The sequence below is a fragment of the Symphalangus syndactylus genome, chromosome 7 (assembly GCF_028878055.3).
Source record: "Symphalangus syndactylus isolate Jambi chromosome 7, NHGRI_mSymSyn1-v2.1_pri, whole genome shotgun sequence".
NCBI lineage: Eukaryota > Metazoa > Chordata > Mammalia > Primates > Hylobatidae > Symphalangus > Symphalangus syndactylus.
This window is the reverse complement of record NC_072429.2, coordinates 142,085,984-142,149,272: the sequence shown is the minus strand read 5'-3', so window position 1 is coordinate 142,149,272 and position 63,289 is coordinate 142,085,984. Positions and strand designations below refer to the sequence as shown.

Sequence of the window (63,289 nt, the reverse complement as noted above, 5' to 3'; positions counted from 1 at the left end):
TGAGCAGACATTGAGGCTGCAGTGAGCTGTGATTGCACCCCTGCACTCCAGCCTGGGCGACAGAGCAAGACCCCATCTCAAAGAAAAGTCCCTGACGCCTGCCATGTCCTTTGAAGCCTCCACTCCGAGCACGGAGTCTGCTGGGCTGTCACATCCAATCAGCGTCCCAGCCTGGACCCCCGGTTCCTGCTCTACAGGGGAGGAGAAACACCTTGGTGTGCTCTGAGGCTGAGGACCTTGGGTGAGGATTCCACACTTGTGCAAGTGCCACCCTCTCAGCAGGGGCCTGGACTCTTCACCAAGTTCTTTAGCGCCTGGAATTCAGCAAGGGCACAGTTGCTGTCTGGTCACTAAGGCCAGCGGCCCCCGTTCAGTTCTCATCACATCCACACACTCCGAACGTAGCTCTTAGCTCTTACGATGGCCTTCTGCCTCAGTTTCCCAACCCTGTATCCTCCCAGAGCTGCCTGTCGGCTGCCCTCTCCCCGCCACGCGGGACCCTCAGCTGCCCTCTCCCCTGCCACGCGGGACCCTCTGCCATCCTCTCCTCTGCTGCGCGGGACCCTCTGCCGCCCTCTCCTCTGCCATCCTCTGCCGTGCGGGACCCTCTGCCTCCCTCTCCTCTGCTGCGTGGGACCCTCTGCCACCCTCTCCTCTGCCGCGCGGGACCCTCTGCCACCCTCTCCTCTGCCGCCCTCTCTGCCACCCTCTCCTCTGCCACCCAGGACCCTCAGCCGCCCTCTCCTCTGCCACCCAGGACCCTCTGCCGCCCTCTCCTCTGCCACCCAGGACCCTCTGCCGCCCTCTCCCCTGCCGCCCTCTCCTCTGCCACCCTCTCCTCTGCCACCCAGGACCCTCAGCTGCCCTCTCCTCTGCCACTCAGGACCCTCTGCCGCCCTCTCCTCTGCCACCCAGGACCCTCTGCCATCTGCTCTGTGCTTTGCTTTTGGGGCTGCCTCTGCGGCTGTCTCCCTCATGCTGGGGCTCCCGCCAACCCCATGAGGCAGCCACCTGTGTAAGGCTCCTGGTCAGCTGAGAGGGCCCCAGTGCCCTGGAGGCTGCACCCCCACCCTCCTGCTGTGGGGCCCTTGGTGCTTCAGGCCCGAGTCTCTCGCACTGCGGCTCACTGGCTGGGAGGCGGCTGCCCCAGGGGCTCAGGCAGCAGGTCCAGCTCCTCCCGGGGCCTGTGACAACAGTTCCAGGGGCCCTGAGGCTCTCATGTCCCCACCTGCTCCCAGAGAGGCGCTTCTGTGCCCAGACAGGGAACAGCTCCACAGAAAATGAGGGCACTGGCCGAGCAGGCCCAGAATCCAGAAAGGAAACCACTGAGGGTGCAGGCCCGACCCACGTCACCTTGGAGTCTGTCCTCGCGGAGATGGTAGAGATGGGCCCTTCCCTCACCCTACAGATGAGGACACACAAGGAGCTGACTTCATGCCGGGACATTAAGCCCAGGAATTCCCAGCCCAGAGCTGGCTCTCCAGGTTGTGGGGTCTGGTCCCAGTCCAGAAACGTCTCCCAAGCCACAGCTCAGGACAGAGCAGGGGAGGGGGCGAGGGGGCGAGTGGGAGCTCCAGGGAGAGGCCGCTGAGGCTGTTCCCTGTTATCAGAACTTGCAGGCCAGTGGCCTCTAAAGGCATTCATTAGAGGGCTGTGGACCTCACTTGCCCAAAACCCCGGGCCTGCTCAGCGCATCCTTCTAAGATGTGAGGCTGTGACCACCTGCTGCCTCAGCGTCCCCTTCTCACCCCAAACAACTTGCCTTTAACCCACCTCTCTCCAGACTGACACGATCTCTGCAGACTGTCAGAGCCTCGTTTGGATAGTCACAGACTACCTGAATAAAAGATAAAACATTGCCGGGTGTGGTGGCTCACGCCTGTAATTCCAGCACTTTGGGAGGCCGAGGCGAGCGGATCACCTGAGGTCAGGAGTTCAAGACCAGCCTGGCCAACATGGTGAATCCCTGTCTCTACTCAAAATACAAAAATTAGCCAGGCACGGTGGCGGGCACCTGTAGTCCCAGCTGCTCAGGAGGCTGAGGCAAGAGAATCACTTGAACCCGGGAGGCGGAGGTTGCAGTGAGCCGAGATTATAGCATTATCCTCCAGCCTGGGCAACAAGTGAAACTCCATCTCAAGAAAAAAAAAAAAGATAAAACGTGCAGAGTAGAAACCCCAGGTGCACAGATACCAACCTCAGGCAGAGAAAAGCTGGGTGGTGCCATCGACGGGCAACAGTAATGGAAAAGCCAGCTGTGTGTGCTGGTGCGAGACACGTTTCCATGATGGAGGATGCCTCGCACTCTGCCTCTCCTGTTACCCTGTGGCCTGGCGAGCCCACTTTTTTTTGTTTTGTTTTGTTTGAGACGGAGTCTCGCTCTGTCGCCCAGGCTGGAGTGCAGTGATGCAATCTCGGCTCACTGCAAGCTCCGCCTCCCGGGTTCACGCCATTCTCCTGCCTCAGCCTCTCCGAGTAGCTGGGACTATAGGCGCCCACCACCACGCCCGGCTAATTTTTTTGTATTTTTAGTAGAGACGGGGTTTCACTGTGTTAGCCAGGATGGTCTCGATCTCCTGACCTCGTGATCCGCCTGCCTCGGCCTCCCAAAGTGCTGGGATTACAGACGTGAGCCACTGCGCCCGGCCAATTTTTTTGTATTTTTAGTAGAGACGGGGTTTCACCGTGGTCTCGATCTCCTGACCTTGTGATCCACCCGCCTCCGCCTCCCAAAGCGCTGGGATTACAAGCGTGAGCCACCGCGCCTGGCCTAGCGAGCCCGCTCTTAAGTGCACCAGGAGCAGCGAGGGACTTAGAGCAACTTCATTCACTGCTGCCCAGACAGAAAAGGGCGCACAGGCCCTGCAGCCGGAACTGGGTAACAGGCCAGGTGGAGACTCACACTGGATCCCACTCAGCCATGACCACAAGAACACAGCGACTGCTGCTCGGGTCTCGCGGGCAACTGACGGCAACCGGGAGCCCCGACGCCTTCCCGACACCCCTTGTTCCATCCACGAACAGGCACGCCCGCCGTTGTTTACAGAGAGTTTGTACATGTCTTCGAGTAATGCTCCATCTCCCCGACACCCCCTGCTCCATCCACGAACGGGCACCCGCCATTGTTTGAGTTTTTACATGTCTGTGAGTAATGTTCCATCTCGCCAGCCTGGGCAACATAAGGAGACCCTGTCTCTACCAAAAGCAAACAAAGACCCCCAAAATTAACTGGGCATGGTGGTGCGCGCCTGTAGTCCCAAACTACCTGGCGGGGCTGAGGCTGGAGGATGAACCTGGAGGTTGAGGCTGCGGTGAGCTGTGATTGTACCACGGCCCTCCAGCATGGGTGACCCTGGCTTAGAAAATTTGTAATAATAACATCCCGTCTCTAAGTTTACATGTAGAAATCTTTTTTTTTTTTTTTTTTTGAGACGGAGTCTCGCTCTGTCGCCCAGGCTGGAGTGCAGTGGCGCAATCTCGGCTCAGTGCAAGCTCCGCCTCCCGGGTTCACGCCATTCTCCTGCCTCAGCCTCTCCGAGTAGCTGGGACTACAGGCGCCCGCCACCACGCCCGGCTAATTTTTTTGTATTTTTAGTAGAGACGGGGTTTCACCGTGGTCTCGATCTCCTGACCTCGTGATCCGCCCGCCTCAGCCTCCCAAAGTGCTGGGATTACAAGCGTGAGCCACCGCGCCCGGCCTCATGTAGAAATCTTACACATCTCTCCTAAATATCATCTAAGTCAGTCCCAGGTATGTTACGTCCTCTGAGTCTATTCTAAATGGTTTCTTTTGGATTTTTTTTCCTTTTCTGTCAGATGCTTTAGGTACTGATTTTCTCCTTTCTGCCTGGCTGGGACGTCCATCTGCATCAGACAGGCTTCCTTCTGCACCTGTGACCTCAGAAGGGCTCTCCTTGGGGATGCGGGACCGGAGCAGCCCTGAGCGACCGAGCACAGCCAAGGAACAGGCTCCAGGGAGGCCAGGACCTGGGTCCTCGCGCCTGCGGCCACAGGAGCACCGTGTCCCTGCGGTTCTGAGCCACCAGGTGTTTGGGTGGGTTGTTACTTAGCAAGTGCTAATAGAGAAACTGGGTCCCAAAGTGGGGGCTGCTATAGACTGGATATTTGTCCCCCGCCTCCAGTTCACATGTTAAAGTCCTCACCCCCAGCAAGACGGTGTTGGAGGTGGGGCCTTTGGGAGGGGAGCAGGTTTAGAGAAGATCCTGGGGAACCCTCACAATGAGATGAGCGCCCTCATGGGAAGAGACACTAGAGCCTCCTCTCCAGGAGCACGCACGGGGACGTCCACGTGAGCAAGAGGCTGCTGTCTGTAAGCTGGGGGTCCCTCACCAGGAACTGGGTCTGTGGCACCTGGAGGCTGGACTCCCAGCCTGCAGAGCTGGGAGAAAGAAATGTCTGCTGTGAAGCCAGTTGGTCTGTGGAATTTTGATACAGCAGCCTCATCTAAGACAGGTGCTGGCAGAACCAACACCTAAGACGCGGTGCACTGAGTGTGAGTGCAGTCTGGTGCTGGAGGCCAGAAACACGGGGAGGGGACTGTTAGCAGAGGAAACCATGATTAGGTAGTAGTGAAAAAATTGGGTGAAAAAAAATTGCCTATGGACGCACGCTGTGGCCCATGTCTCTAATGCCAGCACTTTGAAAGGCCAAGGTGGGTGGATCACCTGAGGTCAGGAGTTCGAGACCAGCCTGGCCAACATGGCAAAACGCTGTCTCTACTAAAAATACAAAAATTAGCCAGGCATGGTGGTGCGTGCCTGTAATCCCAGCTGCTCAGGAGGCTAAGGCAGGAGAATCACTTGAATCCAGGAGGCGGAGGCTGCAGTGAGCTGAGATCGCGCCACTGCACTCCAGCCTGGGAAACAGAACCAGACTCTGTCTCAAAAAAAAAAAAAAAAAAAAAAAATTGCCTTCAGTAACTTGGAAATTAGAAAATGGATCTGGCTAAGCAGAGTTCCAGACAGAGTGGCAAAAAGTTCAGCAGAACGCTCCTCGTGGCACTGGTGAGGCCTGTGAGGGTGAAATGTGTGAAAGGAGGGATCATCTAGTCTGCAGGCGGAATCTGGAGGACATAGAACTGGGGCCTGAACTGGCTTGGGAAACAAAACCATCTCACGTCTTGTCTCTGCAGTCAGCAAAGCATTTTGTTTTAAAAGTTGTTTTAAATTTACTTTTTATTTTTTAGAGACAAGATCTCCCTATATTGCTCAAGGGATCCTCCTGCCTCAACATCCTGATCAGCTGGGACTATAGGGTGTATCACCACTGCCCGCAAAAAATTCAAGTAATAAGTGGCCTCAGGATAAAGATAAAATCAAGGTTGTGGCCATATCCATTGTTAAGGCCCCAGAAAGGTTTACTATCTTGGGGCTGGGTGTGGTGGCTCACACCTGTAATCCCTGCCCTTTGGGAGGCCGAGGTGGGAGGCCAGGAGTTCAAGGCTGCTGTGAAGTGATTGCACCACTGCATTCTAGCCTGAGTAACAGAGCAAGACCCTGTCTCAAAAAAAAAAAAAAAAAAAAAATTAAAAAGTTAGAAGATAGTATATAGTACATATCTTCTCGGCTAGACAGAAGCGTTTCTAAGACCCTAAAGGATGTTTTCCCACAACATGCTAACACATCATACGAAACAGAGAAAACACTGACAAATGTTTATTTTTTGTCTAGTGGATAATATAATCTAAGAAACCCACAAGATTTTGTTTGTTTGTTTTTTTGAGATGGAGTCTCGCTCTTCTGCCAGGCTAGAGGGCAGTGGCACGATCTTGGCTCACTGCAACCTCTGCCTCCCGGGTTCAAGTGATTCTCCTGCCTCAGCCTCCTGAGTAGCGGGGACTACAGGTGCGCACCACCACACCCAGCTAAATTTTGTAATTTTAGTAGGGATGGGGTTTCACCATGTTGGCCAGGATGGTCTCGATCTCTTGACCTCGTGATCCACCCACCTCGACCTCACAAAGTGCTGGGATATAGGCGTGAGCCACCGTGCCCAGCCCGAAACCCACAAGATTTTTAAGGGCGTTGTATCAGTTTCAATGAACAGAGATGGAGAGTTGAAAATGCAGCCTTTGGGTTCCCTCCTTCTGCAGGCAGTAAGCAGCTAAGAAAGCTGCTTAGCCTCAAATACAGGCTATCGGACATCTAAAAACACAGAGGAGAGAGACCAAGGGCAGAGCCAAAATCTGAGGGAAAAAAAAGGATAATAATGTCACTTCCAGGGAAAATGGGGCCCTAAAAAGACACAGACTCTGCCCCCTTAATGAGGTCGCTTGGCAACATGCTGTTGACTGAGTCACAAAAGTACTACAGACTGGGGTCTGCAGCGAGTGAGCCCCCACCTCTCTCTTTTTCAAACGAGAGAGTTATTGTGCTTATCCTGGCCCTGTCTTAAAATCCTGTGCTGGGGCAGCGGCAGGTATTTTTTCATTAGCTTATAGCCTCAAGAGGCATCTCACACACATCCGGACCAGAGGAGAATCATGAGCTGACGGCCTCTGAGCTGAGACAGCAGCAGGAAGAGATCTCTGGGTGGCTTGAGTCGGGGGTGGCGAGCATATTTCACTTGTGGAAGGAAAGTAAGTCACTGTGGCTCCAGAGTGGACTGTGGGAAATATCGGACGGTCCCAGGACACGCGGCTCTCTGCCCAGCCCTGGGGCTCCGTTGTCACGTGGCGATGCCCCTCACCACTTGTTTTCTATGAAACCCCCTGTTTACAAGATTCCACTTCTTCCTTTTTTTTTTTAGACGGAGTCTTGCTCTGTCACCAGGCTGGAGTGCAGTGGTGCGATCTTGGCTCACTGCAACCTCCGCCTCCCGGGTTCCAGCGATTCTCCTGCCTCAACCTCCTGAGTAGCGAGGACTACAGACACGCGCTATCATGCCCAGCTAATTTTTGTATTTTTTAGTAGAGACGGGGTTTCACCATATTGGACAGGCTGGTCTCGAACTCCTGACCTCGTGATCCGCCTGCCTCAGCCTCCCAAAGTGCTGGGATTACAGCACAGTGGCCAGCCCCACTTCTTCCTCTTTCTTGGTTTGCTCCCTTGATTTGGACCTCCTCCTTTAGTAGGCTCCTGAAAACATGTATTATGAAAATGAATTTTTAAAAGTAAGAGTTTGCATATCTGAAAATGTTGTCATACTGTCACACTTCACTGACCACTTGGGTAGGTATAAAATTCTAGGTTGCAAATTATTTTCACTTGTAATTTTCGAAGCATTGTTCTGTCATTTTCTAACTTACAATCTGCCCTTGGGAAGGGATTTATCCCTCAGCCTGTGTGTGTGATCTGCGCTCTCAGATCGTCTCTATGTCCTGGACGTCTGATGTTTCACGTCATGCCTGGATGTACGTCGTTCCTTCCATCTTTGTGTGAGATATCGGTAGGTGCTTCTACTCTGGAGATTCACGTTTCTCGGTTCTGGGGGAAAATTATTTCTCTAATAACTTCATTCCCACCATTTTCTGTTTTTGTTTTCCCCCCCTTGGAATTCCTGTTAGTCTTCATCTTTCTTATCCTGTCACCCACCTTCTTGTCTTTTCGTTCTTTCAAACAGATTTTCTCCACTTCCCACCTTCTTGTGAATTTAATTTTGCCCATTACATTTCCATTTCTAAGACATTTTTATTATTTTTAAATTTTTTTTGAGGTGGAGTCTCACTGAGCCTGAGTGACACTCAGGCTGGAGTCAGCGGTGTGATCTCGGCTCAGTGCAGCCTCCGCCTCCCAGGTTGAGTGACGCCCAGGCTGGAGTCAGTGGCGCGATCTCGGCTCACTGCAACCTCCGCCTCCCAGGTTCAAGCGATTCTCGTGCTTCAACCTCCCAAGTAGCTGGGATTACAGGCGCAGACCACCACACTTGGCTAATTTTTGTATTATTAATAGAGATGGAGTTTTGTCATGTTGGCCAGGCTGGTCTCCAACTCCTGACTTCAAGTGATCCGCCCGTCTCTGCCTCCCAAAGTGTTGGGATCACAGGGGTGAGCCACTGCGCCTGGCCCATCGTTATTTTTGAGTTTCCTTTTTAAAACAATGTTCTGGGCTTCACACGGCACATGACTGCCTCTCACCTCCAAGGCACCTGAGCTTGCCTTTCTTCCCCTTGGTTGACTCACGCCTCCCTCCTGTCTTTCTTCAAGTGTGTGACTCTGGGTCACGGATTTTCCTCCTAACCTTTATGTGTGTGTGTGTCTGTGTGTATAACAGAGTCTCACCCTGTCACCCAGGCTGGAGAGCAGTGGTGCAATCTTGGCTCACTGCAACCTCCGCCTCCCAGGTTCAAGCCGTTCTCCTGTCTCAGCCTCCCGAGTAGCTGGGATTACAGGCGTGCACCACCACAACTGGCTAATTTTTGTATTTTTAGTAGAGACGGGGTTTCACCGTGTTGGCCAGGCTGGTCTCAAACCCCTGACCTCAGGTGATCTGCTCGCCTTGGGCTCCCAAAGTGCTGGGATTACAGGCATGAGCCACTGCACCCAGTCCTAACCTTTACCTGTTAAGCGGCAATTCCATACAGCTTACTGTGGTTAGGGACATATTTAGTTTTGTTTCCACCATCTTAATTTGCCCAGTTTGTTTCTGTTTTTCTTTTTTGAGAGAGGGTCTCACTCTGTTGCCCAGGCTGGAGTGCAATGGCGTGATATCGGTTCACTGCATCTTCTGCCTCCCAGGTTCAAGGGATTCTCCTGCCTCAGCTGCCCGAGTAGCTGGGATTACAGGTGTGGGCCACCATGCCCAGCTAATTTTGTATTTTTAGTAGAAACAGGGTTTTGCCATGTTGGCCAGGATGGTCTCAAACTCCTGACCTCAGGTGATCCACTGCCTCAGCCTCCCAAAGTGCTGGAATTACAGGCATGAGTCACCGTGCCCAGCCCTATGTTGCCTAGGCTGGTCTTGAACTCCTAGGCTCAAGTGATCCTCCCTCTTAGGCCTCTCAAAGTGTTGGGATTATAGGCATGAACCACTGCACCTGGCCTATTTTTCATTTCCAAAAGTTCTTTAAGAAGTCCTGCCTATTCATGCGTGACAGTATGTATCCTACAGCTTTCTCTTCACTGTGACTGCACGACTTCTTTGAACACCTCACACATAACTATCCTCTCACCTGTGTGATGGCAGTTTCAGGATCTGCATTTCTTTGTGGCTGACAGCGGCTGCCTGCTGTTTCTGGTGGCCCTCAGTCAGCTGACGCTCCTTGTGTGCTTGAGGATCTCTGCAAGCTGAGTGCCTGACTGACGAGCAGGGATGAGGCTAAGCCAGGTAAGCTTCCTTCAGGGAGCAGGTGCTTTGACCGCTACTGGTACCTGGAAGGTCACCTTCAGCTGACCTGAGGATCTTGGCTCAGCATGGGAGACACAGGCTCATCTTCCCACCTCACCACTGGCCCAGGAGTCAGGAGCTCAATTAACTGTGGGGCCACCAAATCCATTCTGAGAGCACCCCTGCCCCTACAGGCTGCACAACCCTAAGCTCATGCATTTTAATGAAATCGGTGCCAAGAGCCCTCAAAGCGACCGTCGTGGAAGCGGCAGCCAGCCCAGGACCCAGAATTGTTCCCAATCAGCCCTTACTCGGGCATAGAACTGCAGGAGGTGATCACAAGCCACACCCAGACCAGGATGGGTGAATCCTGCAACCATGCCCCAGGGCTCACGGCCAGTGGGCGGCTCACATTTCCCTCTGTCATCCCAAGAAAAAGCCCACCTCGCTTAATTCATGAGGACAGAGCTTTACTATACGCCCCCAAAAACACTCTCCAAAGAGACACTTTTTTTTTTTTTTTTTTTTTTTTGAGACGGAGTCTTTCTCTGTCCCCCAGGCTGGAGTGCGGTGGCGCGATCTCGGCTCACCGCAACCTCCACCTCCTGGATTCACGCCATTCTCCTGCCTCAGCCTCCCGAGTAGCTGGGACCACAGGCGCCCACCAACACGCCCGGCTAATTTTTTTGTATTTTTTAGTAGAGACGGAGTTTCACCGTGTTAGCCAGGATGGTCTCGATCTCCTGACCTCGTGATCCACCCGCCTCGGCCTCCCAAAGTGCTGGGATTACAGGCTTGAGCCACCGCGCCCGGCCTGAGACACTTCTTTTCTATCTAGGAAATAACATTTTAAAAAATGAAAATATTGGCCGGGCGCGGTGGCTCACGCTTGTAATCCCAGCACTTTGGGAGGCCGAGGTGGGCGGATCACGAGGTCAGGAGATCGAGACCACGGTGAAACCCTGTCTCTACTAAAAATACAAAAAATTAGCCGGGCGTGGTGGCGGGCGCCTGTAGTCCCAGCTACTCGGAGAGGCTGAGGCAGGAGAATGGCGTGAACCCGGGAGGCGGAGCTTGCAGTGAGCCGAGATTGCGCCACTGCACTCCAGCCTGGGCGACAGAGCGAGACTCCGTCTCAAAAAAAAAAAAAAAAAAAAAAAAAATATTTTACAGGAAATAACATTTGTACATACTCATAACAGTCTCAGAGAGAAAACGGTTCCTCTACCCACAGAATGCTTCTGAAATCACGTGTGTGTGAGCCTTTCCCTCCACACCAAGCAGCTCTCCAACTCTCAGACACCAACGAGATGTCCTACAGTTTAACTCGATTCTGACACTAATTGCCCGGCGCTAGTGCAGAACCCACAGGGTAAGGAGTCAGTCCCACAAGACCACCCCCACTTCAGATGCCAAGTGCAGACGGTGGACCCCGGGGTCCCCACGACCCCCTTCTCAGGTTCCATAATTTTTTTTTTGAGATGGAGTCTCACTCTGTCGCTCAGGCTAAAGTACAGTGGCCGGATCTCCGCTCACTGCAACCTCCGCCTCCCGGGTTCAAGTGATTCTCCTGCCCCAGGCTCCCGAGTACAGGCGCACGCCACCAAGTCCAGCTAATTTTTGTATTTTTAGTAGAGACGGGGTTTCACCATGTTGGCCAGGATGGTCTTGATCTCTTGACCGCATGATCCGCCCACCTCGGCCTCCCAAAGTGCTGGGATTACAGGCGGGAGCCACCGTGCCCGGCCAGGTTCCATAATTTTATAAGCACACAGAAGTCGGGACCATATGAACCGGCTGTGAAAAGGTGTTGAAATACGCGGATGAACCACTGACCGGCAAGGTACGGGGGAGGATGCGAGGCTTCCATGCCCTCTCTGGGCGCCCCCTTCCTAACTGCCCCCCAACCCCGCCTTCACCAACCCGAAGCTCGAGGCCCTTATCTCATGCAGGGTTTTGATGGAGGCCTGGTTCCGCAGGAATGACCGATTCAATCACCGGCCACTACCCCCCAGCAGGAAATGAGACCGTCGCTGCAGCTGAGCGTGGGAGGCGTGCCGTCTCAGCAGTGGGCGGCCGGCCCGGGTCAGACCTTTGAGGCCTCCCCGCGTCTGGTAATCGCCTCCCGCGGGCAGCGCTCGCCTTCCCCGAGCCCTGTCTCTCCTGACTGCTCCCCAGCCAAGGCGGATGCAGGCCTGGCGAGGCTTTCGCAGCCCGAGAACCGGGCGCGCAGCCGGCTGTTACTTCCTCACCGCGCACGGGGCGGACAGGAGCCTCCCCCGCCCTCGGCCTTGCACTCACCAGACCGCCGGCATCTCTTCCGCCGCAGCCCTGGCTCACTCGGCGCCATGCACCCGCCGGTGCTGGATGAGGTGGAAGCTCAGGCGGAAGGCGCGGCCGCAGTCGGTGCAGCGGAACGGCTTCTCGCCCGTGTGGAGCCGCTGGTGCCGGAAAAAGCCCGACAGCGCCCGGAACGCGCGCCCGCAGTGGCCGCACTGGTGGGGCTTCTCCCCGGTGTGGATGCGGCGGTGCTCGCGGAGGAAGGAGCTGCGGCTGAAGGCGCGGCCGCAGTCCTGGCAGGCGAAGGGCCGCTCCCCCGTGTGCACCCGCTGGTGCTGGAGGAGGTTGGAGCTCTGGCTGAAGGCCTGGCCGCACTCCCGGCACTCGTACGGGTTCTCCCCGTGGTGGGTCCGCCGGTGCCGGACCACGTTCGAGCTGTGCAGGAAGCGCTTCCCGCAGTCGGCGCACGCGTACAGCCTCTCCCCGGTGTGGGTGCGGCGGTGCTTGGCGGCGTCCGACCTCTGGCCGAAGGCCTTGCCGCAGTCGGCGCACGCGTAGGGCTTCTCGCCCGTGTGCACGCGCTGGTGCCGAAGGAGGTTGAAGCTCTGGCTGAAGGCCTTGCCGCAGTCGGCGCACGCGTAGGGCCTCTCCCCGCTGTGCGCCCGCTGGTGCCGGACCACGTGCGAGCTGTGGATGAAGGCCTTCCCGCAGTCGCTGCACTCGTAGGGTTTCTCCCCCGAGTGGATGCTCCGGTGCTTTGCCGCGTCGGAGGAGCACTTGAAGCTGCGGCCACAGGCGCTGCACGGGAAAGGCCGCCCCCTCCAGCTGCCCCCGCTCTTCGCCCCGGGGCCTGCGTTCGGAGGGACGTCTGACTCGCGGCCACTCTGTCCTCCAGTTTTCTCAGAAATGACCGGGCGTCGAGGGGAACCTCCGGGCCTCTCTTTGGCTTCCTCGTTTTTACAAAGGCCAAGAGACCCCAGTGCCCGGGGAGGCCCCCCTCTGTGGTCCTCTCCCTCGGGAGCGCCTGCCTCTGGGGCAGGCTCCGTGCTCTGAGCTGCCTGCACCTCGGCTGACCGGCTGCCACTCGGGGCCTGCGCCAGGAAAGCAGCCTTCACAGCTGAAAAAGAGGCCAGACAGGAACGATTTTAGATGTAAGAGAACATGAGTCGAGGGTGGCTCTGGCAATCGTGGTGACGATAGAGTGACAGTGATGGTGATGTCAGTGTGCCACAGACACCTTTGATTTTGCCCATTCAGTTCCCGCCTAGCTTTTTTAGTTTTTTCTCCTCCTCTTTCTTAACCCCTATGGTTATGAGGTGGGCGAGAATCCTGCACTGCCACTCCAGAAACGGGGCTGTGGGGCTGGGTGTGGTGACTCACACCTGTAATCTCCGCACTTTGGGAGGCTGAGGCAGGAGGACCACTTAAGACTTGGAGTTTGAGACTAGCCTGGCCAACATAGTGAGATCCTGTCTCTTAAAAAAATAGAATTTTAAAAATACACAAACAGAAACGAGGCTAAATGGGGCTAAAACAGGGCTAAACCTCTAGCCTCAGCCCACCCAGTCCTGGAAGGGGAGGGGACAGAAACGCAGGCTCTGGGCACTGCCTTACTCTGCGGGGGCAGCTGGGAAAGCAAAGGAGGCTGGAGACAGCTGGCAGCAAGCCAGGACGGGAGCGAGGCAGATGTAGCAGGAGGCCTGGGGACAGTGGCACCCAACAGAGCCCATGGCCCAGCTCTGCCTTCTGTCTGTCCGTCCTTCCTTTCTTTTTTGTGAGCCAGGGTCTTGCTCTATCACCCAGGCTGGAGTGCAGTGGTGCCATCATGGATCACTGCAGCCTCAGGGCTCAAGTGATCCTCCCTCCGCCTCCCAAGTAGGTGGTGGACCTCCAGATGAGCACCACCACACCAGGCTATTTTAAAAATGTTTTGTAGAGACAGCGTGTCAATGTGTTGCCGAGGCTGGTCTTGAACTCCTGGGCTCAACCCTCCTCCCACCTTGGCCTCCTAAAGTGCTGGGATTACAGGTGTGAGCCACCACACCCAGCCATGGCCCCAGCTCACTCCTTTTACCTTGGACTCCCTGAGACAATGTGGCCCCCAAACACCAAACTCTAAGGGCTTCTGTTACGTGCAAACAGGAGCGTCCTCACTCAGACAGAAATCCGGACCAAGAGGCTGGTCGCGGTGGCTCACGCCTGTAATCCCAGCACTTTGGGAGGCTGAGGTGGGCAGATGATGAGGTCAAGAGATCAAGATTAGGTGAAACCCCGTCTCTAATAAAAATACAAAAATTAGCCGGGTGTGGTGGCACACACCTGTAGTCCCAGCTACTTGAGAGGCTGAGGCAGAAGAATCACTTGAATCCAGGAGGTGGAGGTTGCAGTGAGCTCGTGCCACTGCACTCCAGCCTGGTGACAGAGCAAGACTTTGTCTAAAAAAAAAAAAAAAAGAAAAAAATCTGGACCAAGAGCTGGAAGCAGTAACCCATGTGGGCTGGGCGGTGGCACGGGCCAGGCTGAACAGCCCCATCCAGCCTGCGTTATCAATGGCCCTTGTCTGGTAGTCAAGCCACTGGTTAGATTTGGTTCCACTGGCTCACAGGGACAGACCACGTGGCCATTTAGAAAAAAGGCTTAAGGGGTAGGGGTGAAACCCTGGGACGTGAGAAAGCTGGCAACTGAGCTTGGCCTGCATAGGAGGCAGGAGGGCTCAGCCAGGAGCAGCAGCAGGAGGAGGGGGGCCGCCGAAGCCAGCACAGCAACTGAGCGGGATTTCTCTGCCTGTAGGCGGTCCGCTGTGGCAGTGGAAGAGAAGCGGCTGAGTCCCGGCTGCACCTCTCAAGAATGTGGAGGGTGCAGATGTGATGGAAACTCCTGTGGAGGTGGGGGTGGGGCAGGAATGTTCCAGGGCAGATGAGAGCAGGCTGCTGTCAACAGTCCCCACCTCTCTCTGCCCTTGCAGACCCATGACACTGAGCAGCCAGGGGGCGGGAGAGGCTCAGGGTGGCGCACAGAACAGAAGCCCCTTGGCAGAGGCCCAGCCCTGGTCTTGTGGTTTGCAGACTTGGAAGTTCAAGAACTGACTCGAAGGTATTGCTTATGAGGAAAAAGAACCAAAACTACAATGAGAAGGGGCCACATACACGGTGGAGCTCTACTGGGTCCAGCCCGCAGGCCCTGAGGATGCCTTTCCAGTGGAGGCAATCCCAGACTCCACAGCAGGGCCTGCACTGCCCACCCCACCTCCCCGGCTGTTGCTGTGACACACTCTCAGCGTGGCCCCAAAACATAAAGCAGTGTTCTCATGGGGGCGATTCTGTCCTGAGGGCACATTTGACAATGTGTGGAGATGTTTTGGGTTGTCACAACTGGGAGGGGGCCCTACTGACACCAAGTGGGCAGAGGCAAGGGTGCTGCCGAACGTCCCACAACGCACAGGATGGCCCCTCAACAAGACTCATCCATTCCAAAACAGCCACAGTGCCAAGCTTGAGAAGCACTGAGAGAGAGACCTTCCCACAGGCAGAGCTTGGGGCTGCCAGACTTTCTAACCAAAAGCTCTCAGTTCACTGGCAAAGACAGTCACCAAACAGATGCCTAGGAGATCTGATGGGCCTGTGTTGACCTCGCTCCCTCACCTTGCACCCAAGGACACAGTATATGCTCTGCGTCAGTGACTGAGACATGGTGTTTTTCCTGTATTCCTGTTCAATTCCTGCCCTGGAACTCTGGGCCTGACTGTGGACGTGTCCCCTTACCTGCAAGGGACTCCATCAGGGTACTGCTCTCCTTAGCACCTGCAGGCTCTCCTCCTGGCTCCACCTTGCAGAACACCAGCAGTCGGAACAATTTCTGCTTAGGTAAAAGAAAAGGAAAATAAATCACAGCCAGGGCTAGGTACAGGGGCCAGGGGCAGTGAGGTCAGAATGCCTTCAGGAGACGGTCAGAATAAGCCCTGTGGGAGCTGCATCACCCAGCTGGGCCCACTCCTGTCACTAGCAATCAAGGTCCTGGCTCAACAGACACTCCCAGAAGCGGGTGTTCTGTTCTGTGGGATGCCCGGGAACTCTGGTCCAGGCTCTGCGGGTCCCCCTCGACCCAGGGCTGACGCAGAGGACAGGTGGGCGTGGCCAGTTTCCTAGCTCCATGCTGAGCAAGCCCGTGTCCTCCAGCAGTCTTCAAATATCTAGAGAAATTCCCATGGGTTTTAAAATTTTCTTGGTAGTTACAAGGATTTGAATATAAAAATGTTAAACCAGAAGAAAAGAACAAATTATTTGAATGGTAAAGTTTTGGACTGAGGAATGATTTTTCTAAGCCTGACATCAGATGTCTGACAAATTTAACTACATAAAAAAATTTAATGTAAAAAAACCAAAAACCAAAAAGGGAGGGATACGTGCAATGCAAAGATTCATCCCTATCTGATAAAGACCTCTATATATTAATGAGAAAGGAAGGAAAATTGGCAAAGATCATGAGTAGGTAACTCACAAAGAAGAAAAACCAGTAGGCAATACATTTTTTTAGGTCTCACCTCAAGTGCAATTAAGAAATGTAATTTGGCTGGGTGTTGTGGTTCACAGTTGTAATCCTAGCACTTCAAGAGGCTCAGGATGGAGGACTGACTGAGTACAGGAGTTCCTGACCAGCCTGGGCAACATAGTGAGACACCGTCTCTACCAAAAATCAAAAAATTAGCCAGGTGTGATGGTAGGCGTCTGTAGTCCCAGCTATTAGGGAGGCTGAGGTGGGAGGATTGCCTGAGCCCGGGAGGTCTAGGCTGGGGTGAACTGAGATTTCGCCACTGCACTCCAGCTGGGCGTTGGAGTGAGACCTTGTCTTAAAAAAATGAGTAAATAAAAAGTGATTAATTAGTAAATTTAATTTAAGCCGCCTGTAATCCCCGCCTGTCAGGGAGGCTGAGCGGGAGGATCGCTTGAGTTCAGGAGTAGGAGGCCAGCCTGGGACACATAGCGAGACCCCGCCTCTTTTACAAAAAGGTAATTTAAAGTGCAATTTTTTAGTCTGGAAGCAGATTTTTGGAAGTACCTTACCGGCAAGAATTAGGGAACAGGCCCTCCTGTTCACAGCTGGGAAGAAGCTGGATGAGCTGGGCCGTTGGGAAATTTGACAGCTTACAAAGGCCTGAAGACGCGCAGCGGGGACTCAGCTCGCAGGAAGTCCCGCAGGTGTCGGCACCCCGGGGACGCACCTGTATGTAGGGCCGCCTCCCCCACGCCGCGCCCGAGAGCGGCTGGGGCCTGCACTGCAAGGGGAAGGCGGGACGCGCGGGCCAGGGCGGCGTTGACAGTCCCGTTCTCTCGGCCGTGCCCTCAGTCCTCCCGAATTGACGCCCCAGCAAGAGAAGCCGGCGCTGCAGCGTCCAGAGCAGCTGGACTGCACCCGCTACGGTCCCCGCCCCGTCGCGCGCCGGAAACGCCACAGTCCCCACCCCTGGCTCGCCCCCTCGGCACTTCCGGCGACGCTCTGGGCAGCGGGAGGACAGCGCACTCGGCGGCGGGAGAGCGGAACGGCCCAGCGGCCGCGCCTTCAGCTCCGCGGTTGCCTGCAGGCGCCGGCCGAGTCCTTCCTGCCGGGCAGGAAGCCTCGCCTCGTGGGGGGCAAGGTCGAGCCGTTGGCGCGCCGGGATCCGGCTCGAGCCAACTGAGGACCGGGCCCGGGCACCCGCAGGACGTGTCAGGAGGTGTCGAAGGCCCGCTGTGGGGAGACCACGCGCGTTCCCTTCCGTTCCCCGCGGCGCCCCGCGCTTGTCCCGGGTCCTCTGCTCGGATCACGGGCCCCTCCAGGCCTGCGGGGCTGTGGCAGCACGCGGGTCCCGAGCGTGGGCTTCCTTTGGGGCCGAGAGCTTGGAGCGCCCCAGGAGCTGCCCCCGCCTCCCTGCAGGACGCCGCCCTCGCGTCTCCCTTGCAGAGAAGCCCTTGCTGCCCGCCTCTCGCATGCTCTGGGCTCTTTCTCACCAGGGGCCGAGCTCTCTCATTCGTTCAGCCTTCCCCGGGCAAGATGCACCTCCTGTCCAAGTCTCTCGCCCTGCCGCCTGCCGCTGACCGAAGGTCACCCATCTCCAGCTGGAATGCTGCAAAAGTGACTCTTTTCATCATGGGTGTAAAGTGTACAGCTGCAATGTGGACTTGTTCCCTCTCACAACGACTAGACAGACCCTCTCTGGGGAGAAAAGAAAGGCTGAAGAACCGATCCCCATGAAAGAACCCTAAGAAGGCAGCAACAGAGGGCCAGACGCGCCCCTGGAACTGGACCCTGGACTGGGGCGGGGGGCCACGGCCTTGGGAGCCCAGGTCCCTGCCCGCGCCTCCGACAGTCCCGCGCCGCCGCCACCGGGCTTCTGTCTCTGGGCCTCCACATCTCGTGCCTGGAACCGCGTTCATTTCGCACTGCACCAGTAAACACCTGAACACTCCCACCACATGCTGCACATTTATTTGTAACAAATTAGAAGCTGTTGTAAAAGATAAAAATTAAAACACTTAGACCGGGTGGGTGCAGAGGCTCATGAATGTAATCCCAGCACTTCGGGAGGCCAAGGCAGGAGGATTGTTTGAGTCCAGGAGTTTCAGACCAGCCTGAGCAACATAGTTAGACCCCTGTCGACTGAAAAATTTTTTTAAAACTTAGCCAGGCGTGGCGACCGGTCCCTGTGGTCCCAGCTACTCAGGAAGCTGAGGCGGGGGGATCACTTGATCTCGGGAGGCGGAGGCTGCAGTGAGCCGAGATTGGCACTGCACTCCCGCCTGGGTGACAGAGATTCTGTCGCAAAACAACAACAACACACACCACACACACACACATCTAAAAGAGATGATGTAGAAGTACAAATAAGCGTTTCCCTCTGCATCCCGGTGGAACGTCGTGGGTCTTCTGAAGACCCTCTCTTGCCCTGCAGGTTCCGGTACTCCAAGCACGCCAGCCTGCGCAGGAGGCGCTTCGGTCACCGGAGCTCCCCACTTCGTCCTAGACACAGTACCGGCTCTTTATGCCGGGCGGAGGCTCTTCGCGACGGGGCCCACCTGCCTCTGCATGCCCACTGCTGCCGTGCCAGAAGCCACTGCCCTCTCCTCGCCCCTTTCCAAATGCACCCTGCCTCAGGCCCGTGTCATGCTGTTCCCTGTGCCTCTTTTGCCCTTCCCCTCACTGCCCCCCCAACCAGAACCAGGAAGGTGTAGGGACCAGCCCCACAGGGTCGGTGGGTCTCTCCCTGTGTGCGGCGACGAGAGAGTATAGAAATAAAGACACAAGACAGAGATAAAAGGCAGCTGGGCCCCGGGGACCACTACCACCAATGCGCGGAGACCGGTAGTGGCCCCTAATGTCTGGCTTCGCTGTTATTTATTGGATACAAAGCAAAAGGGGCAGGGTAAAGAATGTGAGTCTTCTCCAATGATAGGTCAGGTCACGTGGGTCACGTGTCCACTGGACAGGGGGCCCTTCCCTGCCTGGCAGCCGAGGCAGAGAGAGAGAGAGAAGACAAAGAGAAAGACAGCTTATGCCATTATTTCTACATAGCAGAGACTTTTAGTACTTTCACTAATTTACTACTGCTATCTAGAAGGCAGAGCCAGGTGTACAGGATGGAACATGAAGGTGGACTAGGAGTGTGACCACTGAAGCACAGCATCACAGGGAGACGGTTAGGCCTCCGGATAACTGAGGGAAAGCCTGACTGGTGTCAGACCCTCCACAAGAGGTGGAGGAGCAGAGTCTTCTCTAAACTGCCCCCGGGAAAAGGTGACTCCCTTTCCTGGTCTGCTAAGTAGCGGGTGTTGTTCCTTGACACCTTTTGCTACCGCTAGACCACGGTCCGCCTGGCAACGGGCATCTTCCCAGACGCTGGCGTCACCGCTAGACCAAGGAGCCCTCTGGTGGCTCTGTCCAGGCATAACAGAAGGCTCACACTCCTGTCTTCTGGTCACACCTCACTATGTCCCCTCAGCTCCTATCTCTATATGGCCTGGTTTTTCCTAGGTTATGATTATAGAGCGGGGATTATTATAATATTGGGATAAAGAGTAATTACTACAAACTAATGATTAATGATATTCATATATAAGCATATCTAAGATCTATATCTGGTATGACTATTCTTGTTTTATATTTTATTATACTGGAACAGCTCGTGTCCTTGGTCTCTTGCCTCGGCGCCTGGGTGGCTTGCCGCCCACAGGAAGGTGGTGCCCCCTTTCCAGGCCCAACTGAAAAAAACAGTATGATGAAGAAATTACCAAAGGCACCCCTGAAAAACAAAGAGAGCTTGGCCAGGCGCAGTGGCTCACGCCTGTAATCCCAGCACGTATGGTAGGCCGAGGCAGGTGGATCACCTGAGGTCAGGGGTTTGAGACCAGCCTGGCCAACATGGTGAAATCTCATCTCTATTAAAAATACAAAAATTAGCCGGGAGTGGTGGTGTGCGCATGTAATCCCAGGTACTCGGGAGGCTGAGGCAGGAGAATCGCTCGAACCCGGGAGGTGGAGATTGCGGTGAGCTAAGATCACACCATTGCACTCCAGCTTGGGTGACAGAGTGAGACCCTGTCTCAAAACAAACCAATCAAACAAAACAAACAAAAACAAACAAACAAGACCTCAGAGAAAGAGGACCGTTATTCAAAGAAGAGGCCATGGGTCAACTGAAGCAAGCGGCCACGGAGCCAGGACACAGGTGACACGGAAAGGAAGGACTCCCAGTCTCCTGGCAGAAGGAGCAGTGGAGGCAGAGACCTCTGAGTTACCCCTGGAAGCCGAGGGCGTGACCCCCACAGCCGCAGGATGGAAATCCTGCCACAGCCCGAATGGTCAGGGAAGGACCTCAAGCTCCACAGGAGATCAGAACCCAGGACAGCTTAATGGCAGCCCCAGGAGACCCTGGCAGAGACCTCAGCCAAGCTGTGTCTGGCTGCCACGTGGCAGGATCTGTGAAGTAACGGATGGGTTTTTGGTGAGCAGGTTCCAGGTGAGACACACCAGTGGCCCTAAGAGGAGAAAATGCAAGGGTGGTAGGAAGTGGTGGGTGCACCAAGACCTAGCGGCCAGCACTGACTGGTACCTCGGTGCTGTGCAGTCAAGGAGAACTGGCCCAGGACATCCACTCCTGCTGTGCTGGGCACCAGGGACACCCCCGGTGATGGACAGAGCACCACGGGGGCTGCCCTGGGAGCTCACGAAAGAGAAGGGAGAAACACAGAGGCACAGCGGGCACCGCCTGCCAGGTGCCGGAAAGCAGCGCGTGGAGGCCTCATTAGAAGCAGAGACCAGGGAGCAGTGACTCAAACAGCACTGCCAGTGGGTCCTGAAGTGTGAGCAGGAGTTTGGGAAGGGCGCTGAGGTGGGGAGGCCGCTTGGCTCTCAGGGAACCCAGCCTTGTCACACGGATGCTGGGCTTCCTACGCTGGGGCCCTTGTAGCCACTAGGGTGTTCTAACTCAGAAAAGACACCACAGGCTTGGGATTGGAAAAGGGCATGAGAAGCACACAACCCCAGCAATAAAAATGGGGTCAAAGCAAACACTCAGAATGGGAAACCACACGCCGGCGCGGACGGGGCCAACAGACACACGGAACCACCCGGAGTGACCTCTAGCACATCGTGCGGAGCAAAAGGAGTGCCAGGAAGGCGGGCAGACGAATCCATCCCTGAGAGGCCCGATGGCAGACAGGGCCCTCCAGAAGCTAGAATACCCATCAGCTTGGGGAGGTGAAGGGAAGGGGAGGAGAAGCTCTGGAAAGTTCCATGCTGTGACCTGGGTGGATTAGCAAGAGTGTAAACATGTAAACAGTCAAGCCGAGTGCTTAAGATTTGGGCATTTTCGCTATGTACATTATACCCTAATTCAAAAAAATAACACCATATCCCAGGAAAACTTAATATAAAATATTGACACCAGCACAGATCTTGGTGAAGCTATTCAAGGTTATGGATGAGGAAAGAATGACCAAGGCATCCAGGCAGAAGAGGCACGTTTCAGAGAAAGGGCAGAGGCCACGGGCTTCCCAGTGGTGCAGGCTCAGCACAGTCCTGCAAGGAAAAACCCAAAACCCAACCACATGCCCCAAGCCCTTGCTATTCGCCATGCCTTCCGTCGAGTGTAATGGCTACAGAGGGCATTCTAGAGCTTTCAGGAGCTCAACATGCAGCCCCACTTGCTTGCCCCCGTGGAGCCCTCTCCCCAGATGGGAGCTGGGCTCAGGGTCCTGCTGGATGGGCACATGGACCGAGGTCCTGCGAAGCCGCCTGCTCCCACTTGCATCCTGCCTGTTACTCTCGTCACCCAGACGCTGTTCACCCAGGCTCTGCAGCAGGCGCTGGGCTGGACGCTCTGCCGTGTAAACGAGGGGATTTCCCATCCCACGGGCTTCTTGAGGAGCAGCAGCCGCACAGAATGGCCACACACAGAGTGCAGGGCGGCAGGACGGGAAGGCCCTGCCTGGAGTCAGGCACACGAGTGCCGCAGTGGTGGCATGATTTTGCCCACCTGAGACTCAAGGACTGGGAGTTCCCGGCTCATGTATACACGTCTGGACACCTGTCCCTCCTCCTCCACCCACGCTGCGGGGAACTGCTTGGCTCCTCTGGGTGGGGACCATAGCTTTCCGCCTCAACGTACCTGGGGCCCGGCATGCTGCGTTGAATTTTGGAGTGGATGAGGAGTGAGGGTGTGACAGGGCGGCTGGAGCTGTCCAACTGCTGAAACTGCTGCAGGTGCCACAGCGACCGGCTCCCGGGAAGCGTCCTCCTGCCTCTGAGACCGTAGCGCAGGACGGTGCGAATGAACCTCCGCAAGGCCTGACGCCGCTGCTCCACTTCCTCTCCCCACGATGGGGACACACTTGGCGACAGTTCCAACTGGGGTAAAAGACCCACCAAAAGGTCGCTGGCATGGGCACTCCAGGGACACGAAAGTGGAGTCTGGGAGACCCTGCAAACACCTCGACTTGTGCGGGGAGCATGCCTCCCCGAAATGCTCGTCCACTTTTGGTTACAGCAATCTTTGAGGGCACGGAGGGTGGCCAGCAGGAGGCACTGTGGAGCAAGCACGTGGGCCTCGGAATCCAAGCCTGGGTTCAAATCCGGGCTGTGGGACGTCCTCACCAAGTCTCGATTTCCTCCTGTAAATGAGGGATGCTGGCGCCCCTCTCGCTGTGGGGGAATAGGGCTTCCAGCCCTGCTCCCAGCAGATCTCAGACCTCAGGACGCGAAGCTTATTTTAGGGACAAGTTAACCATGAAGTCTATTTAGTGTAACAGCAAGAGCTGCTAAAAACGTGCACAGACGTTCCTTGTACAGCCTGAGTACCCCTTATCCAAAATGCCTGGGACCAGAAGTGTTTTGGCGGCCGGGCACGGTGGCTCACGCCTGTAATCCCAGCACTTTGGGAGGCCGAGGCGGGCGGATCACGAGGTCAGGGGATCGAGACCATCCTGGCTGACACGGTGAAGCCCCGTGTCTACTAAAAATGCAAAAAAAATTAGCTGGGCCTGGTGGCGGCCGCCTGTAGTCCCAGCTACTCTGGAGGCTGAGGCAGAAGAATGGCGTGAATCCGGGAGGCGGAGCTTGCAGTGAGCTGAGATTGCGCCACTGCACTCCAAAAAAAAAAAAAAAAAAAAAAAAAAGCTTTGGCTTTTTTTTGGGGGAATATTTGTACCATAGTTAGCAGGTGAGCCTGCCAAATTCCCACATCCGAAATCTGAAGTGTTCCAGCGAGTATTTCCTTTGTGCGGCATGTTTTGAATTGGGGGTGTTTGGATTTGGGATACTCAGCCCTTAGTGCTGAGGAGAAAATTTCTGTCTCTTCTATTTTTCCTACACTTCCCAAATTTCTTTAAAGAGTATGAATAAATGCTATTGGGGAAAAAGAAATCTGTTTAAAACCTGTGATTTTTTTTTTTTTTTTTTTTTTTTTTTTTTTTTTTTGAGATGGAGTCTTGCTCTGTCACCCAGGCTGGAGTGCAGTGGCACAATCTCGGCTCACTGCAAACTCTGCCTCCCGGGTTCATGCCATTCTCCTGCCTCAGCCTCTCCGAGTAGCTGGGACTACAGGCACCCGCCACCACGCCCGGCTAATTTTTTCTATTTTTAGTAGAGACGGGGTTTCACCGTGGTCTCGATCTCCTGACCTCGTGATCCGCCCGCCTCGGCCTCCCAAAGTGCTGGGATTACAAGCGTGAGCCACCGCGCCCGGCCAAAACCTGTGATCTTTAAAGACTTGACCGGGGATCCCGCGCTTGGGGCACGGCTTAGGCCCAGTGAGCCGAGCCCAGCCCGAGTCGGAAGCGCGGCCCCGCCCCCGCAAGCCCCGCCCCGTGCCGAGGGCATTTCCGGGCGCTCTAGGCAGCTCGGAGGACCCGTTCGGAGGACCGGCGGGGGACCCCGGGCGAACCCAAGGGTGGCGGGCCGGGAGCAGGCGGGTGCCTGGCATTGCTCGCGCGGCTGGGGGTCGTGGCGGTGGGGCCTCTCTGGGAGGGGTCGCGAGGCTGTGAACCAGCACGGGGCTACGTTGTGGAGAGAGAGATGGGGAGTCATGGAGGCAGGGGGCGCCGGGCAGGGCGCGGCTGCCAGAGGCCCAGAGGCCGAGCTGGGCCCTGCAGGTCGGAGGTGCAGGACCTGATTCTGACCCAAGCAGGGGCGTCCCACGGCTCGAGCTGCCCGTCCAGGTAGTGTCTGAGGAGGGCCTGGGCAGCGGCCTGTGCAGAGGGCTGGCCAGCAGCTCCTGCTTTGAGGGCTTGGAGGAGAACAGATTCCCAAACCTGGCCCATGATCAATGTATTTGGGTATTTGAACTAAATCCAGATTCCCTGGCTTCCCCTGAGGCCTGCTGAATCCCTTGGGGTGGGGCCTGGGAATCCGCGTTTTCCAGCGGGCTTCTCAGGTAGTTGGATGGTCCCTGAGTGGGTTCCCACGACCCCATGAAACAAGACCCTAGAAAACGCAAGGCAAAGCGGCCTGGTGAGTGGCCAATAGTCCACAGGAACTGGATGTGATCAGAGCGAGACCTGCATCAACTAGGCAGGGGAGGCGCGGAGCCATTCTGAGGAAGAGACCCAGCCGGAACCCAGGGAGGAGCGGGCTGTGAAAACTGGGCAGAAGCGTGCGGCGACTCCGAAGACACTGCCAGGAAACCCTCCCCGGTCCTCCTGGTGGGCCCTGTAGCAGCCGCAGGGGTCGGTTCTCACCCTCTGGTCCCAGCCAGGTTGTCTTGGAGTCAGCTAATGGGCAAGGTCCTTAGCTCTCAGGATCTGAGGATGGGAGGGGCTGCGTTTTCCCAGCGGATCTGCACGTGTGCAGGCTGGGTGCTGAGACTTGATTGGTGTCAACTGGCACTGCCTGCCCGTGATGCACAGAAGCTGCTGTAAGAAACAGGGTCCATGTCTCCAGGGAGCAGGCCCCCGTTCTGAGGCCACAACCCCGAGGGCAGTCTCCGCCTGCAGAGTCCTCCCTCTCGCACCGGCTCACCTCGTGGTGAATCCCTTGGCTACGGTTTGGTGTGAGAAAAGAGATGGGTGTTTCACTCCCTGCTGCATCCCTGGGGACGGCCCTGGCATTTCAGGGCATGAGATCTTTGCTTAAAGGTTTTGCTGTGGTCACTGCACAGGGGGTGGGGTCCCTTGGTGCGATTTATCAGATTCTGCGGAGTGGATGACATCTGCAGGGTTCCTCTCCAGTGGGGATTATCTGAGACCTTTCCACATGCCCGCACCCACAGTCCGCTCCCTCATGGCAGCATGAACTCAGGAGGCGGGCGTTCCCACAGTCATTACATTTGCAGGGCCTCTCTATGTCCACTCTGATGCCTGAGGACCAGCGCTTCCACGGTGTGGCCACGTCCAGTGCTGCTCATTGGCTTCTCTCCTGCGGGAATGTTCTGATCCCGAACGGAGCCTGAGCATGCGCGAAGCCCTTCCTACGTTCACAAGGTGCTTCTCCAGTGTTCCATTACATCTCACCTATGCACACGACGTGCATACGGTTTCCACCGGCTGTGCGTGTCCCCAGAAGTCACATTCACAGCGTTTCTCTCTGGGAGGAATTCTCCCGTGCATGGCTGCTCTGAGCTCTGAGACCGTTTGCACCTGCGGCCACGCGTGGGCTCCTTGGGGCTTACAAACCAGGCTGGACTCCTGAAGCCCTAGCTGCACTTGGCACGCGGCGAGGTTTTTCTACAAAATCTCATCTCAGCCATCTGAGTCCTTCACCATTTATCTTATGAATCCGCTCAAACGTACAAGGAAGGCCTCTCTGCCCTCCTGCTCCAGGGAGGAGGTTTTGACCCTCAGCTCCACTTCTGCGGCTGGCCCGGTCTCCGCAAACCTTTTTCTGCTTGGCCAGCTGGTGCCGTGCTAGGCTTTCCCACTAGGGGCGGCAGAGAAAGCAAGCGCGCGAGGCTGCGGAGGAGAGAGGGGCAAACACTCTTTTCGGTTTGCTTCCCGTCTTTTCCTCAGGCTTCCGGTCTGTTTGGTGCCCTGGTCGCTTGTCTTCCGCACTCTGCTGCTTCGCTCCGGCAAGAGCACTTCCTTCCGCGGCTGCTAAAACCGGTGCGCGGGTTCCCAACTTCGCAGAAGCAGCTTCATCGGCCCCCCCGGTAGAGACCTCAGATCGCAGCCATCGACGCCCCGCCGGGGGGTCTGTCCCCACCCTCGGGGCCAGGTCAGGGACCAGAGACCTGCGAAGCCGTCTCCTTAGGGGTTTAGTTCCCAGGCTTTCTGACCCCAGTACTTCCAAACGCTTCCCTTTGTTTCCACAGCCCTAGCGTAGCAGCTGCTCCCTGCAGCTTTTGCTTCTGAGATACTTAGAGTTCTCTTTTCAGCTCCTTCGGTAGTCACTTCGTACGTAGTGATTCATGATGCGAAATCCTCTCTGTTGAAATAACTGGCGAGGCCTCTGTCTTCTGACTCTCACCCTGACTTCCATGCTCTTTCCACCCTCACTCAAGTACATGCCCAGTCTCCAATCTGTGGTGCTCCAGGCGTTGCCTCTATGGCGCTGTGTCCCCTCCTTTGAACTCTGATCCTTCTGCTCAGGCCCTTTCTCCCAGTCTGAAAGAAGGAGTGAAAAAATGTGAGTTGTTCTAGACATCTGGAAAAGAGAACCCTGAGGCAGGAACAAGTCGTTAATTGCGTGCGCGTTTGTCCACAGCTCACCGCGAGTCAGGCCCTGTGCTATGTGCTGGGATGAAGCAGTGACTGACACAGGCCTGGACCTGTCCTTGTGAAGAGTGCGTCTGTGACACAGATACTGTGCCATGTGGCAAAGTAAGCACGTGGGACAGCAGAGCCTTGTTTGCCATTAAAGTAATATCACAAGTCTGTTAAGGTTGGAAGATCAAGTGAACATGCTGAAAAGTTATGGGGAACGTAGTCTCATAGCTGGGGGAGCTGCGGGCCTTGTCAATTGGTTCCCCCAGTCTGGAGAGCAATCTGAGAGTAAGTAGTGGCATGTGTGTGCTGAGTGTGTCTGGGGGGGTGTTTTTGGATAAAATTAACATTTGAATTTGTGAACTGAATGAAGCAGAGTGCCCTTCATAATGTGGGTGGGCCTCAATTAGTTCAAGGCCCGCATAGGAACTACCTCCTGCCTGACTGAACCGGGACCTACGTCTTTTCTTGCCTTCAGACTGGGAGACATCAGCTCTTTGTGGGTCTCAAGTCTGCTGGCTTTCAACCAGCTCTTCTTGAAACCTGCAGGTCTTGGGACTGCCCAGCCCCCATAACCCTGTGAGTGCATTCCTGATAATAACCCTCTTTCTCTTGCCCTCCCCCACCCCACACCATTGGTTCTGTTTCTCTGGAGAACCCTAATACATCATTTACTAATCAGGAAACAGATTCAGAGACATTAATAACTTATCCAACCTCACAGTTAACTGTAGAGTTGGGCTTGAAATTCCAAGGTTGATTTTCTTAGCCAATACACCATGCTACATATATGTATGTAAAAAACCCTTGTGAACTGAAAAGGGTCCAAACTTAAGCTCATTTTGGTCCTTAATTGCTAATCCATAGGCAAGTTTTGGTCCTTATTTGCTAATCCATAGGCGTGCACACCTGCCCCCAAGGCATGATTAGGTCAGCACTTGGCCCTCCCCTTGTCTGGGGCTGCCAGAAGCTGCCTCAGAAAACCTCTCCCTGCAGCTCCAGTGCTTTAGGGTTCAGCGCCCCTCCAGGGCCTTTATTTCCTTCTGGGCTCAAAAGCAGATACTGTGCCAGATACAGATGATCACTTTCTGGGTTCCAAAACTCACATGCACCCCCTTTCCTGGTCCCTCACGTTTGCTGTGACCAACCCAAGCCTCAGGTAGTCCTCTGCTAGGACTATCCATTCACACTGTCGACAGAGCCCTTCCAGAAGCTCTTTTTATGGGGATTTGCTGTGTACCTGGCACTGTGCAAAGAACCCCACCCATGCCGTCCTTCCAGCGGCCAAGTGCGGTGCCGAGCAGGCTGCGCTACCACCATTGTCAGAGGCAGAAACAGGCTCCGTGAGGAAGGGTAAGTGTGGGTTATGGAATCAGGGCCGGTAGATCCCAAACCTTGGCTCCCAGATACCATGGGGTCTTTAGGAAGATCCCTGGTCACTTCGGAGAGGAAGGAGAGGGCGAAGGCTGAGAATCGGGGTCCTGGGTGGGAGGAGGGAGAGGCGTGGTGGTGTGGGTTGGAGATTGGCCGTTGAGCTGGAGATGCTCCAGGTGGTCTGCGTCCAGGTTCCTCTGGGGGCGGGGGGGGTGGGGGCAGAGCCGGCAGGGGTGGGACAGGGCTCCGAGCCAGCCCTGGGGGCGGCCGCCCGGACAAACGGCCCTCGTGTGATGCAAATGGAAGGAGGATGGGGAGAGGCGTGACTAAGAGGCCGAGCACAGCTCAGGGTTGCAGGCGCCCCAAGAGGGCTCAGGAATTACGTCCCGTTCAACTGCACGCTGATAAACCCGGCAGCCACCACAAGGTAGAAAAATGCCCTTAAAAGTCCACGCCTGGGTCCTGCCGGGCCGCTCTGCGGTTTCCGCGAAATGTTGAGTGGATCAGATGGCACGTTCGAGAATCAGCCCCGTGCCCGCGGGCTTGGAGAAGGCGCTGAGGACACTGGGAAAGACGCAAATGCCATTTCAGCCCATCTCGCGGGCCCTGCCCGACGAGGGAGGACACAGAGACCTTGCAGAGGGTTTACGACCCGGCGCGGAGGAGCAGCCCTGCCTGACCCGGGACCCGCCGCACCGCACTTCCTCCTCCGGGAAGCCTCCCGTGAGCTCCCGCTGCTGGAGTCTCGTGCGGGCTGCGGAGAGTGCGCCTGGCCCCGCCCCCCCCGCGCCCCTCCAGGAGCTGCGGCCACTTCCGGGACTATCTAGGACGGCGTGGAGGACCGCCGGGCTCTCCTCTCCGGTCGCAGCGGGCGGGAGTCCAGCCCGGTCGCCCTCTCCAGGTCTCACCTCCCCTCCTGCTGTGACTCATCCAGAACCCCGGGCCTGGCCCCCAGGTGTGCCTGTGGCGGGCCTGTGAGGTCACTGTCCTGCTGAAGACGAAGGCTACCGTCCCCGCTTTTTGGCGGTGTCTGCGGGGGCCTGCGCAGCGCGCATCTGATGTCATCAGCCCCCAGCAAGCTCGTTTTCCAGAGAAGAACTGGGAGGCTCCGAGGTGACTTGTGGCTTGCTCGAGGTCACACGATCAGTGACGGCACCAGATGAATCCCCGAATAGAGCCAGCACCTTGGCCTGGCTGCCCACGCTTGTTACTGAACAAGGAGAATGCAGGCGTCCTCGCCCTTACCTTTCAGGCAGACAGTCTGAACCCCATGCCCACCGCACACCAGCAAGGACGCCTCAAGTAGGCGCCTGCCTCCCAGCTGACTTCGGACAGACACACTGACCTCCAGCCCGCACCCCTAAACTCGTTCTCACCCGGCGGAGTGGGGCGTCCATAGCGGTGGTGGCCATAGGGCCCCCAGAGCATGGCCTGGAGAGGGTGGCGGGGGCTGGCGGAGCCTGGGGCCGCCTTCCCCAAGGGGCTGCACAGGGCCCTGTGCCGCAGACTCGCAAGCCGGGCAGCCGCGTTCCCGGGGCTTCTGAGTTGGAAACGAGGTCCCGCTGTCTCAGCAGAGGCCTGGGTGGATGGCTGGTTAGGGAGCTCAGGAATTCATCTGGTGCCGTCACTGATCGTGTGACCTCGAGCAAGCCACAAGTCACCTCGGAGCCTCCGGGCTCTCTTCTGGAAAACGGGCTTGCTGGGGGCTGATGACATCAGATGCGCGCTGCGCAGGCCCCCGCAGACACCGCCAAAAAGCGGGGACGGTAGCCTTCGTCTTCAGCAGGACAGTGACCTCACAGGCCCGCCACAGGCACATCTGGGGACCAGGCCCGGGGTTCTGGATGAGTCACAGTAGGAGGGGAGGTGAAACCTGGAGAGAGGTAGCCTCAGAGGAGCCAGGCTGGGGTCTGGGATCTGCCAGCTGTCCCTGAGGGCACAGGCAGGGCAGGGAGAAGGCGCTGGCAGAATCACTGGCACTCAGCACTTGGAGCCACCCCCAGCTGAGCTCTCCCAGAGCTTCGTGGCCCAGTCTCCCCTGCCCAGAAGCAGTGTCCCGGCAGCTCTGAAGAGGGCCCGGCAGGCCCAGCTGTACCAGCCCACACCTGTCAAGACCTGAACACCCTGGGCCCCCACACCCCAGGGCAAGGGGCTGGTGCAGAGGAAGCCCGGGCCACTGCTGCCCAGCAGGCCCCCCCCGCTGAATGGAGGCAGGGGGAGGAGGCAGCAGAGCTGACAGGGCACGTGGGGAAGAGCCTACTGCATTTACAGAAGCAGAGGCCTCCCAAATACATAAGGGAACAGAATTGCCAGAGACCCCTCGCCCAGGTGGCAAAAGGCAGCCTGGCCAGGCCTGTGGGCACTTCTAGACTGGCCCTGTCCTCGACCCCTGCTCTGGGCACCCCCTCCCCCGTCCCGTGTTGATGGTGGGGTATCAGCTCTGGGCAAGTCAGGACGCCTCCAGGCCTCAGATTCTCCCCTAGGACACTCGGGCCGCCCGCCAGGCCCCAGGGACTCCGTGGCCCTGTATGGCAGGTCTTGGTGGAGCAGCCCCATCACCCCCACCCTGCAGCGGGTCCTCGGGGATGGGAAACTGCCCCAAGGCCTCACCAAGGCAGGTGCCGGCTCCCACTTCCAACAATCAAAAAGAATTTATTCCGGACACGTGGCATGCGGTGCTGGGCAGTGCCCACCGGGGGGGGTGGGTGGGGGGCAGGTAGGAGGCCGAGCCCCGAGCCCCCGCCCGGCTACTCGCGGTAGTGCACTCGCTGGTGCTGGATGAGCTGGGAGCTCTGGCCGAAGGCCTTGCCGCAGGCGCCGCACGCGAAGGGCTTCTCGCCCGTGTGGGTCCGCAGGTGCCGGAAGAAGTGCGAGCGGCCGCGGAAGGCTTTGCCGCAGTCGGCGCACTCGTAGGGCTTCTCGCCAGTGTGGATGCGCTGGTGCTCGATGAGCACGGAGCTCCAGATGAAGGCCTTGCCGCACTGGCTGCAGGCGTAGGGCTTCTCACCCGTGTGCAGCCGCTGGTGGCGCACCAGGTTGGAGCTCTGGCTGAAAGCCTGGCCGCACTCTCCGCACTTGTAGGGCTTCTCGCCGTTGTGGATGCGCAGGTGCTGCGTGAAGTGCGAGCTGTGGCTGAAGGCGCGGCCGCACTGGCCGCACTCGTAGGGCTTCTCGCCCGTGTGGATGCGGTGGTGCTGGATGAAGCCCGACCAGCCGCGGAAGCGCTTGCCGCACTCGTGGCAGGCGTAGGGCTTCTCGCCCGTGTGGATGCGCTGGTGCTTCAGTAGCAGCGAGTTATACTTGAAACTCTTGCCGCAGGCCTCGCACCTGTGCGGCTTGGCCCCCCGCGCGCTGCCCTGCCGGCTCCGACCGAAGTTGACTCCCAGCTCGGCGGCCCGCTCGGGCGCACCCTCGGGCCCGGCCGCTGCTTGCTGCACAAGCGTCACGCGCCAGGCGCCCCGCGGCTGGGCGCAAGGGACGGCCCCAGGCGGCTGGCCCGCCGGCCGCTCCGCGCTGGATTCGGGCCCGAAGCCGGCGCCGCACCGGGCCCTGCGGGGAAGGCTCCTCAGGAGGCTGCGCAGCGCCCCGCCCGCCCCCTCGTCAGGGGCCTGAGAGCCGGGAGAGCGTGGAGCCTGCTCCGGCTCGGGCTCGGAGTCTGAAATGAGAAACGGCAGAGGCGGATAGTACCCGCGTGCCCCCACCGTGGCCCAGAGGCACGGGGATGGGGAGTGAGAGCAGAGCTGGACAGGGGGGCTCAGACGGGACAAGGAGGGCCCAGGCACCCAGTGGATGGGAGACAAGCGGACAGGGGCTCGGAGTGCCGTGCCCGGGAGGGCCGACATAGACACAGGGGTGGGGGGCGTTGCAGGGTGACCCAGAGCTGCTGGGACCATCCACAGTTACCACAGCGGCCGTGCCGGTGCACGGAGTCACAGTGGCAAGACAGACCGTGGGGCCACCCTTAGCCAGGAGGAAGCACTAAGTGTTGGTGAGGACCCGGAACCTGAGGGACTCCAGAGCTCCAGAGGGCGCCTCGAAGCCCTTGCCGAGGATGTGGTCCGTATGGGCACAGCTCCTCATGGGGCTGCCCCAGGCCTCGGTGGCAAGTGCGCTGCTGCCCAGCTCCCATGCCCACCCCAGGAGCTTCCCACGCAAATCTCTGGCCCAGGGTCTCTTTCCAGGGACCTGACCTCAAGACACCTGCTCCCCACCCCAGGGCCGCCCAGATGTGGGCGACGGCTCAACACTGTTAAATCCAGCCATATCACTAACATCACCCAGAGGGAACCCTGGGAGCTTCTCAAGGGGGAGGTGCAGGGGACCTGGACTGACACAGCTCCAGCCAGGCTGAGGGGAGGCCATCTAGGGGATGCAGTAGGAGGAGGGGACCCAGGATAACTCTGGTGGATCTGGGGGGACAGTGGTGCCCTGAGCCAGAGGCCCCAGCCCGAGGCAGGTGGAGGGGAGGGAGGAGTTCCTGATTCACTGTGTCCGGCTGGGGCCGCCAGGAGTCCACGTGGGGCCACTGGGGCAGGTGGCCATGGGCTGCAGTAACCGCCTCAGGAAGCATCAGTGACTGGACTGGCATTAGAGTGGGGGAGGGGCTGCGGGGCAGAGGTGAGCTGGTGCTAGGGAAGAAAAGCCCCAGGAAGGGGGTGGTGCCAGCATTGGGGATGCCACAGCGGTGGGCGTTGTGAGGAGCCTGGCACGTGCAGAGCTCTGGTCCCCCAGAGCCCGATTCTGCTCACTCACCGGGCCAGAAGGTGTCTCTGCCGGTCTCCACCTCCTCTACGTCTTGGAGATCCAGGTCAGAAGGCTGGGAGAGCACCTTACGGCTGGAGCCAGGGGAGCCTGCGGGGCAGGGAGGCTGGGGCTCACCTCCACCCTCTGCACCGCCGCCTCCACTCCTCTCTGATCACCACGTGCTTCCAGGCTGTGACCCTGACACAGGACACCTCCTGGCCCTCCCAATCCCAACAGCAGGCCCACTGCTTGGGCTTCTCTAGCCACGAATGCCCTTTACCTTCCTTCCCAGCTCGGTTCAAAAGCCTCCTCCTCCAGGGGCCAGCAGCGGGAGCTCATTCCCCTTCAGCCCAGTAAGCAGAGCCAAAGCCTGGGGTAGCTTCAAAGTGGCCCTCCTGCCGCTGAAGGCGGCTTTGTCACCTTGGTGGGCTGCGGCCGGCCCTCCTCCCTGCCCCATCATCCTGCAACGCTGCCCTGGAGCGGCCTCTCAAAGTGCTGGCCCTGCAGGCTCCCACACCAGCACCTCGTAAAGCCTCCCTCCCTTGGCCCAAGGCCTTTCTGTCCCTCCGGGGCTCTCCACTGTCCTCCACGAGCGTCCAGAAACAGCAGAGGCAGCTGCTTCCAGCAGGCCCAGCGCACTGGCCCCTGGCTTCCTCAGGCGGAGACTGAGGAATGGGCTGGGCCCATCTATGAGCCCCTCACCCCTGGGCACACCAGGCTTGGGCACCCAGAACCAAGACCCCCCTCCCACCCAAGACTTGGTGGGGGCAGGGTGGGGGGATGGCCTTAACGCTCTAGGAGCACAGATGCAAAAGGGAGGGGCGTGGGCTCCGCTGCCCGAGGCCAGTGGTCAGCTCTCCTCACGGCGGCAGGGGCACCAGGCCCCTTTGGAGGTCTCACCTGTCTCCTCAGTGCTGTGCCACCCTGGTGCCTCACCTGGGTGAGGAGAGAGGGTGGCTGGGGGCTGTACTCAAGGACGGGTGTGTCTCTTAGCCCCGTGAGGCCGAATCTGGGTGCCCCCAGCGATGACAATGCAGAGATGGGCACAGAAAGACGCAGGGCTGGGGTGGGCAGAGGCTCCTGTCCACACCCCGTTCATAACACAGTGCCTGGCTGTGACACCCCGTTCATAACAGTGCCTGGCTGTGAGCTTTTCCTGGGGCTTTCCAGCCTCAGGCAGACCTGCCCCGGCTGCGGTGGGGTGACCAGCTTGGCCAACCATGGAGGGTGGACATCCCCAGTCCAGCCAGCCACTCACTCACCCGACACGCCCTCCTGCCCTCAGGTCGGCCCCTGGGAGGCTGGGAAGTTCAGCAGGTGGGGGCGGCTGTGCGACGTCCCTTCCTCGAGAGCTGAGGGTCCAGAACTGCTTGGCTGCCCCAAAGCAGGATGTGGGGGGTCCCAAACCACCTTTGGGCCTTTCGGATACACTCCCCATTGTGGAGACAGGCCTGGGGGCACTGGCCTCTCTGGGCTATGACCCTCACCCCCAGCTCGTGGCCACCATGTCACCATCCCCTGGCAGCCAGGGGAGCTGGCTTGTTCCACAGATGGCCAAATGCAGGGCAGGCTCCAGCGCCGTGCTCCTGCAGAGGGGGCGGCGAGGGCATCACCTGAGACAGCCTTGCCACCTTTGCCCTGCGCTGGGACACCACTGGAGGGGACCTGGCAGCACTTTGAGAAAGAAAGCGACCCCGATTCCAGCTTTGTTCCTGGGGCCATGCCCCGGCACTGACAGGCGGGATGTTCCCCGGGCTGTCACTTTAAGAGGGCCAGTGACATTACCAAGATAGGAAGCACGCCAAAGCCGCTGCCAGCTGTAGGGGTGCCCGGAGACACCCTCAGAGTCAAGCAACGCCAGGTGGTGTGCGCTGTCTCCGCCCTGCTGAACAAGCCGACGCAGGATGGCCCTGGCTCCCTGGGAACCTGCCCTGTTCAGGCAGCAAAGCACTTCCTAGGACCTTCTCTAGGGGAGGATGGGGGTGGCCTAGGGTCAGGTGTGGGCCACACACAGTATGGGTCACTGTCATTCCACTGCCTAACCGTGGCTCCTGACTCCTGCCCACATTCGGGCCATTACTGCAGAGCTCAGTCACCTGCCACCTGCTGGCTGTGCCCAGGCCGTGGCAGGTCTCCACAGGGTGCACACCCAGACGCTGCTCCCCACCCTGCTGGCTCTGTGCAGAAGTACCCCTGCCTCAGTTCCACTACCCCTCACCTGGCCAGTGCCCTCACACTGCTGTGCCGCGAAACAGGGACAGTGTGGCCCGAACCGGAGAAACACCAGGGCTGCCCACCTGCTGGGGCTGGTCTTCCAGGTGGAAGCGAGGTGGTTGTACACGTCTGGGGACAGGCGGGAGGCGGGTGCTTTCCTGGCTGGAAGGGCCTTTCTTTGTGTATAAAATGGCACAGCAAGTGCTGTGTGCCCGGGCCCGGACCAGGGTGAGTTAGGGGAGCAAGCTAGGTGCTGGGGGGTGGTCAGTGGGCACCCAGAGTCCAGATCTCAGGTGCCAAGGCCAGGCACTCCATGTGGAAAGATGCTGTGCCTGTCGCGGGGTGGCCCTGCCCTGTCCATGGGGTCCTCCCTACCAGCCTGGGCACTCAGTAACCCCCACAGGGCTGCAAGCCCCCAAGGGTCCCAGGCCTCCCCTCCCTCACTTCCTCCTGCCCAGGCTGCCCCTCCACCTGCAGGACCCCTGGGTAAACCTTCCAGAACCGGCCCAGGCAGTGCTGGCTCTGGTGGGCGTGGCCTTGGGGCACAACACAATCCCTGAGAAGCTGTGTGGGGACCCTCAGTCCCCCAAGCCCAGCCCAGCTCCTGATCTGCGCCTCCGCAGAGGTCCTGGGAGATGAGGAACTGTGTCCTGTTCCCACTGCCTGGTTTCCCTGCTCTGCAAGGCTTGTGCTAGGCCATGGCCCCAAGTCCTTTGCTGTGGGACCCCAGCTTCATGTCTGCAGGGACCACCACAGAGAACCTTACCCGGCCGCTCCCCACGCCCCTCACGACCCTCCCCACTGATAAACGGCTCCTCTTCGGGACCTCCTCTGCTCCCTGACACCTCACAGCCTGGTGCCCAGCAATGCACCCGCCAGAGGCTCCTGAGGTGACCACGTGTGCCTGGAGTGGGCCCCAGGAACCTCGGTCTGGCCCACTGCAAACTTCTTTCTGGGAGTCGGGAGTTCTGCGGCTCCAAGTCCTGTCTTGATCCCTAACTGGCAGGATGGCCCTGGGCAAGTTCCAGAAACACCGAGGTCTCCCCTGCTTAGGAATCTGTGGCCCCGGGGCATTCCCAAGGAGCAGAGGAAGCTGGAAACGCCCAGAAGCAGCCCCTGCCTTCACCCAGTGGCTGGAAGTTGGGACAGGAGCCGCCCATTGCTGCAGCCTGGCCCCGTTGTCTCTACACCAGGCCTATCAGCATGAAGAGGGGATGACGGCCACCCCCTTAGCTGGCTCTGGCTACCTGACAGCCTTCCCAGGCCCCACTGTGCCTCAGCCACAATCTCTTGCTGGGGGGAAGCAGCCACACCCGCTGTTCTCAGGGCCCAGCTTGTCTGTCCTCCCTGGATGTTGTTTCTAGCACAGCACGGAGAGGGCGGAAGCTGCTGGTGCAGCCCCCACTCCCTCCCACAGGGCAAAACCCCTGGGGGTTTCAGGGCACTCGGATGTGGCTCCAGTGCCCAGGAGGCTTCCAGGCCTGTGAGGCTGGGGACTCATGCCTGGCTTTCTGGGCCTGGCTGCCCACGGCTGGTGAAGACAGGGCCGGGGTTAGCGCAACCCTGCAGGCTCAGGGGGCCTGGCCCCAGGCCCCTCCATGCTCCCCAGGCCCACCCTCCACCTGGGCATCAGCTTCTTATCCTGCAGAAACTGGCCTGCAGCCACCTCAGCGTGTGTCCTGTGCTGTGTCAAGATGATCTGCTGGGCTGTGCCCTCCCTCAGAAACTGTCCCCCTAGAGAAGTCACACCTCACCAGGCTTGGGGGGGTGCCAGGGCGTGCCCTGAGTCTGCTGACCTCCTGGCCTTGTCTCTGGGCTTCTGTGTCCCCACTGGTAACGGGACAGGAGGACTCCTCTCAGCCATTGTACAGGTGACATGAGAAGGCAAGAGCGGGCTCTGAGATTCTGACTAAGGGGTGAGGAGCACGGCCCTCGGGGGCATGGGCTGGAGGCCCAGCCACAGTGTGTGCTTCGGGGGCTTGGGATCCTTCCAGGTAGCCCTTGGCCAGGCCCACCAGGACAGGCAGCCCACAGGTGCCCCTTCCCAGCCTCCTCGCAGTCCCTGGGGAGTTGCTCGGGACACAGCAGCGGAGACGGCAGGGCTGCAGGCTCCTGCTCCTCGGGGGAGTGGATGCCAAGCCGCCTGGCTGCCTGCTCCGCTAACTCACCCTGGTCCTGGCTCCTTGGGGGAGCCCCCCGGCCTCTCTGTCCCCATCTGAGTGCCCACCTGCGGGCCCCATGCAGCGCAGCTGCTCTCCACAAGCCTCAGTGGTCCCTTCAGCCACCAGGACTCTGACTCCCCAAGAGGGAGAACCCTGTGCCAGGTTGCCCCCATTCCTGGGCCAGGCACGGGCTCTCCAGGCTTGACCTATGTGGGGCCTTGCCCCTGCTATCAGCAGCTCATGTGCTGGGTTGGGCCACGAGGGCCGAGGCCAGGCCTCCTGTGGAACACCCAGCAGAGATGGAGCCTCAGGATCCCTGACCTCCGAGAGAGAGTAGAGCCAGGGGCACCACGGGGCTGGGACTCCCCCACACCTCAACTCCCAGAGCCTGCCACGTGACCATGAGGCCACAACATCGGGGTGGAGCAAGGCTGGCGCTCTGTCCCTGCGAGTCCCGGGGGGTCACACCCAAACCAGCTTGGGAAAGCAAGGACTCTGGCTGCTCCACTTCCTGAATGACAACACAAACTCAGAGGGGCGATGCCTTGCTCCTGGTCACGCTGGATCCAGATTTTGAGGCCACTTTCCTTCCCACACCTCAACTCAGGAAAGAGAATTCGGGGAGCCGTCCCTAGGGACCAGAGCTCAGGCTCGGCCCCAGCCTCAACCACATCCAGCCCCTGGCCTGAGGGTGCGGGAACCCCAGCTGCTGAAGGAGCTGCATACAGGTGTCTGGAGGCGCCTCTCAAGTCAGCCAGGGTGGCAGGTCAGGAGGAGACAGGGCAGGGGACGTGAGGGCAGGGGATGCAGGGTGGGGGGCGCACAGCAGGCTGGGTGAGTACCATGTTGATGCCCATGGAGGTGAAGCTGAGGCTCGTGGTGCTGGGCTCCAGGTGTCCCCGGTGATGAGAGACTGACAGGGGACGGGACAGAAGGGGACTCCTGAATGTCCCCTAGGGCTGCCATCTTCCCTGAGACCTGCTGAAGGTGTCACACCTGGGACCTGAGGAAAATGAAAACCATGGCAGATGAGGGGATTGAGAGGAATGTGGGGGGGATGGTGCAGGAGGAGGCAACATGCCAGCTCTCCAAGGGGAGATGGAGGTTGATCCACTCCAGGAGAAGCAAGGATGGAGGGTGAACCCACAGAGACACATAGGCCTGGGGTGAGGCAGTCAGGGGACCTGGCACGTTTATTCAGTAAGGAATAACGCTTTGAGTGGCTGGGTGCGGTGGCTCATGCCTGTAATCCCAGCATTTTGGGAGGCCGAGGCGGGTAGATCATGAGGTCAGGAGTTTGAGACCAGCCTGGCCAATATGGTGAAACCCTGTCTCTACTAAAAATATAAAAATTAGCTCGGCGCAATGGCGAGCACCTGTAATCCCAGCTACTTGGGAAGCTGAGGCAGGAGAATCGCTTGAACTCGGGAGGCAGAGGTTGCAGTACGCCGAGATCACGCCACTGCACTCCAGCGTGGGCGACAGAGCAAGACTCTGTCTCAAACAACAACAACAACAACAACAACAAAGGAGTAATGCCTTGGAAGGAGCGCTTAGGAAGTAGCCACCGCCTGGGCAGCACAGCAGACACCTGTGGGGGCTGAAGCAAAGCTCCTGTTCCAGCAGAGGCTCTGGCATCTCCTTCCAACCTGTGGCATCACCCCTCCCCCAGAGAAAGGCATAGAGTCTTCCAGAAAAGCCTCAGCTGCTGGCCCTATGGGAGGGCCTGCTGCGCATGAGTGTTTTGGAGGAAATCTTAACAAGGCTTTTCCTGAACAGCAGAGAAGAGACATTTCCAGAGAGGGGAACCCTCTTCCTCAGACCCTACAGAGCCCTCAGAGACTGCAGGCTGGGATCCCCTAGTCCAGCCCTGCAGCAGCACTGGTAGGCTCACTCAGGGCTCCAAGATACTTCTTAGTTTACTTTGCAAAAACGGTTTGAGTCCAATGTGAAAAGTGACTTTTCTTTCATACTGTGATAGAGTAGGGACTCCCAATCTGGGGCAGGGAGTGAAGAAAGGAAGGGGAAGAGTGGACAAAAGTTAACGGATACTCAGATCTAAGGACAGCAGACAGTGCCTGCTTCGAGGAAGTGGGAGAGGCGGCTCCCACACGGCCGCCGCCCCAGTGCCCGGCCTTCTGGGCCAGCCTCCATCCCCTAATGATGGGAAGGGTCGGGCCACCAGGTAGGTGGCCACTGGGTGCAGGTCCTCCACACTGAAGTCACATCTCAAGTTACTTAGTTAACTTACTGGGGACATCTGGTAAAAGGGCCTGCTGGATCACCCCGACCCTGGCTTGGCCCCCAGGACTGAGCGGAGGCGGCCACCACAGGGTGGACGCCCCTTCACCCACCCCCAGGGACGCACAAACTCTGAGATCCAGGCTGAAGGGGGAGGGGCACTCCTGCCAGCGGCTTGGGGGAAGAAGCATCCTCTGCCCCTCTGTTCCCAGCCCCGTGGGAGCGGACCCGATCGCCGGGAGCTCGGCACAGAGCGCGTCCGCCCGGCGGTGCGGCGCTGGAGTCCGGCGGCTCCACGCTCCCGAGCGGCGGGACCTCCGGGCCTCAGTTTCCCATCTGCAGAGTGGGGATGACGACAGCTGCCGTCACTGGGTGCCTGGGAAGGGCGCCCTGCGAACGGACACCCGCGATCGCCAGGGCCGCTGGGCGGGGCGGTCCGCTGCTGCCCCGCGACCCTCAGGAGCCCACCCCGCTCCCCGGGCCTGGCCCGAGGCCAAGGTCACGGCGAGCGGCGGCTGCAAGGGCCGCGCGGCCCGGCTGGGCAGGGCTGCACCGCGGAGTACAGCGCACGAGCTCGGACTGGGCTGGTCCCGGGCGCCCGGAGCCGCCGCCGCCGCCCGCGCCCACTCACCTTCCCAGCGGGAGGAGGCCGCCGCGCGCCGGACGGAAGTGCCCGGCCCCGCCCCACTCCGCCCGGCCGGAACACACTTCCGGGACGCTCTGGGCCCCGGGAGGACCGCACGCCTCGGTGGCCGTGTGGGGGCGGGGCCGGGAGCGAAGAGAAGGCCTTTCCCCGTCCCGCCCCTGCCCTGGTGGGCTGCACCCGCGCGTGGCTTTCGCGTACACGCTGGCCCGGATCCCGCCCGCGCCTGCAGAGCGCCCGGGCGCGGGGAGCGGCGCTGCGTGGGGCGCAGAAGCCGGCGCCTCGGAGCCTCCTTCCCGAAGCCCGCCCTGCACCGCCCGGGGAGCCAGCGGGGGGCCGGGCTTCGGGAGATGACGGCGCCATCCCCACGCTGCCCGCGGCCCCTCCGTGCACTCCAGGCCCCCGGGGGTCCTTGGCTGGAGTTGCTTCCACGTTCAGCTCGCGAGTCCACCCCGCTACCCTCTTGGGTCCCCTCCTCTGGATGTGTCCGCAGCGATGGCCACCGGCCGCTGGGAACCGCTGCAAGACGCGCGACCTCCCGCTCCCCTCGCGGGGGCCCCAGCGCCCTCGATTCTGCCTGCTCTCCAGGGGCGTCCCCGGGAGCCTGAGGAGGATGTTACAGGTTCCCCAAAGCCCCTTCATGGACTCTTTCCTCATTTTCCTCTTGTTCAGCCACAGTTTCTCCCTCAGTTCTGTGCTTACGACCCGAAAAGAGAAAATTGTCACTTTCTGGGAAAAATAAACGGCCGGGGAGGGTTCTTTGACCGTTTTGAGCAGCAGTGCAGAGAGCCGAGGCGAGGGGACCCCTGAGCTGGAGGGGCGCGCGGAGCAGAGGGCGGGGGACCCGCAGACGGGCAACAGCTGCCTGGTGCCAGGGTGGACGCTCAGGGCTGTGTGGGTGGAGAAGGAGTCCCCAGGCCGATAATATATAAAAATCTCTAAACTCTACCGTAAGAAGACAAACATTCCAGTTAGAAAATTGGCAAGAGCCGCAACAGACATTTGACCGAAGAGGGCACAGGGATGGCAATAGGCTCTGGAAGGGATGGCTGTCAGGGAAGGGCCGGCCAGCATTGCGGTGGGTGCCACTGCACACTTGCCAGGTGGCTCAGGTAAAATTTGCTAATAAGTGCCAAGCATCACTGAGGTCGCGGAGCAGCTTGGGACATCGCCAGTGGTAAGGCAAAGTGGTGCTGCCATTCTAGAAATTGGCTTGGTAATTTCTTAAAAAGTTTTAAGTAGTGCCGGGCGCAGTGGATCACGCCTGTAATCCCAGCACTTTGGGAGACTGAGGCAGGCGGATCACCAGAGGTCGGGAGTTTGAGACCAGCCTGACCAACAGGGAGGAACCCCATCTCTACTAAAAATATAAAAAACTACCCGGACACGGTGGCGGACACCTGTATTCCCAGCTACTTGGGAGGCTGAGGCAGGAGAATCGTCTGAGCCGGGAGGCGAGGGTTGCAGTGAGCTGAGATCGCACCACTGCACTCCGGCCTGGGCAACAGAATGAGGCTCTGTCTCAAAAACAAACAAACAAACAAACAACAAAAAAAACTAGTACTATATCTGATACTGTTTGGAGGTGAGCCACCTGCACATCTCATGGAAATGTGGCCCCTGATGGTGGCGGTGGGACCTGGTGGGAGGTTATTTGGGTCATGCTTGGTGCCCTCTCCTTGGTGATGAGAGCTGGCTGTTAAAAAGATCCTGGCGCCTCTGCCCCTCTCTTGCTCCAGCTCTTACCAAGTGACGGATGCCCTGGCTCCCACTTTGTCTTCTGCTGTGAGTAAATGTTTCCTGAGCCCTCCCCAGAAGCCTCTTCTTGTACAGTTTGGCCAGGGACAGCAGCACCTTCTGAACCCTGATCTGAACTGTGAGCCAAGCAAACTTCTTTTCTTATTTACTTTTGAGATGGAGTTGCCGCTCTTGTTGCCCAGGCTGGAGTGCAATTGGTTCGATCTCGGCTCACTGCAATCTCCACCTTCCAGGTTTAAATGATGCTCCTGCCTCAGCCTCCCAAGTAGCTGGGATCACAGGCATGCGCCACCACGCCCGGCTAATTTTGTATTTTTAGTAGAGACGGGGTTTCGCCATGTTGGCCAGGCTGGTCTTTGAACTCCTGACCTCAGGTGATCCACCCGCCTCAGCTTCCCAAAGTGCTGGGATTACAGGCGTGAGCCACTGCGCCCAGCTCCTCTTTTCTTTTTCTTTTCTTCTTTTTTTTTTTTTTTTGAGGCGGAGTCTCGCTCTGTGGCCCAGGCTGGAGTGCAGTGGCGCAATCTCGGCTCACTGCAAGCTCCGCCTCCTGGATTCATGCCATTCTCCTGCCTCAGCCTCCCAAGTAGCTGGGACTACAGGCACCCACCAACTTACCCAGCCTCAGGTATCCCTTTATAGCAGTGCAAAATGGACGAACACAGAACTACATCAGGAGAGCGGCAGACGACAATGCAATTGACTCGATGACAGGCTGCAGCTGCATTGCACCGGGCTGTGCAGACTCATTTTTGGGGGCAGCTGTGTCTTTGTACGTAGTTCTTGACTTTCTGTCACACGCACAGGCTGTTCCGTCACACACACAGGCTGTTGTCACCAGCTCCCTGTACATCCAGCGCATCATAGGAAGCTGAGTCACCGAAGCTACCATGTCGGCTGACCCATAAGAAGCTGTGGAGTGTCTCATTCCCCAGGCCCTTTGGACAGATCCTCAGTCTGGCTGGCTCACAGGAGCGAAGGGAGAAGGAAGGGAATGGGTGTAATCAGAGTGGAAGAATCCCCTTCCCCCACCAGGGAGGTGTGAAGGTGATGGGCAGGGCTTTGGAGGGAGTGCAAGGGTTGCTGATTTAATGGGCTCGGAGCCAGCAGCCAGTCTGGTCTGTTGGAGCAGCAGGTCCCCGCTCCTCACCTCGAGCAGGGTTGAGTATTCACTGTAAATAATCAGCTGGTGTTAGTTATGCTGGGGGGGGGGGGGGGGCGGTTCGAGCCCAAACAGCCCCAGAGCCCCTGGTCCTAAGACACGGGAGTTGGCCCCCAGCCCCCCAGCCTGTTGTCTTGATTTGTCCTCTTGGGCTGTGGATTAGAAAAGGCCTCCATGGGCTTCTTTTGTTGAGATCAGGGAATTCAGTGCCTGTTCAGACACCCACACAGGCAGGGCCTGCCCCAGCCAGTGCTGCTGGGGTTGGGGTGAGGGTGCCATCTGGACGGGCAGTGCCCTTGTCTCTAGGGGTCCCTGTGGGAACCTTCAAAGCTTCCCTGGCAGGAGGGCTGGTCAGAGCTCCCGAGCCACTGGAGTAGAGAGGCTGAGAGCACTTCCTAGACCACACCTGGAGATGAGGGGCTTAGAGGAGTGGCCAGGCTTAAGGTCCAAGAAGGCTTCTCTAAGGGGCAGCATCAAAGAGAGATGGGGGTGGGAGCAGGAAGGAGGGAGAGGCGGCGGCAGAAGAGAAGGGCCAGCCCATCACAGAGAGGCAGGAGGGGCGCAGGCGCAGAGGTCCGATGCCTGAAGGAGTTGCCTGGGGTTGGAGTTTGGAAGACCAGGCAGGGGAGTGTGGTGAGCAAGGGGAGGACAGAAGAGGATGGGGAGGGACAGACCGAACAGTCTTGACGCCTCCACTGGGGCCTCAGACGTCATTCTCAGGGCACTGCGGGGCACAGGGGTCTGCAGGAAGGGAGGGAGGAGAGCTGACATGCACTGAAGATCTGCCTGGGGCTGTGGGGTAGAGAAGAGCAGGACAGAAGGGAGAGGGGGTCAGTGGCTGCAGTCCCCTGCAAGCGACACAGCTGGCAGAAGGCCACCTGAGTCCCAGGCCAGGATGTGGACGATGAGGAAGCTTTAGGCCTGGGCTGGTGGGGCAAAGACGGGGCCACTCTGGGTGTTGTCTTCAAGAGTGGAGAAAGGCAGTCGAGCACACTTGCCTCTCGCCAGTGCCAGCCACCGTGTCGCCTTGCTGGTTTGGTTGCGGGGGAGGGAGAGCTGGGAGGGTTCTGGTTAAGTGTGTGAAGGCGTGACCAGTCCCCACATCTCCAGCCATGGCAGAGGCTTGTTCCTGCACCGCTCCAAGCCGTTCCAGCTTCTGGAACCCCAGGCATCTCTGGGCTGTTCGTTGGGGCCTTGAGAGCCACCTTTCCCTTACTTTTCCTCGTCGTCACAGGGTCTAAATCTGTATCTCTCACCTGCGGCACCTCTGGCGTCTCGGCAGGACCCCCGCACACCCCCGCCTCTGCACACCAGATTCCGGTGGTGCCCCCGCCCAGCTGTGACCGCCATTGCCGAGTGGGTCCCAGGGGCAGAAGTGCCCCTGGTTGAGAGCAACTGCCTTGACGAAGGAGGTGCAAGCCAGGGAACAGAGGACCGGACAAAAGTGAGTGCTGTGTGGAACTCAGAGGGCCTGAAGAGGGGCTGATGACAGGGCCTGAAGAAGGTGTTCAGGACCCCTGGGCCTCCTCTGGGGCATCCCGAGTGCAGGCACTAGGCCACCGAATGAACCCTTAGCTTCCCAGGTATCCGGGGCCAGAAAGCGTGAGGGCATTTCCGCACTGCAAAGGGTTGCTCCCATCGTGAGTTAGTGAACAACTTTCTCATTTATGTGTCAGTCTCCTGTGAGTCTGGCTAATGGGGAGTGGTCTTGCGGAGACCCAGCAGAGGCAGCGACCAGCCAGGGTCCTGCGGTCCAGGGAAGTGGCACCTGCACTGTTCCCTGGGAGGAAGCTGGTAGCCTTGGTGGGGTCGCTGACTGCATCCTCAGAGTGCAGAGAGCTCGATGAAGACAGCACTCAAGTCAGAAATCAATGTTTACTGCACAGAACACAGAAGCCAGCAAGCAACAGGGAAAGGAGGCGTCGCAGCGAGCGTGTCGGGCAGGCTCGGAACCAGCGCAGCGGCCCACGTGGACCGAGGACACATGCAGAGCAAGTCACAGAAAGCGCAGCTGAAAACAAACGGATGCTTATCCCAGATGCACAGGACACTTACCAAGGACTGATGGTCTATCAGAGTAATGCTCAGCAGCTTTGCCTGGCAGGACAGTTAAATTTTGGACAACAGAAAGTAACAGTGGGAAATGGGACATCTGCCACCAACACGAGAGGCCAAGACCACAGCTGTTACAGGAGGGGTCAGTGCCACAGTACATGGGTGGCGGCAGCTGCACATGCATGCCTGGGGAATGTGAGTGTTCGGACATGCCAGGCGTCCAGCCTCACCAGGAAACAAGCACACAGGGACACAGGCGCAAACACTGAAAACCCTCGCTGAATCCACTTGGTTGAGCGGTGGCCACGGGAGCACGGTGCTGCCCTCCTCACAAACCTGCACCTGGGCCCCAGGGCAAGACGGGCGTGGAAGGTGCAGGGGTGCGGGTGCGGGTAGTGGCTGCTGGAGACGGGCATGGGAGGTGCAGGGATGCGGGTGCGGGCAGGGGCTGCCGGAGACGGGCGTGGGAGGTGCAGGGGTGCAGGTGTGGGCAGGGGCTGCCGGAGACGGGCGTGGGAGGTGCAGGGGTGCAGGTGTGGGCAGGGGCTGCCGGAGACGGGCGTGGGAGGTGCAGGGGTGCAGGTAGGGGCTGCCGGAGATGGGCATGGAAGGTGCAGGGGTGCGGGTAGGGGCTGCCGGCTCAGAGGCGTGTGCAGGAACCCCCGTCAGGCCGGAGCCCTGCCCTGAGCCGCCTGCAGGGGTGACTGCGGGACACCAGCGTTAGGCCCAGTCTCGGCTGTGAAGTAGCCCCCACCGCCACGCACGACTCTCGGGATTCTGTCAAGGTGGGGGCCGTCTGCTCGGCCCGGGCTCCCTGACCACGTGGCTAGGTCTGCGGAGGAAACCAGGAGAGTGCGGACACCAGGCTCTGTAAGCATGAGGCTCCCTGCTGGTCCCATCCTGGAGTTCACCCCATCATCCAGGAGTTCACCCCATCCTCCCGGCGTCCCTGGGCCTCAGCTGTTCCTCACTGACCTCAGAGACACCCTGCCCTGCTCCGGCTGCACAGGAGCCCTGCCCACCACCGCCTCAGCTCTGGGGACACCGCCTTTCTCCCGGTGCAGAGGCGCCGCTCGCTGCCCCCAAGGCCTACCCATCTTCCTCCACAGCACGTTTTTATGTCAGCTCATTCACAGGAAAGAAACGATCACATCTCAGTGCCCAAATGGGGACCAATAGGAGAGGTCACTGGGAATGAAACCCAGGTACACCCCAGGGTCCGTGGGCTCCCCAGAAACGCAGGTGGACCCCACCACAGCCAACAGGCCTAAGTTGCTGATTGGCCCCTACCTGCTTCCCTGTGTCAAAGAGGAAACAGAGGCCCAGACGAGGAGGGCTGGCCGGCTGTGCCCCCAGACCTCTGGTCCCGGGGCTGGCTGGGAGCGCCCCTCCCCCTGCTCCCTTCCTGCTCTCCTGAGAAATGGCTCAGGGATGGGGCCTGCGGGGACGGATGCCGGCATAGCTCTCAAAATGCTCGCACAAGGGACACTCCATGGCAGGTCCCTGCAGCAGAGCAAAGTCACAACATTCGAGGTTCTCTGCACTCTGAGGCCCACAGAGCTCGGCTGGCCGAGTGAGGCTGGGAGGATGGTGCCTGCTGGTCAGGGCAGCTGAGTGGGGCTGGGAGGACGGTGCCCGCTGGTCAAGGCAGCCCTCTGGGTCAGGGTGGCTGAGCAAGGCTGGAAGGATGGTGCCTGCTGGTCAGGGTGGCCGCGTGAGGCTGGGAGGGTGGTGCCCGCTCGTCCGGGTGGCCAAGAGAGGCTGGAGGGATGGTGCCTGCTGGTCAGGGAGGCCCAGGAGGTGCTGTCCAGGCGGAGCCTGGGGCTGGTGTGGGTGTGCCATGCTCCTGAGAAGTTTCTGGGTTGTGGCTTTAATGTTCTCCTGCAATGAGAACGCTGACACTTGGCTGAAAGGTCCTCACGTCTCCCCCAGTACACTTCTGGGATGCCAGGAAGGTTCTGAACATCAGGCTGATTCCTGGGACTCCCCTCCAGGGTGGCCTCACCGGAGTCAGGAGCCCCCGCTCCACGCCCACTGCCCCACTAGGGTGGCTCTGCAGTGGCCTGAGGACAGTGAACACTGGGGTCACTGGTGTAAAGTTGCCCACTGCGATGGCTTTCACCTTTGAAGAAGTTTGGGAACCAAGTGAAAGCCTGGGAGCTATTTCTAGACATTTCAGAAGGTGCTTCCCCGCACGACTTCAGAGGGTGCTTCCCCGCACTACTTCAGAGGGTGCTTCCCCGCACTTCACAGGGTGCTTCCCCGCACGATTTGAGAGGGTGCTTCCCCGCACGACTTCACAGGGTGCTTCCCTGCACGACTTCAGAGGGTGCTTCCCTGCACGACTTCAGAGGGTGCTTCCCCGCACTTCACAGGGTGCTTCCCTGCACGACTTCACAGGGTGCTTCCCTGCACGACTTCAGAGGGTGCTTCCCCGCACGACTTCACAGGGTGCTTCCCCGCACGACTTCACAGGGTGCTTCACTGCACGACTTCACAGGGTGCTTCCCCACACGACTTCAGAGGGTGCTTCACTGCACGACTTCAGAGGGTGCTTCCCCGCACGACTTCAGAGGGTGCTTCCCCGCACGACTTCACAGGGTGCTTCACTGCACGACTTCAGAGGGCGCTTCCCCGCACGACTTCACAGGGTGCTTCCCCGCACGACTTCACAGGGTGCTTCCCCGCACGACTTCAGAGGGTGCTTCCCCGCACGACTTCACAGGGTGCTTCCCCGCACGACTTCAGAGGGTGCTTCACTGCACGACTTCAGAGGGTGCTTCCCCGCACGACTTCAGAGGGTGCTTCCCCGCACGACTTCACAGGGTGCTTCACTGCACGACTTCAGAGGGTGCTTCCCTGCACGACTTCACAGGGTGCTTCACTGCACGACTTCAGAGGGTGCTTCCCCGCACGACTTCAGAGGGTGCTTCACTGCACGACTTCACAGGGTGCTTCCCCGCACGACTTCAGAGGGTGCTTCACTGCACGACTTCACAGGGTGCTTCCCCGCACGACTTCAGAGGGTGCTTCACTGCACGACTTCAGAGGGTGCTTCCCCGCACGACTTCAGAGGGTGCTTCCCCGCACGACTTCAGAGGGTGCTTCCCCGCACGACTTCACAGGGTGCTTCACTGCATGACTTCAGAGGGTGCTTCCCCGCACAACTTCACAGGGTGCTTCACTGCATGACTTCACAGGGTGCTTCCCTGCACGCACTCTGCTGCACACCACCCTCCCTGGGCCAGGAGCCTGCTGCACAGAAGGAGGTTCCTTTTCTTCTCTTTCCAGCGCTTTTCTTCTCCTTTTCTTTATCTCTGCTTCTTCTCTAACTGAGGAATGTGCGAATCTTTTTTGTTAGTTTTGAGGTTGCTTCGTATGCATATTTCATCTAGACCTTCCTGCTTTGGGGGTGATCTGCTTTACTAGCCTGAAAAGGACGAGAAATATCTTCTGAGTACGTGAGAAGTGCGGTGATTACCTGGTTTCTCTGTTGGTAAAGACTACACTCCAAAAGCAAGATGGCTTAAATTTGTGTTGAGTGGAAACAGGCACCTTCGGGCAACACAGGCCTGGGTTGGGGGCAGGGGGGCCTCAAGATCAGTGGGGGGTGTGGAAGTGGGCGTTAACCTGTGCACCCCAGGGCTGGATGGCACCAGGTTCATGAGGAAGTGCTTCCTGTTTTCTAAAAATGTTAAGGAAGGTGGGAGGGTTTCAGATGCGTAAGCTGAGCGTACATGACATGATCCTTTAACCGCACTAGAGCAAACGCCCACTCACCCTCCATCCGGTTTCAGTGTGAGATACCACCCAGGGGCCCTGCGCCGGCCCCTCTCTCCTGAGTTCCGTGTGAACCATGCCTTTGCTTTTCTCTGCAGTTCGACCACATGTATCCTCAAACACCACACTGTTTAGTTTTGCTTGGTTTTGAACTTCGCGGTGGTTAAAATCGTGCTGTGTGTCTTCTGTGCCTTCCATTCTCTGCTCAGTGTGTGTCTGACACACATAGGTGTTGACGTGGGTCCTGGCTGGCTGCGTGGCCACTGTGCCAACAGCTTCCCTTGACCAACAGACCATGATTTACCTGCTTCGCTACCAACAGGCATTTGTGTTCTTTCCGGCTTTCCTGACAGTGCACGCCGTGAACGTTGTTGTGTCTCTGGCTGCGCGCACACCCGTTTCTCAAGAGGAAGTAAACAGGTGGCTCCTGGGTCAGCAGGAACGCACATCTTCACCTTTGCCAGAAAACGGTGGGCTGCTCTCCAGACTGTGCTGCTGCCCACTGCTGCAGCAGCAGATGGACTCCTGCCCGTCCTGTGCAAGGACCCGAATCAGAATTGGCCATCTTTACCACGCTGTGGGGCACAAAATTGGATCTCTTTGTTGTTTTAACTTGTGTTCTCTGATTTTTAAAGAGATTGAGCATGTTTTCAGGTATTTACGAGCCATGGATTTTTTTTCTTCTGTGACTTTTGCCCATTTTCCTTTTTTCTAGAGATGGGGTCTCGCTGCATTGTTCAGGCTGGTCTTGAACTCCTGTTTTGGCCATTTTTCTATTTAGATATTTATCTTTAAAAATCCTGGTTCCTATGAATGCTGCACATATTCTGAACGTTTGTCATTTGTTGCTACAGTGGTCAGGGTGAGTAACGGTGGCTGGGGTAACGAAGAACCTCCGCATCTCAGCGTCTCACTCAGGAGGCCTCCCCTTCTTGCTCACACCACGCCAGGGTCTTGAGGCTCTCTCGAGGGCGACTCCGGGACGTGGCTCCTTCCCTTGGTGTGTGGCTCTGCCATCTCTGAGTCCCTCTCTTTCAGTCACAGGAAGGGAGGACAGTGGATGATCACAGGGAAGATTGCAGGAGGCCAGGCCTGGAAGAGGCGTCTGTCACTCCTGCTCACGTCTGCAGAACAGAATGCAGTGATGCAATCCCAGTTCACTGAAGCGTCAACCTCCTGGGCTCAACTGATCCTCCTGCCTCAGCCTCCCCAGTATATGGGACCACAGGTGCATGCCACCATACCTAATTTTTAATTTTTATTAGAAATGAAATCTCACTATGTTGCCCAGGCTGGTCTCAAACTCCCGAGCTCAATTTATCCTCCCACCTCAGCCTCCCAATGTGCTGGGATGACAGGCGTGAGCCACCGCGCCTGGCCTGCAAGTGCTTAGTACCTTTGTTCACGTATATGGGTACGAGTGACACTGAACTGTAATTTTGATATCCAGATTATACTCACTTCAGAAAATAACACAGGGTGTGTTTCTTGTCTGTCTCTGAGTCTGGGTAAAACTGGAGCTGTTTCTTGAACTCACGTGCAAAGCACCTGGATCTGGCGTTCTTTGGCAAGACTGAGAATCATCCACACAATCTCTGTCGTGGCGATGGATTCTGTGTGCGTCTCCTCGAGCTGGGCTGCCGCGTGACTTTCCTTCTGATGGTCAAACCGTTTCAGTGGAGTTTTCTTTGTCAGCACAGGCTTTTCTCACCTTTTCAGCGTCGGATGTGGCTGAACTGTCTTCCCTTCTCATTCCTGATCATTGATTTGCTCCTTTTTTCTTAGTCATTTTGCCACAGGATGTCAATTTTAATAGTCCTTTCAAAGAACCAACTCTTAGCTCTTTTGTCCTCTCAATGGTGTCTGTTTCCATTAATTGTATTAATAAGTGGCTTTATTTACTTACTTATTTATTTTTTTGAGACAGAGTTTCGCTCTTATTGCCTGAGCTGCAGTGCAATGGCGTGATCTTGGCTCACTGCAACCTCCGCCTCCCAGGTTCAAGCAATTCTCCTGCCTCGGCCTCCCAAGTAGCTAGGAATACAGGCATGCACCACCACACCCAGCTAATTTTTTTCTGTATTTTTAGTAGAAATGGGGTTTCACCATGTTAGCCATGACTTGTCTTGTCCTCAGGTGATCCGCCTGCCTTGGCCTCCCAAAGTGCTGGGATTACAGGCGTGAGCCAGTGCGCCCAGCCTGGGCCCTTCTTTTTCTAACTGTTACACTGGGTGCCTCCCTCCTGACTTCCGGCTCCTCTCCTAACAGCAACAGAAGCACACAGGGTTGGACACTGCCCTTGGCTTCCACTGCCCCCAGGTGCTCTGTTAAGTCATATGATCACTGAGTTTTAAGTGTCTTATCTTTGACCTGGGTCATGTAGGTTTTCTCTTCCTGGAATAAGAGCTTCATTTAAACAAGACACCGAAGCAGAGGTCAGCCTAGACGGCCTCCGGCTTCAGCTCTTGGTCTTGCTGTGACGTCAGGAGTTCATCTGTCTGTGCCAAATGATAGGGGCAAAAAAGATGGCAGACTGGCTTTGGTTTGGTTGTGTGATTTTTCTCATAACCATAAACGTTAAAAAAATTTCCAAGTGGATTTAAAAAAATGTATCTTTTATTTTTGAGACAGGGTCTTGCTCTGTCATCCAAGCAGGTCTTGAACTCCTGGCCTCAAGTGATCCTCCTGCCTCGGCCTCCCAAAGCACTGGGATTACAGGTGTGAGTCACCACATCTGGCCCCAAAAATGTATCTTTTGTTGTTGTTTTCCATGCCGATTTTGTTGAAGCCAGCTCTCTCATCTTTTCCTTGGAGAGATATCCAAGGCTGTCAGTTTGCATGGCCCCCATTTTGTGTGTGAACCAATATCTGATCTCACTAACACCAGCACGTGGTGCGAGCCCTGATCTCACTAACATCAGCATGCGGGGCGAGCCCTGATCTCACTAACACCAGATGCGGGGCGAGCCCTGATCTCACTAACACCAGATGCGGGGCGAGCCCTGATCTCACTAACACCAGATGCGGGGCGAGCCCTGATCTCACTAACACCAGCACGCGGGGCGAGCCCTGATCTCACTAACACCAGACGCGGGGGGAGCCCTGATCTCACTAACACCAGACGCGGGGCGAGCCCTGATCTCACTAACACCAGACGCAGGGGGAGCCCTGATCTCACTAACACCAGATGCGGGGCAAGCCCTGATCTCACTAACACCAGATGCGGGGGGAGCCCTGATCTCACTAACACCAGACGTGGGGGGAGCCCTGATCTCACTAACACCAGATGCGGGGCGAGCCCTGATCTCACTAACACCAGACGCGGGGGGAGCCCTGATCTCACTAACACCAGACGCGGGGGGAGATCTGATCTCACTAACACCAGACGTGGGGGGAGCCCTGATCTCACTAACACCAGACGCGGGGGGAGCCCTGATCTCACTAACACCAGACGCGGGGGGAGCCCTGATCTCACTAACACCAGATGCGGGGGGAGCCCTGATCTCACTAACACCAGACGTGGGGTGAGCTAACACGGCCACACAGTTAGTAAGATCCAGCACTGTGCTTACGACATCATGTATTAAGGCTCTGGTTCTCGGCAACCCTGTGGGGTTAAGCACTGTCAGCATCGCCATTTCACGCCTGGGAAAACTGAGGCAAAGGTCCCAGAGTTCCAGAGTGAGGGGTCAAGTCCACAGCCCCTGACTTGAGAGCTATGCTCTTGGCCACCTACGTCCATCCTAGAAATAAAGGACATCGGATTAAAGTGTGAGTTTGGGATCAGGAACCCACCTGCCTGCTGCTAGAGAGGCCGAGGCGGTCCTGCCAGCCGCGCTTCTGCAGGTGTCTCCGTGGGCATGACCTGGGGCTGGCGTTTGGTGAGATGTCATTCCACACCTGGGGGTCCATCCTATTGGCCCTAAATATGGAAAAGATATTTATTGTGGCATTATTTATAATAGCCTAGGTTGGAAACAGCCCACATGCCCATGCTGGGAAGTGGATAAGTCACCTCTGCCTTTTCGATTCAACTGGTCATTGTGCAGGCATTAAAAGTGATGCTTCCTTCCTGGCCAACATGGTGAAACCCCGTCTCTACTAAAAATATAAAAATTAGCTGGGTGTGGTGGCGCACGCCTGTAATCCCAGCTACTCAGGATGCCGAAGCAGGAGAATCGCTTGACCGCAGGAGGTGGAGGTTGCAGTGAGCCGAGATCGCGCCACTGCACTCCAGCCTGGCAACAGAACGAGACTCCATCTCAAAAAAAAAAAAAAAAAGTAACGCTCTCCACTGTCAGTAATGGGGAAAAGCAACGATTGTACTATCGTAAGTAAAATCAAACCAAATGCAGACACCACCAGGGCATGCGTGCCAGTCTCCTGGGCCATCCTAGACAGCTCTGTCCACACTTGCCACCCTTCCTGGCACATCCCGACAGATAGCAGAGGATGCCTGCCCTGAGCAGCTCCCTGTCCCACCCCCTGGTTTCTTTCTTGTGTCCGAGGTCCTGACTTCTGACGCCGGCTCTTCCCTGCCAACAGCTAATTCTGAAGGACACTAAGACATAGAGTGTGCAAGGACTGGGAGTTGTATTAGTTCACTGTGTGTTACTATAAAGGAACACCCGAGGCTGGGTAAGTTTTTGTAATGAGGTTTACGTGGCTGGCGGTCCTGCAGGCTGTACAGGTATCTGCTTGGCTTCTGGTGAGGCTGCAGGGAGGGAGCAAGAGATGGGAGGAGGCACCAGGCTCTTTAATGCAGGAGTTCCCAACCTCAAGACGGGTCCCTGGCCTGTTAGAAGCCGGTCACACAGCAGGAGGTGGGCGGCAGGTGAGCAAGCGTTACTGCCTGAGCTCCGCCTCCTGTCAGATCAGCGGAGGCATTAGATTCTCACTGGACCGCGAACCCCACTGTGAACCACGTGCGAGGGATCTAGGTTGCGTGCTCTTTATGAGAATCAAATGCCTGATGATCTGAGGTGGGACAGTTTCATCCTCAAACCATCCACACCACTCCCTGTCCATGGAAAAAACTGGTCCCAGGTGCCAAGAAGGTTGGGGATCACTGCTTTAAACAACTAGCTGTCCCGTGAGCCTAAAGAGTGAGAACTCACTCATTACTGTGAGGAGGGCACCAAGCCATTCTCGAGGGATCTGCCCCCATGACCCAAATACCTCCTGCCAGGCCCCCTTCCCACACTGGGGATCACATTTCCACATAAGATCTGGAGGGGACAGACGTCCAAACTATACCAGGAGCTCTAATGCACCCTTCACCTAGGACAGGATCGGCAAGCAAATCCGGCCCACCTCCTATGTTTGTAAATGAAGTTTTATTGGCACAGCCGCGCTCGTTCATTCATATGCCATGGACATCTGCTGTTGCCCTACACGGCAGGGTGGGGACCTGCTCTTCACGGGACAGCTAGTTGTTTAAAGCAGTGGTCCCCAACTTTCTGTGGTCCCCTGTGGGTGCTAAGGCACAGGCTGTGTGGCTGCAGTGCCAAGAATATTTCCTGTCTGACCCTTCATCGGAAAAGTTTGCCAACCTCTGTTCTAGATTCCCCATGACTGACATTTAGCCAGTCTCCTCTGTCACTCTCCGGTGACGTGCACACACTGTTGACATGAACTGCAGACATCATGCTCTGCAGCTGAGAGCCTCAGTGTGCATCTACAGTAGGAGGACGTCAGTGAGGACTGCCCCGTCCCTGCTGCGCTGGTGCCGACTGTGCCTACAGTTGACTGTGCCTGTAGTCTACACTCCAGGTCAGCCAAACGTCCCAGCAAAGTCCTTCAAAGCAACTCTTCCGATCCAGGATCACACATCACATGTGCTCTGATGCCTGCTTCTGAACAATTTCACCTCCTGAGATGTCCATTTCTGGGAGTGTGAGTCTTCCTCTCTTGGTAACAGCTGGCTGAGGCCGTCCAGCCTCAGGACATACCGGGAATGGCTGCATAAGGAGATCCGGGCCAGGGGGCCCACCAGGATGTTCTGCCCTGTGGGGGTCAACACTGGCCGTGGTCCACCGGCGGCATCCAGGGACAGTCTATCTAGGTGAGGCCGAGGCTGCCCGCCCCCTCGCTCCCTCACCCCCCTCATCCCCAGGCTGATGGCAGTGGGCTGACCACAGCCCCGGGGAGCCCCACGGGAAGACTGGCCTCCCCAGCACACGCCCAACAGTGTGAGACACAGTCATCATAGAGGCAGGTACACGACACCATGGGACTTGCCACCTACCTACCCCTATTGGGACCATGGGCCATTGAGAAGCCATGAAGGCCATGCTTCCAGCAGCAACTGTGGCGGCAGGATCATCAGGAGGCCACAGGCGCCATGGCTCCCCTCTGGTGGTTCACCTGCTCACGTGCGCCGGGGAGGCCCCTTCAGTGCATGTGGTCCTGAGAGCAGAACCCCCCCAAGCAACACGTCTGATGAAGGCCAACACAGCCTCAACCCAAACAAGGCAGGGCCTGCAGGCGAGCACAGCCACACCAGCAATGCCATGGGGGCGTGGCGGGGGTGGGGCCTTCCGGGTGTGCAGCCAGCCCAGGCACTGAGTGTCACCCGACCTCAGAGAGCCCTACAACCATCTGGGAGATGCTGCCCTGCGGGTCAGGATCCAGCGCGAGCAGGTGACGGGCTGGGCTCTGGGACCTGCTATATAGAAAGTTAATCAGGCCAGAGGCAAAGCTAGTGTGGGTGACGGTGTAGTTCTGGGATTTAGGGGAGTTTTATTTTCCAGTTCTAGGCTATTTCTATTTCTGTGAGGAAGGGGAAGTGAGGAGAACCATCTGTCAGTGCAGCCCACGGGCAGTGGGCATGAGAGAGGCCGGGAGCTGAGCAGCCTCCCCACGATACTACAAGTGGCAGCACTCAGGACCCCCTGCCATGGAACAGGCTTCTCCGGCCAGGCCAGAAGCGGGAGCAGCCGGGAGAAGAGACACACTCTGCGTGTGGATGTGCTTCCAACAGTCTGAGTGCAGGGATTGAAGCATCCTCCTAGTGGGAGGGGAGGTCTGCCGAGAGGCCCCCTTTCCAAGTGACCCCACAGTGGCCAAGCTGGTATGGGGCCTACACAGACAGGCAGGAATATTACAGCCCTCAGAAAGACCACGGCAGGAAAAATGTGTTAACCCAGTAAACGTTTCCACCCAGACATGACTGCTCTCCATGATGCGGGCAGTGTGCCCTAGTCCGTTTCGGAGACTGCTCAATGGGCAAGGCCAAGGCCACCTCCAGCTCGAATCGGGGCCCTCCTTCCAGGACAGAATCCCCAAAGACTAGGGCCATGATCAGTGTTCCACGTCTAAACAGCTGACAACATAGGCACCAACATTTCCCAATAAAAAAGCTTACCTCCTGCTTTACAAAGTCATTTGCCACCCTCTTATAAACCACCGTCCCCAGAGAGCACAGGCTCCCGTCCGCACTGCTCCTGGATGGACACAAGGGTGGCACAGGCCTGTGGACCTGCCACGGGGTGGGACAGGACTGGGTACAGGCACGAAGAACTAACCTGAATGCTGGGCTGGTCTGTGGGGCTGGGGCCCACCGCCCATGTTAGAAGGCCGAGAGGCAGATGCAGGCTGGACTGAAGCTGCCGAGGGCACCCCAGGGGCCCCACCGCGTGGCTGAGGCGGGAAGCTCAGCAGGTGGTGGTGTCCAAGGTCCTGAAGAACCTTTGTCCCAAGTCCATCCAGGTTAAGTCAGGCCGCCTCCCTGGAAGGAAGGCTGGGCCAAGACGGCGCGTGGTGTGGCCCAGTACCGGGAACGGGGGTCTGAGCTCAGGGACTGGTGCTCCAGCAGGAGGAGAGAAGCCAGAGGACCAAGCACAGTTGGGGCACAGAGGCCCCAGGCACTGAAGCTGGCTGGGCAGGGACGAGTGGTCCCAGGGCTCGCTGCAGAGCTCGGGGACCCAGAGGGCAGAGAGTCCAGACTGGGACCTTCAGCGGCAGATGAAAGGCTTAAGCAGGTGTCACAGGCAGGTGTCAGCGGGAAGTGCTGGGCTGCCCACCACACCAGGAGCCTCTCCCGCTGGGTGCTCTGAGGTGACCCAAACACATCCAATGGATGGCAGTGAATACACCCTGGTCTCTGGTGCTGAGCCCTGTGAGCCATCAAGGAACTGGGAAAATAGTCCATGGCTGCAAGGAGCCTCTGGTGGCTTCTACATTGCTGCAGTGTCTTGATCAAAGAGATTCTCTGCAGTGGGAAGGTCTCTCACTCCTTGGCACGTTCTCATATCTGACTGGGCTGATTTTCCGGGGGTCCCCAGGGCACGGAACACAGTGCACACGGCCCTGTGCCCCCATCAGACACTGAACACGAGGGAGCCACGGAACAGGTGTCCGGCGAGGCTTGCACTGCAGGGCCCGAGTCCGCAGACGGCCCCAGCTCAGGGCTTCTTCCGAGGGTGGCGTTTCCGATGGCGGAGGAGACAGGAGCTGTAGGCAAAGGCTTTCCCACAGTCCGTGCATTCGTAGGGCTTCTCCCTGGTGTGCGTCTTCTGATGTTTCAGGAGATTGCAGCCGCAGTTAAAGGCTTTCCCGCACTCTCCGCATTTGAAGGGCCTCTCCCCCGTGTGAGTCCTCTGGTGTTTGGTGACGTCAGAGCTGTGCCGGAAGGCCTTCCCGCACTGTGCACACTTGAAGGGCTTCTCTCCGGTGTGGACCCTCTGATGGCGAATGTGGTGTCTTGTGCTTAAAGATCCACCCACACTCACTGCACTCATACAGTTTCTTCCTCTGAAAAGGAATGAACACGGGAACCCCTCAAAGTCATCTTTAAATGAAGCGTCGAAGGCATCAAAGATGTGCTCTTCGTCTTCAGGACTCAGGCAGGGCTGTGTGGGGGGCTTCCTGGGCACAATGGGCCTCTCAGGTGGCTTTCTGTCCCCGGACACCTTCTCCTCTCTGAGCGCGCTCTTCTGCACATCTGCCTCCTCCCTTGGGGTGGGCGTCTTCTTTTTTCTGCCTGCAGGCTTCTCCATCGTTCTGTTCCTTGGAAGCGTGAGGGCTAAGGAGCTGCTGACCTCTCTGTTGGCCCCACTTCCTCAAGAATGGCTTGCTTCTCACACACCTCTCCACACTCCCAGCGCGGGACTGATGCTCTGCACCAGGAGGCCGAGGGCCACCATCCTCTTGGTGCTGGGGAGAACATGAACCTCAGATTAAAGGTTTGCCTTTCAGGGGATGTGGGATTCAGGTGCGGCCCCTCCCTTCCCATGTGTTCCCCCACGAGTGTCTCAAATGGAATTGCTGATCTCCCCAGAGCCCCACCTGACTCTCTCTCCCAGCCTTTCCTTGTCTCGATGAAGGGATCAGTTGCTCACCAAGGAATCCTTGCTCCTCTGCCAGGGTTCGGGGTCTGCACACCGTGTCCACAGGATCTGATGTGCCCACCAACTGCCCTGCGGCTTCCCTCCTCCACCCCTGAATCCCCCTGGTTCCTGCCCTAGTCTCCTTCTCCACCATACTGGGCTTAGGACCAGTCACCGTGCTTTGGAGCTACAGGCTGCAGGGGCCACACATGCCCAGTGGAGGATGCTTCCATCCCCCAGAGGGTGGGTTCTGAGTTCACGAAACCAGGGCTGACCCCCGACCATGGACCACAGCAACCAGCAGACCCCCTCATGTCACATCCTTCCCACCTCAGCTTCCTGAGTAGCTGGGACTACAGGTGTGAGCCACCATGCCCAGTCATATTCTAAGAAATAATATTCCGTACCCTTCGTATTAGTTCTTGATCAACCAGGCTGGAGTCTGAGGCCAGGGTTGAGCCTAAGTGGAAAGTGGAGCTGATTGGCCGGGCGTGGTGGCTCATGCTTGTAATCCCAGCACTTTGGGAGGCCGAGGTGGGTGGATCCCGAGGTCAGGAGATCGAGACCACGGTGAAACCCCGTCTCCACTAAAAATACAAAAAATTAGCCGGGCGTGGTGGCGGGCGCCTGTAGTCCCAGCTACTTGGAGAGGCTGAGGCAGGAGAATGGCGTGGACCTGGGAGGCGGAGCTTGCAGTGAGCCGAGATTGCACCACTGCACTCCAGCCTGGGCGACAGAGCGAGACTCCATCTCAATAAAAAAAAAAAAAAAAAAAAAAAAAAAAAAAAAAGAAAAAGAAAAAGAAAGTGGAGCTGATATGCATGTCGTAAGTGACACATCTCAACACACAAATACTTTGAGTTCTGTTAAGTCGAGAGGAGGTTTGTGGCCTTCCCTCCTCTCTCTCATGAGTGCAGGTAACACATAAACTCACTACAGATTTCCTATCTCAACAAGGAGAGGGTCTGGTCTTTTCTACAGGAAAATGTTTAGATGAATGTGACTCAGTTTCAGGCCAACATCACTTCCTAGGGCTCTATCTAGAGGTGGCGTGTGGGAGGAGGCAGATCAGGTGGGCGCCAGAACCGAAGATGAAGGCTACGTGTGCTGAGGGAGGATGCAGGCATAAAGCAGCATCTCTGCTGCGGTGGGCAGGGGGAGCCCTGGTGCCCAGGACAGAAGATCACAGCCCAAGCTGGCTGGAGTTTGAGGCCGGGGTCCAGCTCTGGTAGGAAACAAAGGTGAGAACTAAGAACCAACACAAAAGACCAGTCGACCAGCTGTTTGCCTCATGGGCAGGGTGGAGCTGGAGAAGTGGCAGCTCTCCAGGGCACGGTGGGAACCTATCTGGTTCTCTGCAGACTCCATTCCACGGCGGGGTAGGGGGGTGGTTTGTGAACCCACTGAGCCTAACGCCTGCTGCCCGGGGCCTGTGTGGGGGTCCTCCGTGCTGTACAGCACTGTTCCTGCTTCCAGACACTTGTCACTGCACGTGTGGCTGGTCACTGACATAGCAGTCTCCTTATGCGGCAAGGGCTCCTGAAGGTGAGGATCACATCTTTTTTGTCTCCAAATCCTGGTCACATACTATGCTCAGGGAACATTCTCCATAACGGTTCTGTCGACTCAACTTAGGCTGGCAGGTGCTAACCGGCAGAGACTGGAATGACTCACTTCTCTGCACACTGCTCATCCTGAAAAATAAAATACTTGTTAAAAACAGAGTGGACTGGCTGGGCGCGATGGCTCACGTCTGTAATCCCAGCACTTAGGGAGGCCGAAGCGGGTGGATCACGAGGTCAGGAGATCGAGACTATCCTGGCCAACGTGGTGAAACCCCGCCCCTACCAAAATACAAAAAATTAGCTGGGCGTGGTGGCCCGTGCCTGTAGGTCTAGCTACTCAGGAGGCTGAGGAAGGGGAATTGCTTGAACCCAGGAGACAGAAGTTGCAGTGAGCAAAGGTCGGGCCAGTGCACTCCTGCCTGGCGACAGAACAAGACTCCGTCTCAAAACAAACAAAACAAAACAACCCCATACACAAAAAATAAAAACGGATTGGACCATAGCGATTGTCTTGGCCTCACCTCACAGGCCTGTAGACAGGAGTGATTAGCTAGTTACAGACAGCGCAACCCACGCTTGCCACACCACTAAAGACTGGGGTTCTGGTACTGTCGTGCAACTGCAGCGTAGCTCCGTCGCCTCTCTGGGCCGAGGACCTTTCACTTGTAATATGAAGCTCTGGGTATCCGTGGGCGGTAGGGGCTGCCTAAAAAACCTCACTCTGGAGCCTCCCTCCACTACTTTCAGGGATCTGGGTCTCATGGAGAGACTGGAACATTAGTGGGCTTGAGATTCGAGGGCAATCTGCACTAAAACAGCCTGCTGGGTTCACGGCCTGCCAGAGGCCTGCTAGCTGTGCCAAGGCCTGAGATGCCAGGCATCTCAGCCAGGCGGAGGGGCCCGCCAGGGTCTCGTGCGTACACCTAGCTACAGGCTCCCCTTTCAACGGCAGAGCCCCGCGGCCCGCGTGCGAAGCTAGGTTGGCCTCGGGGCCGGGGCCCGGGAGGCGCTCAGAGCCGGGTCTCGCCACATCCCTGGAGCGCCGGAGTGCGGGGAGGCGGCGGGGCCCATACCGACGCTGCGCGTCCTGGGCCGGAGGCGGCGGGCAGGAGCCCAGTGAGTACCTGGCTGGAGACGAGGGGCGACGAGGAGCTCCCGCTGCAGAGCGCGGACGCGCCCGGGCCCTACCAGGACTGCTGGAGGGCGGGGAGAGGCGCGCGCGATCGCGGGGGCGGAGGGAGGAAAGGAGGGCCCTCTATGCAGGACCCCCCCAGCGCTCCCCGTCAGTGCCAGCGTCCCTGTCGGCCCCAGGCACTCGCAGGAAATGCCCGCCCGCTGACCCGCCCCTTCCGGCTGCCGCGCTAGGAGCCGAGGCCGGACTCGGTGATGGTGTGGGTGGTGGAGGGCTTGGCCCGAGCCGCTCCACCCCCAACCGACTCCGCCCCCAAAGACCCCGCCCCGACCAGGCCCCGCCCCCTCAGGCTTCACCCCTGACTGCCGGCGCGCCCTCAGGTTCCTCCCCGAGCTAACCCCGCCCCTTCACAGTCCTCCATGGCAGGCGCCCTCCCGAAGGCTCCGCCCTGATCAGGTCCCGCCCCGAGAGGGCCCCGCCTCCGAAAGCTCCTTCCCGAGCCGGCTTCCCCTTTATGCCCCGCCCCCTCAGGCTCCGCCCTCGTGCCCCGCCCCCAAAAGCTCCTCCCCGAGCCGGCTCCCCTCATGCCCCGCCCCAGGCTCCGCCCCATGTCCCGCCCCCGAAAAGCCCCGCCCCGAACCGGCACCCTCATGCCCCGCCCCCACCGGCCCCGCCCCACTCCCCGCCCTGCAAGGCCCCGCCTCCACAGCTCGGCCCCGCCTCCACAGCTCGGCCCCCGCCCCCACAGCTCGACCCCGAGCCGACACCGTCACAGACTCTCGGGATCCGACGCGCGTGGGCTCCAGCGGGGAGGTCGCGGCCGCGTGCTGGGAGACTTGTCCCTGAGGACGCTCCCGCCGACCCCCAACCCCCGCCGACCCCCGACCCCCGACCCCCAGCCCCCGCCTCCGCGGCGCCTACCGCGTGCCTCCACGGGAAGTCGCTGCCTCCGCCTTCAGAGCGGAGGGAGAACCGACGCCTCCCCAGGCCGCGGGCCCCTAGCTGGGCGGGCACCGCCTCCATCACCGCTGCCGCCGCGTGCGCGCTCGGGCGAGCCGTCCCCCACCCCGCGGCCCCTGCCGCTCCTCCCGCCGCAGGCAGCCCCTCCGGGATGTGCTCCCAGCCTGGCTGCGCTCACTCCACTTCCTTCCCGCCCAGATCGCCCTGAGCCGCCAGGCCCGCCGGAGCCCCGCGTGTTAGTTCCCTACGTACCGCAAACTGGGTGTCCTAAAACGACATCCGCCTATTATCTCAAGGCTTCTGTGGGCCAGAAGGGCCAGGCTTAGCTGGGTCCTCAGCTCAGGTCAGCTGCTGTGTTCTCATCTGGCGGCTGGACTGGGGAAGGATCACTTCCCCACTTCCCACCTCATGTGATTGCTGGCAGAAGTCATGTCCTGGTGCCTGTAGGACCGAGGGCTGGCAGGAGCTGCTCTCAGCTCCTGGGGGCTGCCTGCCAGTCCCTGCTGTGTGGCCATCTGCGAGGGTGGGCAGTTCACAGGTTGGCTGCTTCTCCAGGGTCCGTGGGAAAGCCCCACCCCCAGATGGGAGTCCTATGGAACAGAACCTAATTGTGGGTGACGTGCCACCCCCTCCACCCAGTTCTACTCAGCTTTAAGTCACAAGTGCCACCTGTAGCCAAGGGAAGGATGGGCATGGGTCTTGCTCTGGGGGATCTCCTTAGGATGTCTGCAGCATTCTGCCCCCCCAACACTTCCCATTTCCACTTTCTATATGATTTCCTTATTGTATTTATTATTAATTATCCCCTGCTCCCACACTGCCATGCACATCAGCTCTTGGAGGGCAGCCACCTGTTCTCGTTCTGGGTGCCTGATGTGTGCTGGGCCCTTGTGTCATGTGGACTGAGTGAGTGTGGGTGGAGATCTTAGGTGCTGCTGGTGCTGTGGCACCCTAGGAACTGTGTGCCCCCACCCAGCTCTCTCTCCAGCTGCATCCTGGACTTAGCAAGGTGTTGAAAACCAGGCAGTTCTGCTCCCTCCTCATCCCACCCCCTCTCTCATCCTGTTGCTTTTACCTCCCAATGTTTTAAACCACCTGCTCTTGTGCAGCCTGCTTCCTCTGTCCCAGTTGGAACCCCGTCTCCTCTCACCAGCACTACTTCTGTGGCCTGCCCTGGGGTCTCCCTGCCTTCACTTGAGCTCCGCTGTGCACCCCTCCTATAGCAGCTGGAGGGACTTACTTACAGGGCAAACCCACAGTGGCCTCCCAGCTTCACGCCTGTCCTGCAGGATGAGGTCTGGGTCCCCTTAGCAGCTGCAAAGGGGCCTGCACGGACTTGCAGGCTGCCCTTCTCACCACCCTTTCCCCTTCCAGGAGACTCAGCAGCAAGTGCTTGCCCTGCCACACACCATCAGCTGCGTGCCTCAACCCTGGGCCTTGAAC

At 58.1% G+C, this 63,289-nt stretch overlaps 3 protein-coding genes and 1 long non-coding RNA gene across 10 annotated transcripts; all 4 read right to left on the bottom strand.

Moving 5' to 3' along the window:
• Window positions 1-10,895: 10,895 nt before the first annotated feature.
• On the bottom strand, window positions 10,896-17,529 carry ZNF696 (zinc finger protein 696). The gene is made up of 4 exons (XM_055284809.2): window positions 17,370-17,529; window positions 16,783-17,288; window positions 15,326-15,419; window positions 10,896-12,681 (listed from the first exon to the last, which is right to left on the bottom strand). Exons 1-4 carry the CDS (start codon window positions 17,527-17,529, stop codon window positions 11,621-11,623), a joined length of 1,821 nt encoding a protein of 606 aa, XP_055140784.1. The 3' UTR covers window positions 10,896-11,620.
• A 1,316-nt stretch (window positions 17,530-18,845) lies between these two features.
• Window positions 18,846-22,255, bottom strand: LOC134737148 (uncharacterized). Its single transcript, XR_010121785.1, has 2 exons — window positions 22,204-22,255; window positions 18,846-19,039 (listed from the first exon to the last, which is right to left on the bottom strand). It is a non-coding gene; the product is annotated as an uncharacterized lncRNA (long non-coding RNA).
• Window positions 22,256-30,734: 8,479 nt separating this feature from the next.
• On the bottom strand, window positions 30,735-56,467 carry GLI4 (GLI family zinc finger 4). 7 transcript variants are annotated; one of them, XM_063642999.1, is made up of 5 exons: window positions 39,576-40,079; window positions 38,064-38,224; window positions 35,143-35,221; window positions 32,855-32,953; window positions 30,735-31,757 (listed from the first exon to the last, which is right to left on the bottom strand). In XM_063642999.1, exons 2-5 carry the CDS (start codon window positions 38,076-38,078, stop codon window positions 30,850-30,852), a joined length of 1,101 nt encoding a protein of 366 aa, XP_063499069.1. In that variant the 5' UTR covers window positions 38,079-38,224; window positions 39,576-40,079; the 3' UTR covers window positions 30,735-30,849. The 7 variants fall into 7 exon arrangements, with proteins under 7 accessions (XP_063499069.1, XP_055143465.1, XP_055143463.1 ...); XM_055287490.2 differs by lacking the exons at window positions 35,143-35,221; window positions 39,576-40,079 and adding an exon at window positions 56,387-56,467; XM_055287488.2 differs by lacking the exons at window positions 35,143-35,221; window positions 39,576-40,079 and adding an exon at window positions 52,656-52,768.
• Window positions 44,887-57,859, bottom strand: ZFP41 (ZFP41 zinc finger protein). Its single transcript, XM_063643001.1, is given in 5 exon segments — window positions 44,887-48,510; window positions 52,656-52,782; window positions 56,387-57,560; window positions 57,562-57,637; window positions 57,640-57,859. Coding segments are annotated over 3 exon segments (591 nt in total). The 3' UTR covers window positions 44,887-48,510; window positions 52,656-52,782; window positions 56,387-57,265.
• Between the last annotated feature and the right edge of the window lie 5,430 nt (window positions 57,860-63,289).

Bases quoted from the DNA above. Each gene is read 5' to 3' on its own strand.
- ZNF696 (XM_055284809.2), bottom strand. From the start codon at position 17,529: ATGCGAGAGGCGGGCAGCAAGGGCTTCTCTGCAAGGGAGACGCGAGGG. The intron at 17,289-17,369 runs GCCCGTGATCCG...GTCTCCCCACAG, and splicing joins AGCCCCGCAGGCCTGGAGGG to CGGGCCTTCGACACCTCCTG. The intron at 15,420-16,782 runs GTGCGTCCCCGG...TTACCTAAGCAG, and splicing joins GGAGGCGGCCCTACATACAG to AAATTGTTCCGACTGCTGGT.
- GLI4 (XM_055287490.2), bottom strand. From the start codon at position 38,187: ATGGCAGCCCTAGGGGACATTCAGGAGTCCCCTTCTGTCCCGTCCCCT. The intron at 32,954-38,063 runs GTACTCACCCAG...CCTGCCCCGCAG, and splicing joins CCTCCATGGGCATCAACATG to GCTCCCCTGGCTCCAGCCGT. The intron at 31,758-32,854 runs GTGAGTGAGCAG...TTCTCATTTCAG, and splicing joins CAGAGACACCTTCTGGCCCG to ACTCCGAGCCCGAGCCGGAG.